Consider the following 72,089-nt stretch of genomic DNA (forward strand, 5'->3'; position numbering starts at 1 on the left):
GATAATTGTGAGATTGTAGCCCAAACATGAAAGCTTGTAACTATCTCACGGTGATTTAATAAAATTAAAAAAAAGGGGGAGAGAGGTCTGCAAAATTTAATTCTAAGAAGGCAACTCCCAGAATGACCACCAACTGGGAGCTCTTTGGCACTATTGCAGCAACGTGGGAGATTCCATCCTTGACAACATCAATGAGGAATATGAACAACTGGTTCAGCACCTCCATGACAGTACGAAGAATGCTGAGAGTGAGAAAACCACAAACAGATGCCTGTCTTTGGAAACTCTTGAGCTTATTCATCAATGTGGTTTGGCATAAGCCTCAGGCAACCACAATCTAATGTCTGAGCTCACAAACCTGTGCAGAGATCAATAAAGGAAGACCTTAAAGAGAGAAGAGCAGCAGTGTTGGCCGATGTGGCAGAAGCCAGGAAAAGTATTTGCAACGCTCGCCTATCCTTTGCCAACTACAAGACCAAAACGACTGCCCTCTGACGTCCTGATGGATCTATCACATCTTCCAGAAAGGCAATGGAGAGGATTATTTATGACTTCTACTCAGATCTCTTTGACAGCCATGTCCACCTGCCCACATACCAAATTTCGCAGGATGGATATGTCGTTCCCAATGTCCTCCCTTCCGAAATGCGACACGCCATTTCATTGGTAAAGACGCATACAGCACCTGGTCCGGACAAGGTCAGACCCGAACACCTGAAGAATCTGCCGCCAGTACTTATCAATACACTAGCTTAGCTCTTTATACGCTACCTGTCTGAATGCAAGGTTCCGTCTCAGTGGAAAATCAGTAGGACCGTTCTGTTGTACAAGAGGGAAGACATCCATGACATTGGATGTCTATCACCCAATCTGCCTGCTGTCTGTTTTCTACAAGTTGTTCACTTGTGTCATCTTGAATAGAATAGGCAGAACACTAGACGAAGGACAACCATGCAAGCAAGCCGGGTTCCGAAGGGGATTCAGCATGATAGACTATATCCACACAGTGACCAAACTCATTGAAGTTTAGTGAGAGTTGAAGATGCCACTCTGTCTAACGTTCATCGACTTAAAGAAGGCCTTCAATACTGTTGAGACTGAAGTGGTCATCGAAGCCCTAGGCAAACAGGGCGTTCAAACTCAGTATATCAAAATCCTCCACGAGCTGTATTGTTGATTCACCACCAGAATCTCACCACTCTACAAGGAAGTGATCATTGATGTAAAGAGAGGGGTGTGGCAGGGTGATACCATTTCACTGAAACTCTTCAGTGCCACCCTTGAGAACATCATGCGATGATTGGAATGGGAAGGAATGGGAGTGAAGATAGATGGTCGGCAGTTACACCACCTCCGCTTCGCTGATGACATCATTCTCATAATGCCAAACATTAGCCAAGCAGCACAAATGCTGATCGACTTCAACCACGAGTGTGGAAAGGTCGGACTACAGCTGAATCTCAAGAAGACAATGCTCATGAAAAACAAACTAGGCCTTTGCGGCCCCACGCGGGATCGACCCCGGAGGCAACTGAACCACTTTGGACACGAGCGGCGCCCCCAAAATGCCTCCAAACTGTGTGCTGGGAGCTTCTGGCCCAGGCGCTGCCGGCAGGGTATGGTCTTTTCTGTCTCAACTCTTTCTTTTTGAACGCAGCGAGGCTATAGCCGGTTTTTAGACTCTACAGGAAGCCCGGGATAGCCGATGGGCGGGACTTCCGGATCCGCCCTGTGCTGGCCGACATTTAAGCACAGAGCCATGTGGGGATGCTCCTTTGCGGCCCCGCGCGAGATGGACCCCGGAGGCAACTGAACCACTTTGGACATGAGCGGCGCCCCCAAAATGCCTCCAAACTGTGTGCTGGGAGCTTCTGGCCCAGGTGCTGCCAGCGAGTGATGCAATTACCAAAAGAATTTTCCTTGGACTTCATATAGAAATCCAAAACCGCGACCTAATATCTCTTGATTGTCAGCAACGTGTAAATGTTCCTTTTTGGCAGGGCTTAACGTGGGGGGAAACTCCAAACAATAGTACTAAGTTTTTTGTTAAAGGGTAAAAGATTGTAGCGATAGAATTTTAGGCAGAATTTTCCCTGGACTTTATATAGAAACCCAAAACCGCGCGGTCGCGGCAGCCTAATGTCATCTAATCATCAGCAATATGAAATGGTTCCTTTGTAATGGGTTGGACTTTGGGGGGACCATAATAGGGTTAAAGTTTGTAGCGACGTGTAATTTCTGGCCGTACTTTCCCTGGACTTTATACAGAAATTCAAAGCCGCGAGGCTGCTGCCATGGCCGCGCAACCTATTGTCATTTAATCATCACCAATATGAAATGGTTCCCTTTTAACGGGTCGGACTTTGGTGGGAAATCATAACAAGAATAGTAAGTCTTTTGCTGAAATATTGAAGGCCACCAAAGTGGTAGCCATCTCTATAGACTGAACTAAGCCATATCCCCACGCCGGCTGAGAAGAAATATCCTTCTTTCTTGGGAAGAAACGCGGCGTGGCGTTAACCATAGTATGATGTCCATTAAGCTGACACGGACCTGGTGGCGTGGGAATCGGATACAAGGGAATAAATTATTATGTACTTGGAACAGCGGGACGCTGGTGGAATCTTGAGCCGGGGCCGATACCAGCGTATTACTTTTGGTTCCAGAAACTGCTTGCAGACATTCTACCAGACTATCAACTAAGCCAGAGCCCCATGCCGGCTGATGACGAGAAATAACCATCTCTTTTGGTTTGTTTTCCCTTTGTCAGGCAGCGTGGTGATTACTAAACAGGCGTGATCTCGGTGGCGCGGGACGAGGGGGGAAAAAAATAGAAAAGTTATGTAACAAACAGCGGGACTTAATATCTCTACATTCTCAGCAATGGAGAGCCATCAAATGCTTCCTTGACAGTGGGACTGTCTTCTCTTTTTTGGGGGGAAACCCTAACAACAATAGTGAATTATGTGTTGAAACATGGACTGTAACCAAGATAAAGCGTAAACGAAGTGAAACTTATCACTTACAAGGGCGGGGACTGGGGGGGCGGGAGGGGGCAGGAGGTATAATGGGGTGGTTGGTGATGGAATATGGGCACGGGTGAAGGGAAGGGTGTTTGAGTACTGTATAACTGACATAATCCTGAGAACTTTGTAACCCTCCACATGGTGATTCAATAAAATTTAAATTAAAAAAAAAAGAAAAAAAAAAGAAAAACAAACTAGTCCCTGAGGTTCCATTTGCTCTCAATGGAACGAACATCTCCAAATGCAGCAGCTATGTGTACCTGGGTCGAGAAATCAACATGAGGAAAGACTTGGCGCCAGAACTGTGCAGGAGGAAGAGAGCAGCATGGAATGCCTTCAAGAGCATCGAAGAAATGGTTAAGAGGTCGAAGAACCTCTGAAACCAGGCACATCTTTTCGATTCCACCGTTCTTCCTGCACTAACATATGCCTCAGAGACCTGGGCCCTACGCAAACAGGATGAGAACGCTATTTGGGTATCCCAAAGAGGAATCAAAAGAACTATGCTAGGAGTATCACATCTCATTCAAGTGAGAGATTGAATCCGGAGTTCTGACTTCCGTTTATGGTCAAGAATCAGGGATGCTGTTTCATTTGCCAAGGCGTCAAAAATCAGATGGGCCGGTCATGTAATGTGATTCAGAGACGACCGCTGGACTAGAGCTGTTACCGAGGGGAGACATCCATGACTCCCTGGATTCCTTGGATTCCACGGGACGTCAGAAGACCACTGGGCTGCCCACCACCTAGAAGGTCAGATTTCTTCATCAAATCCCTGAATGAACGATTTGAGGCTCTTTCTGTTCATGGAGCAAGCAGATATCATTGGGCTGCACTAGCACACGACAGGGACAAATGGCGATGTTACTGGTGCCCGCTCGAGCAAATCAAAGATCAACGGGACGACAAGTGATACAAGTGAAGTGGAAGAAAAAAGAAAATGCCTGATCATCATTTTCTGTCCTTTATTTAGGAACAAACTGGATTGCAGAGATTCTTTCCCTGATTTGTTCCAAAGGATATCCCAAGGGATTCAATCTGTGCCTATCTGGGAACGTTCACCTTGGTTAGAATTAGAGGATGGGTATAATATATTAAAGGATAAGAAAGACCCACGCTTAATGTGTTCCCACCTTCCAATTGAATTTCCGCCCAAGTCATTATTCAATGCCAAAGTGAAGGTGAGTACACGATGGTCCTTGTATGTGTGATCAATGCTTTTCAAATCTCGCTGTGCCCAGAGGTTAACGGAGACTGAGGTGGAGATGCAGAATCTCTTTCATAGGCTGTGGTTCTGTGTTATATGGTAGATGGTTACTGTGCATTTCTGTGTGTGTTCTGTCAATCATTCCACAGGGTTTCTGGCAGGCAACTTAAAAAGGAAATAAATAGTTCTGTTCTGTGCTACGTTACCCTACTGTGTGTAATCAAAAAATAAAATACGAATGGCAATAGCCCTGTCTCTCTCTCTCTCTCTCTCTCTCTCTCTCTCTCTCTCAAAGCCTGCGTTTGGTGGTCTCATGATGCTTCCCTCACCCAGGAGTGGCTGATAGAGATGGGAAGATGAAGGAGGGAATGAGGGCCAGATTGCATGGTTTCAAATGCAGTTTATTCCAATCTCATCTCCATTCTCCTCTGACTCTCCTTTTACTTCTGCCTGATTCTCCTCCTGATCTTTCCCTTCCCTGATCCCCCTCATCTTTCTCTTGGATCCTGTTCCTTCATACTTCTCCTTCCAGCTTCTGCCTTCCCCATCCACTCTTACCACCTCGGTTAAATCCCAAATCATGTTGGGTTGAGGTAATAACTACACGTAGATGTGATCATAAATCAACAGACTAAAGTCCTTCCCTCAGGAGAAGCTACTTCTAGGACACAACCTCATTCAGTAAGATGACTCTCCCAAGAGTGGAATTCCATCTGTGGGTGTGTTTCTCCTTAGCTTAGTCCAAGAAACATACAAGCATAATATTAGTCATTTTTTAGGGACACAGTAAGAGATACATTAAGCTTATAGGATTGCTCTCCTGGGGCCATCTTGCTATAGATCTCAGGCTACTGTGCTCAAGCCAGTTTAATCTTTCCGAAATCTAGCAGGGTCCTAATATTGTCATTACTTTTTGGATCATGGCAGAATTTGTCCATGACCATGTTCTTAACTTATAGTTAAGTATTGTGGCGTTTGGCATGGCCCATTTCTATGCCAGGGTAGCTCTGCTTGCCCCTGGTCCATTGAGTCCCTTTTCAGGAACCTGCTTTTGGGGTTCTTGGAGCTAAGGGCAACAGAGGCTTAAATAGAGAAAGCAGATTTCCAGGAGTGAATATTATTCGGAGTCAATTAACTATCAAGTTACAAAATCATAATATTAACTATCTCCCTGTGTCTATACAAAAAGGACATTGCTTTAAGGTAAACTATGCAAAAGACATAAAGAGAGGAGAAAGGCAATATTTTACTTATAAATACAAGTCAAGTGTCCTTAGAAGGATCTGACCTTACAAGTTAACAGAGTCTGATTAGGGGGGAAATTTTGGGAAAGAGATCACCGAGAAGTTACAGATAAGCAAAAAAATTGGAGTGACTTGGGAGCACTGTGATGGGTGTAACCTGATAAAACTAAGCTCTCTGTGGCAAGAAAGAAAGGACAAACGAATATTATCTTACACTACTCTGTTTCAGAGAGTCTCTTGCCCGCACGCATGGCTGTCTTCCCCGGGGCCCCTCGGAGGGGATGGGATCCAGCTTCCCTCCCTACCCCAAGCAGAGCTCCCGGCAGCGAAGACCACTGGAACCTAGCTACAGCCATGCTGGAGGCCCCTCTCCACATGTTCAGACAGGCCTCATGCATGAAGGTACCGGCAGAGGAACCCAGGTGTGTGTAATCCCATCAACGGCCAACATCCAGAGAGAGACTTGAAAGCAAGCTCTTAGAAGCGCACAGCCACTTTGCGGCCGCGTGATATCTTTAACTTACTTCTCCCTCTGGGAGAAACTGGCAATCTTCTGAGAGTTTCCTGCCCACATGGGACAGCCTTGCAAGCTTCCCATGGTGTATTTATATGCAAAATCCAGTAACAAGCTGGTCTCATTCCCCTGACCCTGAAGAGCCCCCAGTGCAACTTCGTTAGGAGGGCCGAGTCGAGATAGTCTTCTAAGATCTCAGGGAAAGGACAAAATGAGATGTTACTGAGTCCGCCCGAGAAATCGGTGATTAACGGGATTTTGTGATTCATGTGATTCGTGATTATTGTTCCATATAAATTTCAAGAGTATTTTGTCTATTTTTTTGAAAAATGTCATGGGTATCCTGATAGGGACCACATTAAATTTGTATAGTGCTTTGGGCAGTTTTGCCATTTTGATAATGTTAATTCTCCCTATTCATGAGCAGGGGATGTGTCTCCATTTCCTAGTGTCCTCTTTTATTTCTTGAAGTTGTGTTTTGTAATTTTCCTTACATAGGTCCTTCACCTCTTTGGTTAAGCTGATTCCAAGGTACTTGATTTTCTGAGGTACTATTGTGAATGAGATTTTTTTTTTTTGCTTTTTGGGTCACACCTAGCGATGGACAGGGGTTACTCCTGGCTCTACACTCAGGAATCACCTCTGGCGTTGCTCAGGGGACCATATGGGATGCTGGGAATCGAACCCGGGTCGGCTGCATGCAAGGCAAATATCCTACCCTCTCTGCTACTGCTCCAGTCCCCTGGATTTTTTTTTAATATCTCTTCCTTATCTTTCATTATTTGTATATAAGAAAGCCATGGACTTTTGGGTGTTGATTTGTAGCCTGCCACTTTACTATATCGACCTATTGTTTCTAGGAGGTTTTCTGTAGAGTCTTTAGGGTTTTCTGTAGAGTCTTTAGGGTTTTCCAAGTATAGTATCATATCATCTGCAAATAGTAATAACTTGACCTCTTCCTTTCCTATCTGTACGCTGTTGATATCTTTTTCTTGTCTAACTCAGGACTTATAGTACTATATTGAATAGGAGTGGTGAAAGCGGGCAACCTCGCCTTGTGCCCGATCTTAGAGGGAAGGCTTTTAGTTTTTCCCCATTGAGAATGATACTTGCTGTGGGCTTTTTGGTAGATGGCTTTGACTATATTGAGGAAAGTTCCTTCGATGCCCATTCTGCTGAAAGTTTTCATCATAAGTGGGTGCTGAATCTTGTCAATGATTTCTCTGTATCTATTTATATGATCATATGGTTTTTATTATTTTTTTAATTGATATGCCCGCATGCCTGGCTCTCTTCCCCAGGGCCACTCGGAGGGGATGGGCTTCAGATTCCCTCCCCTCCCTGAGCAGAGCTCCTTGTGGCCGAAGACCACTGGAACCTAGTCACAGACATGCTCAAGGCCCCTCTCCACACGTTCGGACAAGCCTCACGCATGAAGGTACTGGCAGAGGAACCCAGATGTGTGTAATCCCATAAACGGCCAACATCTAGGGACTTAAAAGCTAGCTCCCAGAAGCACAGGAACTTTGCGGCCGCTCGATAACCTACTTCTCACTTTGGGAGAAACTAGCAAGCTACTGAGAGTTTCCTGCCAAGGTGGGATAGCCTCGCAAGCTTCCCATGGTGTATCCATATGCCAAAGCCAGTAACAAGCTGAATCTCATTCCCCTGACCCCGAAAGAGCCTCCAATGCGGCATTGGGAAGGCTGAGTAGAGAGAGGCTTCTAAAATCTTAGGGATAGGACGAATGGAGAGGTTACCGAGACCGCTCGAGAAATTCGACGATCAACGGGATTTCGTGATTCGTGATTCACGATTGATATGATGAATTATGTTGATTGACTTGCGAATGTTAAACCATCCTTGAATCCCTGGGATGAATCCTACTTGGCCATGGTGTATGATCTCTTTGATGAGTCGTTGGATTCTATTTGCTAATATTTTGTTGAGGATCTTTGCTTCTGTGTTCATCAGGGATATTGGTCTGTAATTCTCTTTCTTTGTGGTATCTTTGTCTACTTTTGGTATCACGGTGATATTTCCTTCATAGAAACTGTTTGGAAGTGTTTTTGATACTTCAATTTCCTGGAAAAGCTTAAAGAGGATTGGGAGTAAGTCCTTTTTAAAGGTTTGGAAGAATTCACTAGTGAATCCATCTGGGCCAGGGCTTTTGTGCTTGGGGGGCCTTTTTATTACCGTTTCAATTTCTTTGATGGTGATACGTCTGTACAGGTATTCCAGGTCTTCTTGGTTCAGTCTTGGGAGGCTACAGGAATCTAGGAATTTATCCATTTCCTTGAGGTTTTTGTGTTTCGTGGCATAAAGATTCTCAAAGTAATCTCTGAGGATCCTTTGTATTTCTGTAATTTCTGTTGTAATGTCCCCATTTTTATTTCTGATTCCGTTTATCAGGGTTTTCTTTCTCCCTTTTTTTGTAAGTCTTACTAGAGGTTTAACGATCTTGTTTATTTTCTCAAAGAATAAGCTCTTGGTTTCATTGATCTTTCGGATAGTTTTTTGGATTTTCATCTCGTTAATTTCTGCTCTGAGTTTTATTATTTCCTTCCTCCTGTTCGGATTGGGCTCTTTTGTTGGTTATTCTCCAAGCTCTTAAGCTGTGAGGTTCGGTTACTTATGTGGGCTCTCTCCTCCTTCCTGAGGAATGCTTGTCGAGCTATGAACTTTCCTCTTAATACAGCTTTTGCTGTGTCCCATAGGTTTTGGTAACTCGTGTCCTTATTGTCATTCGTTTTGCATCTTTTGATTTCCTCTTTGATTTCCTTTCTATGCCACTCATTGTTCAACAGTGAGCTGTTTAATTTTCAGTTGTTTATTTCATTTTCTGTTTGTGTGTGTGATTTATTTCTAATTTCAGCGCATCGTGGTCTGAGAAGATTGTGATACAATCTCTATCTTCTTAATTTTATGGAGGTATGTTTTGTGGCTCAGGATGTGATCTATCTTAGAGAATGTTCCATGCACATTTGAGAAGAATGTATAGTCAGCTCTTTGAGGATGAAGTGTCCTATATATACTACTAAATCCATTTCTTCCATTTCTTTCCTCAGAGCAGTATGTCCCTGCTAAGCTTGAGTCTGGTTGATTTATCAAGAGGTGATAAAGCAGTGTTGAAGTCTCCCACTAGTATTGTGTTGCTATCAATGTCTTTCTTCGAGTCTATGAGTAGTTGTTTTAAGTACTTTGCTGGTCCCTCATTAGTTGCATATACATTTAGTATTGTTAGTTCTTACTGTGTACAGATCCCTTTATCAATAAGAAATGACCTTCACTGTCTCTTGTGACCTTCTTCAGTCTGAAATCAATGTGAACTGAAACTAGGATGGCTACCCCAGCTATTTTATGGGGGTTGTTTGCCTGTAGGATTGTTTTCCAGCCTTTGACTTTGAATCTGTGTTTGCTCTCACTGTTGAGATGTGTTTCTTGCAGGCAGCAGAATGTTGGGTTCAATTTTCAAATCCAGCCTGCCACTCTGTGTCTTTTAATTGGTGCGTTTAACCCACTGATGTTGAGAGAGATTATTGTTATGGGGTTTTGTCCCATTTTTTCTGCTGAAGTTTGGTGTATTTGAGGGTCTTGTCTTGTCTTAAAGTAGCTCATTCAGTTGTTCTTGTAACCATGGTTTTGGGTCTATGAAGTTCCTGAGTTGTTGTTTATCTGTGAAACTATGTGCTGTTTCTTCTGTTATGAATGAGAGTCTAGCTGGGTAAAGTATTTTTGGTGAGGCATTTATTTCATTGAGTTTTTTCACTATATCCCACCACTGTTTTCGGGCTGTGAGGGTTTCATCAGAGAAGTCACCTGTGATTCTTAAGGATGCTCCTTTATAGGCAATTTCTTTCTTTGATCTTGCTGCTTTCGGATTTTTTCTCTATCTAAGGTTTTGGTCATTTTGATCAGGATTTGTCTTGGGGTATTTCTATTTGGATTTCTTCTAGCTCGTACCCTTTGGGCCTCCTGAATGTGCTTGCATGTTTTGTCAGCTCTGGGAACATCATAGCAATGATGTCTTCGACAGTTTCTTCCTCATCAGGGTTTTCTTCCTGTCCCTCTGGGACTCCAGTAATTCTTATATTACTCTTCCTGGCTTCATCACAATCTTCTCTTGCCACCTGTTCCCAGATTGTTAGTCTCTTTTTCATTGTCTGTTCTTTTCTAGAGAGTCCTTGGACATCATTCGAGCTCACTGTCCTCAGCAGTTGTTACTCTGCTTCTGAGGCTGTCCAGTGAGTTTTCAAATTCGCCTACAAGGTTTTTCAGATCTGACATGTCCGTTTGTATTTTACATATCTCTACCTTCAAATCATCTTGTATTTTATTGGTATTACTCTCCATTGTCTCTTTTAGCTCCCCAAAGATCCTCAGTAGCTCCCTTCTAAATTCCTTGTCAGAGAGGTTGTATAGCACTTCATTGCTGTTGGGGTCTCCTGGGCTAGCCTCTACAAGTAAGTTTGGTGGGGATCTGCGTTGCTTTACCATTGTGACCTATGTAGCTCAGCTCTTCACACTCACTGTTACGATTCTGTTTATGATGCAATATTAATTTAGGTGGGCTTAATGAGATATTGGCTAAAGTGTTTCTGGTGGTTAAGCTAACCTGGTGGAAGTTCCAGCTAAGAGGGAAACTTCTGGTTTTGTGGGATATGAGGGGAGAGAATAACACAGCCATGGCTCCAGGCAGGAGTCCTGATCCGGGTTGGTACCTGGATAGGGTGGCAGAGGGTGTGCGGAACTTTTCAACTTTGGATGCGGTGTGGTGACCCTCAATTCCCGTCCCCCGTAAACCAAGGGTGAAAACCGGCTTTCCTGGGAACTGGTTAAAACCACAGCTCCGGGGTGGAGCCCTGGCCCTGGCTGGTACCTGGATAGGGTGGCAGAGGGTGCGCAGGATTGCTTTTTTCATATCACTTTTCTTCTCTCTCATTATTTGCATATAGGAAAGCCATGGACTCAGGAATAACTTCTTGCGGTGCCCTGGGGACCATATTGAATACCAGAGATTGACCCCAGGTCATCTGTTTTCAAGGCAAATGCCCTACCCATTGAACTAGCACTCCATCTCCCTCTCACCAGTGGACTTTCTAAAACACTTAAATTTGCTCTTCATTAAATGTCTTGTTAAGCTGATATCTGGCACCAGGGCTAAGGGGCATTTTCACTTCTCACACTGATGAGGAAGAAATTGGTTTCCAGCTGGAGCCACTGGCTGTTATGTGGATTTGGCACAGGTCTGTAGGTAAAGGGGTGACCCTTCCTCAGTCCACAGATGAAATAAATCCTGGATGGATCTGATGTAGGTAGGTAGATAGGTAGATAAGTGCCATCCCTCAGTCTAATTGATCTGATCTTTTCTTTCAGATAACTTCAGGAACCCAGCAAAGTCATTGCCTGGGGCCCATAAGGCAGCATGAGGTTTCGCCCCTTACATAGGCAGAATCTGTGCCCATCTATCAGCATGAAGCAGCTTCAGAAGATGGATCACCGACCATTTTCCCCTTAAAGATTTAAGGTGGTGAAATCTCTAGGGGGAATATGATGTAGGCAGGTAGATAGGGAAAGGCCTTTGGCAATGGAAATTGAGATTTAACAGAGTCTCTGGGAAGGAGACTCTTAAGACTTGCAGATTCAAGAAAACAAAAGACCCTGGAGGAAACCATCCAGCAGACCCTGAGGATAATGGACCCCTCCCCAGGAGGTTCCCCAAAGAAGACCATCAGGACTCCCAACCTCCCCAGTAACCTTAGCAACGAACTTTTACCTGGAGAGGAACCCCTTGTGGGGGCAGGTTGAAGAAACCCTATAAAAGACACCTTGAACAAAGGAAGCGCGAGCATATGCTTCTTGTGCCCACGTGGCTGAGCACATGTGTTGCCCGAGCACATGTGTCGCCCACATCTCCCCCCTTGAGATGTGTACGTTTATGCTTTTATACTTTTGTGTCTAAAGTTCGGTTATGCACAGCTGCACGAGCATGAATCCAGACCCAGCTGAACCAACTTCAACATGGACTGCTCCTTGCAGATTGTCTCCAGCCAGAGAACTAAGCCGCGACCCCATGCCCGCCTAGGAGGGGAAAGGTATTTCTCTCTCTCGCCTGTCCCTTCCCGGGGATGAAGGGCGTGGGGACCGCCATATTATGACGACCACAGATGGGGTTTACCAGCTTGCAATGATCCGGAAGAAATCTCCCTGGACTTAGTTGTTAAAATACAGAAATCCAAAACCAACCTCATTTCTCTTCACAACAGGTCTGACTTTAGTGGGGTGCTCCTAATAATAATGGTGAGGTTTGTGTTGAAATATTGAATGTAACCAAAGTAAATAGAAAGTAAAGTGAAATTTATCAGTTCCAAGGCGGGGAGGGGTGCGGGGGGGGCGGGCGGGATGGGAGGTGTACTGTGTTTTTTTTTTTTTTTGTCTTCGGTGGTGGGATATGGGCACTGGTGAAAGGATGGTTGTTTCAGCATTTTATGACTAAGACTTAAGCCTGAAAGCATTGTAATTTTCCACATGGTGATTCAATAAAATAAAATTAAAAAATAAATAAAAAAAAAATAAAGCTCGGTTATGTGTAGGGGCTTCCTCCACCCTTGAAGAAGCCCGTGTTCTCTCTTGAGAGTGTTATTTTCACTATTCTCTCTCCCACTTATCCCTTCCTCCTTCCCTCAGAAACCTCTAAATAAAATCTACTTACTTCACTGCTTGTCTACTCCTGAAATTCTTTTTCGCGAGTGAGACAAGAACCCAGTAACTCTGGGTCCGGGGTGGTAGAGGCGGTTGGGGAGAAAGTGACCATCTTTCTCCTCCCTGCTTCACGTAAGTCACCCGTGGGGCCCACCGACATCAGATCCACATTGGTCCTTAGTGGGGTTGTGTGTGATAGAGGAAAATCTTGTCCAAGGCATAAAGGGCTCCCACCCACCACAACCCTAAACAGTGAAATCCTGGTATGCATGAAGCCAGCAGCCATGAAGAGGTAACTTGCCATCCATGAACTCACCTGCAGAACTTTTAATAACGGGAAGATTGGAGAGATATTCTAGGGGTTAAGGTACTTGCCTGGCAAGCAGCTGCTCTGGCCTGAGTCTTGTCACCACATATCACTCCCCACCCCCCCCAAGCTTTACTCGGGCTCAGACCCAGGGACAAAAGTTGAATACTGTTGCCATAGAGTTCATACAAATTATTATTATTATACTATTATTACTACTGTTATTATAAACAGAACAGCAATCAACTGGTCCCACACCCCTAAGTGAGGGTGGTGGAGGATTTACAGCAGAGAAATCTCTCGCCCGTTACCCCGCTGTTGATAGTCACTGTCCTAAAACAATGTGATCATCACTATATTTTCCCTACATGATCTTTCCCACCAAAAGAACCTGAAACCAATTCTAATAAATAAAACTGCCAGGCAGCCCCAATAGAGAGAATTCCACAAAGCAGGTGACGGGTCCACCTCATAACTGTCAAGGTCATGCATCTCCAGGAACATTTGGAAAGCCATTTACAACTGACATGAGGGAAAAGTGACTTGTGGAATCCTTGCTTTAATTTTTTTTAAAGAGGTTTTTTGGGTCAAAAATAATAGTAGAGTAGAGAGGGCATTTGCCTTGAACACAGCTCATCCAGGTTGGATCCTTGACATCCCATGTGGTTCCCTTAACTCTACGAGGAGTAAGTTATGAGTGCAGAGCCAGGAGTCAGCCTTGCGCACCACCAGGTGTGATCTACAACCAAAAATGTATTTACTTAAAAAACAAGATTGTTTTCCTTTTTGGGTCACACCTGGCAATGCTCAGAGGTTACTCCTGGCTCTGCACTCAGGAATAACTCCTGGTGGTGTTTGGGGGACTATATGGGATGCTGGGAATCAAACCGGGGTCGACCGCGTGCAAGGCAAATGCCCTCCCCGCTGTGTTATCACTCCAGCCCCTTAAAAACAAGATTATCTTCACAGATGATCTGCTCATTCTCTTCCTCTTCCTCCTCCTCCTTCTCCTCCTCCTCCTCCTCCTCCTCCTCCTCCTCCTCCTCCTCCTCCTCCACCTCCTCCTCCTCCTCTTCTTTCCCCTTTTTTCTCTTCTATCTTTGCATTTTTTTCTACATTGCCTCTAAAGCCATTCTTTAAAAACATCCTAAATACCCCATATTTTACCCTCGTGGAATTGTTAATGAATTGCAGGTTCTTTCCCAAGATTTATACTAAGATTTCCACATAATGTCTCTTGAGTGACCTCACAATTGCATAATATTATAAACCTTGAACCTGCCTTACGGATTGTTTGGACTTTTTTTTTTTTTTTGGTTTTTGGGTCACACCCGGCGATGCACAGGGGTTACTCCTGGCTCTTCACTCAGGAATTACCCCTGGCGGTGCTCAGGGGACCATATGGGATGCTGGGATTAGAACCCGGGTTGGCTGTGTGCAAGGCAAACGCCCTACCCCCTGTGCTATTGCCCCAGCCCCTGTTTGGACTTTTTAAATGTGGGCCTTACATAAACGAGGAGCCTCTAACATGGATACTACATTCCTTCAAGAAGAAGCAGCCAAAAGGTCTGATCAAAATAAAAGGATTAATGGTGTACTATTCCCGACCGTGTCTTTCACACCTGCTTTCATGACAGAAGAGTGGCATCATTTTTTGTTTACAGATGAAGATGTCTTGCTGATGACCTACCCTAAATCAGGTAAGGCAACTGGAGCAGGTGCAGAGACAGGTTGTGGCTCTGCCTGTGAACATTAAGGAAAGAAGAGACTTTCTATAGGCCTGACCACCAGTGTCCAGAGAACTGGACGTGGCCTGGAACAGAGACATTCTAACGGTGTCAGATGGGGCTATATGGTTCTACAGGAGCCCATAAGACAGACTAATCCTAAGTCTGTGTCACGTGGTGTGGGGGTTCCGTCCTGTCCAGCAGGGAGGACCGTTCGTGGGGCTAAGGAGGGGATGCAGCCGAATGAACAGACACAGAGCCAGAAGAAGGAGGAGGGAGAGAGAGAGAGTTTATTCTACTGCAGTTACAATACTTATACCTCTCTGCTGGGAGGAGGTGGTATTGTATGCGTGCTTGGACCCCCATACGAACAGTAGTAAAATGCAGATCAGGCATGGGTGTTGGCTAGTGAGAAACAAATGGCGAAATGATAAGATCAGTAAGGTCAGCAGTGGCGACCTTGTTATATTGGAATCCCAAGTAAGCCTCCCCTTGACTAGAAGATAAGAGCCAGGCTTGTAAAATGGCTTCCTACAAGGTGTTTTGACTAAGAACAGGATGAGATAGCCCACCAGGATCTCATCAAAGATTAGAGGGGGAGGTTGATTGTTGATTAGCTGGATTGTAGCCTCATTTCTACATGCTATACATAGTTTTGCCATCTGTTCATATGCCATAAGTATATGAAAGTTTTATTTCTCAGTTATACTCTGATAAAATATAATCAGAATTAAGTATATAATTCACTTCGTGTTGTGAACTATAGACAATTTAAAGAGAAGAAAAGTCCCAACTAAATTGAGATGCTAAGTGCAGTCTACCCAAGTTCAAGCATTGCAGGGTTAAGAACCCTCCAAAATATAAATGTTCCAGAAAATAAGCTAATGGATGTGTTATCAAACGAAAATCAGACGAACAGATGGAATTAGTTGATCTTTGATTTGAGAAGACGTTTAAGGTTGTAGAATGTAGGAAGTTGGTATTGAGGGATTGAACAAGATGTAGAAAGGAAAAGATAGGAGTCAGAAAAACCTAAAGTAGAGTTAGTCTAGATAGAATTAATTTGGTAAAATAGTCAAAAGTCTTAGTGAGAGAAGGTATGGCCTTTTAGTCCTTGGCTTTGTGTCTTGCAACAAGTGTTGTTCAGGGATGGAGAAGGCACACTATCTCTTTTAAAATCAATAGTGCCTAAGTAAATGAATGAAATAACTCATGATAAAAAAATTAAATAAATTGAGATGCTAAGAATGAATGTGATCAACTAGCACAAACCTGCTCAGGAAATCCTCAATGATTCAGTAGTACCATCATGAAATTATAACAGTGATCACCAATTGACTTTTATTTACCTAAGTTTGGATAATTTCATTTGCGTTTGTGTTGTAACAAACCATAGGAATTAAAGTCATTGTACTTCCTAAGCGGGTAGGTTGAAATGGTGACTGGGTTATCAGGGACATTGGTGGAGGGGAAGGTCACATTGGAGGTAGGCAGGGTATGGTGTTGGAACATCTAATGCCTAAAACAGCTGTATTATGAGCAACATGGTAAATCATGGTGTTTTATATATATATATGTATATATATCTTAAAGAATGCATGTAAAACTGTTTACTGAACAGGTTGTTTTCAGGGAAAGATATAAACATGAGCAGTGGTCAGGAAATGAAGGGTCTGGAAGAGTGAGTTAGTTGAAGGATGAGGGTGTTATTTCTTTGGTGGGAATCATAGTATTTCTAGGAATCTGGGAGACTCTCCCAGGCTAGGGTTTTTCACACAGTTTTTCACTCAGGGCCTCAAGCATGTCTGACATTTGATCTAGCCCATTGTGCTGACACCACTGTCCGGATGCTATTCATTGTTTTTTTTTTATTTTAGTTTTTTCTATTTAAGATTTATATAGACACCGTTGTTCACAGAGTTGTTCATAATACTGTTGTTTGAGGCATTTGTGTTTCAAATATATCTCATCACCATTGTGACCTTCCCTCTACCATAGTTCTTAGACTCCCTCCCCCAACCCTATGAAGGCTGCCCTTTAGCAGGCAAAAAATAAACTGATTTGTGTTGTTTGCTGCAACCTAATAATTAATGGAATTAGCAAATAATGCAGCAGTAACAAATTTGTGAAAATTTGTTTTTAGTTTTTTTTCTTTTTGGGTCACACCCGGCTATACCCAGGGATTACTCCTGGCTTTGCACTCAGGAATTACTCCTGGTGGTGCTTGGTGGACCATATGGGATGCTTGGAATCAAACCCGGGTTTCCCGCATGCAAGACAAATGCCCTACCCGCTGTGCTATCACTCCACGCCCCCTGGTTTATAATCTTTTAAATTTTCATAAAGTTTTCACAATAATGGATTACATTCACTATTTCAAAACCAGTCCCACCACCATCATACATTCCCACCACCACCATTTTGAATTTACCACCACCACTCAAAACTGCCAAACAGGCAGAGACGCTAGATAACCCATTTATATTGCCTGCTATGAATAGCACAGGATGTTGCGCAGCCCTGAGAGTGACCTCGCACTCCTAGAAATCTAAAATTTTAGAAAATTAGTGTCTTGAGAAATCTCTGCAGTGAGCTCCTTGGTTCTGAGATTCTTTTGTGTGTCTCTGATCATGGCCATTAATGAGCTTAAATAGTCACTGGAGACAGCTCATGGGGATGACATCCAAGGTCCCATGGGGGCAGGGAGATGGGAAGGGCCAGCCTATTCCCTATCCCTTGAGGTCTGAAGCTTGCCATCATTAATCCCGATTACCTGGGCTTTTTATTGCGTTCTGGAACATGGTGGCTGCTGGGATTCTTAGGAGGCAGGTGGAGGGACAGTGCCTGCTCCCGTCTGAGGCGCCCCAGTGAAATTGGCTTGGCACAAAGTCCGGAAACATCTGTGCAGTGAGCAACTTAATTCTGAGATTCTTTTGTGTGTCTCTCAATTTGTGAAAATTGTTATGTCTTACAATGGGGTCAAAATGTTTGTCTGAGGATTTACCAAGTTGTTTGTTGATAGTTAACAGCTTCTCTGTTATTGATTTTTCAAACTGAGCTTCATTGACTTCTATGTTGCTTTCCAATCTAATTTGGTGTGCTCTAATGGGCTGTTCACATTGTGGAATTTGGAGGGGTCACTCAGCCCCCTGTGTGATAGCACACTCCAGAATTCTAGGATCTGTAGAATTGGGCTGATTGTTTTCAGCACCTTGGCTTGGATTGCATTTCCCCTGAGACTCTAAAGGTGGGCCTTGTTTATAAGGAAGTGACTGTGGGATTTGGATGTTGCTTATAAGGCTTCCAGCAGTTCAGTAGGGTGTGGGGAGGCTGCTTTTCCACACTTCAAGAAGAACCAAGAGTTTTCAGGCCAAAAAACCAGGTACCTGGAATTTTCATACCCTGGCATCTCTGCAGAGATGAGTTGTGAAGCAGTAAAGTTGGGTCCTTTGCATGACTCCAGCTCTGGGGGATGGGTGCAGATGCTGGGGCTTCAGCAGGGAGGGGACTTGGCCTGTCCCCATCTTTTTTTTTTTTTTTTAAAGAAATATTTTATTGAACCACCGTGAAAACAAGAAAAAAATACAAAGCTTTCAGGTTCAAGTCACAGTCAAATACTGATTAAACCACCATCCCTTCACCAGTGCACCCGTTCCACCACCAAGAACCCCAATACACCCCCCTCCCACCCCACCCCCCATCTAAGTAGCTAATGATATTCCCATTTTTCTCTCTATATATTGAGTACATTTCATATTTCCATACAGAACTCACTATTATTATTATTTTTTTTTATTAAAAACCATTGATTTTTTTTTTACAGTTACAGATTTATACACTTTTGTGCTTATACTTCCCTCATACAAAGTTTGGGAACCCATCCCTTCACCAGTGCCCATTCTCCACCACCCGTAAACCCAGTGTCCCTCCCACCCTCCCCAAACCCATCTCCCCCCCACCCCACCCTGCCACTGTGGCAAGGCATTCCCTTCTGTTTTCTCTCTCTAATTAGCTGTTGTGGTTTGCAATAAAGGTGTTGAGTGGCCGCTGTGCTCAGTCTCTAGCCCTCATTCAGCCCGCAACTCCCTTCCCCCACATGGCCTTCGACTACAATGTAGTTGGTGATCGCTTCTCTGAGTTGACCTTTCCCCGGAACGTGAGGCCAGCCTCGAAGCCATGGAGTCAACCTCCTGGTACTTATTTCTACAGAACTCACTATTATTGATTGGAAATTTTCCCCAACAATCAGGCCTGCTGAATAGGCATCATCTAATAATTTCTCTTCATTGGTAAGAGTGAAGACTTTGAGTCCGCGCAGCCGCAATAGCGGCCGCACGGTTTTGGGTTTCTAATATTTTAGCTCAGTTCACAATCAAAATGGGTGGCTGCAAGAATCCGCTCTGGTGCCAAAATGGGTTAGGAGACCTCAGGATCACAGTCAATAGGCGCAGAGGCTCTGCTTCTCGTGCCGCGGCTCTCGGTTCATCTCTGGGTGGAAGGCGCGCCGGGAACACCCCCCCCTCCCAGGACCACCTACAGGCTATGTCACTAAAGAAAGTCCTACCTCCTGGTGGAGGGGTCTTAGAGGGTGGCTCTCACCGCATGGCTGCTGCCGCTGCCGCCATTTTTGCTCAGAAAAATGGGGTGGAGAGGGAAAAAAAATCCCTCCCCGGGCTGCACAAGGTTGTAGCTCAGTTCACAGTCAAAATGCATGGCTCAAGCATCCGCTCTGGTGCCAAAATGGGTTAGGAGACCTCAGGATCACAGTCAGTAGGCGCGGAGGCTCTGCTTCTCGTGCCGCGGCTCTCGGTTCATCCCTGTCCCCATCTTAAAGGAGCCCCATAGTATTCAGTCAAAAGATGCGTGTACTCCCAAGATTTATCCTGGCTTGCATCTCTTCCAAGGTTGTTCCTGAAGCTGTGATGCTGGGATACTAGGTACCTCCAGTGCCTGGTACGAGGGAGAGGAAACACAGTGAGGACTGAGGCTGCGGTCTGAGAAGGGCAAGTGTTCAGAAGAGGCCTTTAGGCACAGAAATCAGGCAAAGTCAAAGTAGAGAGCAAAGGCCTTGGCAATGGGAGCACAAACATCCAAGATCATCTGCTTCAATGTGTTAAGGAGTAAAGTTCAGAAACAGCCATGAGATTCTGGGTGTTCTCAACTGAATATTGTGTCCAGCTGACTTTATTGAGCCCAAAAAAGTAGTCCTACAAGGACAAACTATCATACTCGTATGCTTAAGAGGGGTACCTGCAGTTCTGAAGCTCAGGGAAACAGATGCAGAAGGGTGGTGGTTAAGAACTGGAGGCAGGGGGGTATGGTGCTGCCAGGAGGTAAACCTGTACCTGAGTGCATCAGCAGCCTAATGGTGCCTTTAGACTTCCAGATACCCCAAAATTGCTTCTGTGCCTTTGGCCAGACCCAAACAACTTGGGGCCAAGTTTACCAAGAAATTAAATGGCCAAAAGTTAGGTATGCGGGAGACACACCCACAAACCACCTCCAGCTCTTCTATATAAGCTCATTTATTGGCCTTATTTCAGAGACCCATAAATCTCTAAAGAGATCAAAAGATGCAATTAGGGCCTGTAGTGCAGGGGTAGGAGGGAACCCATGACTGAGAGCTCCAGGCTCGCTTGGATCAGGACTGAGCCTCCCCCCGCCATGTTCCCAGTTTCACAGTAGCTTGGCAATCACACCTACAAAGTGCCCCTAGTGCCATGTAATCTCTTCAATGGCCAAGACCCAGAGACTATAAACTCAATGTCCCAGAAGAGAATGACACGGAATTTCCTGGACATTATATTCTATCCATAACAAGCAATAAAAAACAAATAGTCTAGCATTCCCCTTTATTGGTTTGAGTGGTGGTGAGCTGGTGTCAAAATATTGGATATAGCCAATGTAGAGAGAATAAGGGAAGATTGTCTGCCACACAGGCAGGGGAATGGTTGGAATGGGGGTGGATTGGGGAATACTGGGGATTTTAGTGGTAATGTTAGGGTCGAGCAGACCTCTACCCAGGGGAGGCGCGAAGGAACGAGACCAAGACAACTCTTTCTGCAAATACATGTGGTTTATTCAAGCCAACATGCTGGGACCCTGCAGCGTGCCTGAGAGCAGGCAGGGCTGAGAGCCCCGAAGTCAAAAAGCAAGCAGTTCTTGTACCATTATGGAAAAAAGGGGATCACACATATTGGAACAAATGGGATCACACTTTTTGGATCAAAGGGGATCACACATATCACTTAATTTGCTAATCTCAACATTTGTTAATTGTTAACTGTTTCTTTGCAAATGTTTGCTTACAGTTCCTAAAGCAATTTGTTGGCCCACTTGGTGACTGTTTCCTGCCCAGTGGTAGGTCTCAAAAACATCTTTCATAGCAGCCAAGCAGTTACAAAGGCAAATTCAGCGGTTAGCAGAAGCGAGTTTTTAACCCTTAACCTGCCCTCCTCTTCAGTGGAAAATGTGCACTGGTGAGGAGATGGGCATTCAATGATTGTATGACTGAAGCTCAAACATAAAAGCTTTGTGATGTATCTTATGGTGAATCAAAAATAAGGGGGAAATAAAATAATAAAATTAACATTCAGAATAGAATAAAAAAAGTCATGTGGAGTTCATGCCCCGTTCAATCAGGTCAATCAATGGCTGAATAAATAACAATACTCCCACATTATTAAAAAAAAAAAGAATTGGTAGGAGGGGAAAGGGAGTGTTCATATGAACTGTGTATAAAGGTCCTGCTTGAAAGTATTTTATACCTGGGTATAAATTTCCTTATTGTAAGTTGTAAAAAACTATGCAAGCTGAAGAACGTGTGCACTTGAGGGCTCTCCGGGCGGCTCTGTCTCACCGCCCACGTTATGTGGTCTGGAACCGCTGTGTATGGGCTGGATCGGGACAGCCGTTGGCCAAGGACAGGCGAATGAAGAACGAGGACCAAGCTAGTTGCTGATTAGTTGTCGTTTATTCAATCTTCCATCTTTCTCATCTCCCGCTCTCCTAGCTCCATCCTCGCTCTGCCTCTACTACTTGATCTTCCTTCACTAGTCTCTCCCCGTACTTGTCTCTCCCACCTTGCCCTCTAGGCTACACACAGCTAGGTAGCAAAATCAACATAAGAAAGCCCTTACTGAGGGCCACCAGCTTCAAAGGGAACAAAACCTAGGGGCATTCCAAAGCCCTTCCTGACTCTTAAGGTGTTTTTCTCCTTTCCCTTAGTCCAAACACTCATTAACATCATATTACTAGTTATTTTTGTATGGACATAGCAAGAGATACATTGAGGCTTGCAAGGCAGCTCTCCTGGCAACATCTTGTCACAGACTCAGACTACAGCACTCAGGCCAGATTAATCATTCCTAACCCTAGCAGGGTCCGAATCTAGTTATCACTGTTTGGATCATGACAGCATTTGTTCATGACCAGGCTCTTAACTTTTAGTTAAGGGTTAGGCACATTGGTCAGGCCCATCTCGATGCCAGGGTAGCACACAACTCACTGCTTGCCCTGGATCCGTCCCGTCCCTCATGGGACCCTGCTTTTGGGGATGCTAGGAAGTAAGGGCAACTGAGGCTTAGGTCAAGAGAACAGATGCCCAGGAGGAAAATATCATGTAGAGTCAAATGACTCCCAGGTTACAAAAGCATAGCATTTTCTAAGTCTTCCTGTGTCCATACAAAAGGACATGGCTCTAAATAAACCATGCAAAGGACTCAAGGAGAAGAAAAAACCAATATATACAAGTTAACAGAACTCTAAGAAAGAAGCTACAAATAAACACAGAGGAATGGGAGCATAGTGATGGAAATTACCCAATACACCTAAACTCCCTGAGGCTATGTTATCCTACAGTAAGTCAAGACTTCTTACAAAGAAAACTTTGGGGATGGGCTTCTCACAGGGAAAACGGGCAGAGAACTCCTGGTATGTCCAAGGACTGTGACATTTGCTTGTTTCTTTGCTTACTGAGGTATCAAAGGGTTTCAAGAGCATAAATGTTTCTGTTTAGGGATACACTGCACCACTGCAAACTAGCACCAAACTGCCAACATCCTGCACACCTGCTCACTTTCTGCCCCTTGGTAACTTCAAATTTGTGACCACAGGCCAAGGGGTAGTTTTCCCAGGACACCATCTCTTTTATTTCCTTTTATTTTCTTGATTGACCATTATCAGTTAGATCACCTGGTATTTATTTTTTTCATTACTCCCTCACTAGATGAGAAGAATTGAACTTCCTCTGTTTTCTCAGATAACTAGAATCCTCACTGTCTGTACAGTCCTCATCTTTTTCCTCCACTTATCTGTTTGCGGAAATTTGGTTGCTTTCAGATCTCAATTCTTTTTGATAGAGATGTGGTGCACATGTGAAAATGATGTCTTTATTGTCCCATATTTAGTACATTTTAAAAGTCAAAGAAATATGCCTGATCTTTATTTTCTGTCCTTTATTCAGGAACACACTGGATGGTGGAGATTCTTTCCCTGATTCATTGCAAAGGTGATCCCAAGTGGATTCAGTCTGTACCAATCTGGGACCGTTTACCCTGGATAGAGACAGCGAGTGGGTTTAAGGTATTAAAGGATGAGAAAGGTCCACGATTTATGCGTTCCCACCTTCCAATCCAATTCCTGCCTAAGTCATTCTTCAATGCCAAAGTGAAGGTGAGTGCACAGTGGTCCAATAATTACCCAAATGGAGATCTCATGGGGATGACGGGTGACCCGCAGGGATTGCATCCAAAATCAATTGACTGTGTATCTGTAGACAGGAGTTAGTTTGAGATGAACAGTAGAGGAAGGTGCAGAGTGAGTCCATGAATAGACGGGAGCATCTCTGCCTCTCTTCTCTGGGCCTCTTCTATGTACGTTGAACTCACAATCCCCTCATTTTGTCATGGAATGAAGCAACAAGGAAGTGAATGGTTCAATGGTTTCTGGGGTTTTCCGATCTATGTATCGCTGGAAAGCCCTCTGTCTCCCAAACTCAGTTCAGGGAACTCTGAGTGTCAATGTTGGCAGATGGTAACATGGAGATCCAAACTGGGCATCTTTGATACTTCTGTTGGGATGAGCTAATCCTTTTTTTTATTAATAGGTCTCAGTCGTATATTGTTCCATCACCTGTCCCTTTACCAGTGTACATTTCCCACCACCAATATTCTTAGTTTCCTTCACTTCCCCCACCCCAGCGCCTACTTCTATGGCAGGCAGGCACTTTTCTTCTCTCTCTCTCTCTCTCTCTCTCTCTCACCTGGGCCTTACAGTTTGCAATACGGATACTGAAAAATTATCAGATATATCCTTTTACCTTCATCCAACACTCAGTTTCTGGAGAGGAGTTAATTCTTTTGTGTGTTTTTAAAGTTCTGAATTTAATTAAATTTCAATTAAATTAAATAGAAAATTTTTTCCTCCCACTAGTTATTTTATTATTTTTGTTTCTTTAAATTTTTATATTTGTTCAAACCTTCTTGTTTATTTATATACATTTATATTTATTGAATCAACATGAGATAGAACATTACAAAGCTATTTATGACCGACCCTCTGTCATAAAATGTTCCAGTCCCCATCCATTCTCCAGTGTACATTTCTCACCAATTTCCCCAGTTTCTCACCCACTCCAAGACTGCCTCAACAGCAGTCTGCTGTTCCTTCTTCTTCCTCTTCCTCTTCTTCTTTTTTCTCCTCCTCCTCCTCCTCCTCTTCTTCTTTTTTCTCCTCCTCCTCCTCCTCCTCCTCCTCCTCTCTTCTTCTCTTCTTCTTCTTCTTCTTCTTCTTCTTCTTCTTCTTCTTCTTCTTCTTCTTCTTCTTCTTCTTCTTCTTCTTCTTCTTCTTCTTCTTCTTCTTCTTCTTCTTCTCTTCTTCCTTTTCCTTACTTCTCCTCCTCCTTCTCCTTCCCCTTCCTCCTGTTCCTCTTGTTCTTACTCTTCCTACTCTTCCTTCTCCTCCTCCTCCTCTTCTTATTCTTTATCTTCTTCTTCCTTTTCCTTCCTTCTTCTTCTCCTTCTCCTTCCTTTTCTTCTTCTTCCTTCTCCTCCTGTTCCTCTTGTTCTTCTTCCTCCTACTCTACCTTCTCTTTCTCCTCCCCCTCTTATTCTTCTTTGTCTTCTTCTTAATCATCATCATCATCTTCTTCTTCATCTTCTCTTCTTCCTTTTCCTTACTTCTTCTCCTCCTTCTCCTTCCTTTTCTTCCTCTTCTTCCTTCTTCTCCTGTTCCTCTTGTTCTTCCTTCTCCTACTCCTCCTCCTCCACCTCCTCCTCCTCCTTCTCCTCCTCCCCCCCTCCTCCTCCTCCTCCTCTTCTTCTTCTTCTTCTTCTTCTTCTTCTTCTTCTTCTTCTTCTTCTCTTCTTCCTTTTCCTTACTTCTCCTCCTCCTTCTCCTTCCCCTTCCTCCTGTTCCTCTTGTTCTTACTCCTCCTACTCTTCCTTCTCCTTCTCCTCCTCCTCCTCTTCTTATTCATTTATCTTCTTCTTCCTTTTCCTTCCTTCTTCTTCTCCTTCTCCTTTCCTTTTCTTCTTCTTCCTTCTCCTCCTGTTCCTCTTGTTCTTATTCCTCCTACTCTACCTTCTCTTTCTCCTCCCCCCTCTTATTCTTCTTTGTCTTCTTCTTAATCATCATCATCATCTTCTTCTTCATCTTCTCTTCTTCCTTTTCCTTACTTCTTCTCCTCCTTCTCCTTCCTTTTCTTCCTCTTCTTCCTTCTTCTCCTGTTCCTCTTGTTCTTCCTTCTCCTACTCCTCCTCCTCCACCTCCTCCTCCCTTCTCTCCTCCACCTCCTCCTCCTCCTTCTCCTCCTCCCTCCCCCTCCTCCTCCTCCTCCTCCTCCTCTTCTTCTTCTTCTTCTTCTTCTTCTTCTTCTTCTTCTTCTTCTTCTTCTTCTTCTTCTTCTTCTTCTTCTTCTTCTTCTTCTTCTTCTTCTCTTCTTCCTTTTCCTTACTTCTCCTCCTCCTTCTCCTTCCCCTTCCTCCTGTTCCTCTTGTTCTTACTCCTCCTACTCTTCCTTCTCCTCCTCCTCCTCTTCTTATTCTTTATCTTCTTCTTCCTTTTCCTTCCTTCTTCTTCTCCTTCTCCTTCCTTTTCTTCTTCTTCCTTCTCCTCCTGTTCCTCTTGTTCTTATTCCTCCTACTCTACCTTCTCTTTCTCCTCCCCCTCTTATTCTTCTTTGTCTTCTTCTTAATCATCATCATCATCTTCTTCTTCATCTTCTCTTCTTCCTTTTCCTTACTTCTTCTCTTCCTTCTCCTTCCTTTTCTTCCTCTTCTTCCTTCTTCTCCTGTTCCTCTTGTTCTTCCTTCTCCTACTCCTCCTCCTCCACCTCCTCCTTCTCCTCCTCCACCCTCCTCCTCCTCCTTCTCCTCCTCCCCCCTCCTCCTCCTCCTCCTCTTCTTCTTCTTCTTCTTCTTCTTCTTCTTCTTCTTCTTCTTCTTCTTCTTCTTCTTCTTCTTCTCCTTTCTCTTTATCCTCTTCCTCCACCTCCTTTTCTTCCTCCTCCTCCTCTTCCTCCTCCTCCTCCTCTTCCTCCTCCCCTTATTCCTCTTCCTTCTCTTCCTACTCCTTTCTCTCTTTCTCCATTTTCTCTCTCCTTTTGTACATTATGAACATATACAAGTACTGAGAGGTAAACCTGTTTATAAAGTTCAGTATTTTTATGCTGAAGTTACAGCTTGAGGAGATTTTTTAACGAGGTGGCAGTTTTGGGGTTGGAGGTGACTTCCAGGGCTTTTGGAATTACAGCAAAGTAGTGGGGGAAGTTAGTCCATACTAACTCCAAGAGAGCCTAGAAATTTCAGTCACAAAACTTGCATAGCCAAATTTTCAGCAGATATCTCAGTGAGGTCCATGTCAAGACAGTGGAGTCCTTCTGGGGGCATGGCAGCAATTTTATATGTAGGCACAAGAAGCTGCTGGGGGCTCTTTTGAGACAGAAATTGTGTTAACCCACCTTCCTCCCAGTTACCCCTGATTATTAAGCTAGAATGAGGTCTAAAAGATATGTTCTGCAGATTTTTTGTCTGTTTTGAGATTTATTTATGAATGTCTGGAGCAACGCGGTAGAAGAATGTACATGGTGGCGGGGGAGGTAGTACAGGAGGGTGACTTCCAGGGCTTTCGGGAGTACATAGGATTGGGTAGAGGTAGCCCATTCTGACTCTGAGAAAGCCTGGAGATTTCAGTCACAAAACTCCCATACCCAAAGTTCCAGCAGATAAATATCTTGGTGAGGTCCATCCTTAGATGTTGGGATGGTGGCCCAGGGGATGGTGGCGATTTTGTATTGTGGGAACAACTGGCTGCCGGAGGCTCTGTTTGGGAATGCACTGGGCTAACTCACTCCCCTCCAAGGTGCACTGGATGATTCAGTTATGCGCTGTTTCCAAAAAAATTTACTGAGACTTAAAAAAATGTCTTTTGAGATTTATTTACGAGTCTCTGGATCAAGACCAATAAATGAGCTTGTATGGCAGCACCAGAGGTGGCTGGTGGACATGTCTAACCCCATACCTAAATTTCTTTTATTTTTAAAAAATTTATTAATTTATTCTTTTATTGAATCACCATGTGGAAATTTACAAAGCTTTCAGGTTTAAGTCTCAGTTATACAATGCTTGAACACCCATCCCTTCACCAGTGCACATATTCCACCACCAAGAATCACAGTATACCACCCCCTCCTCCCCACCTCCCCAGTCCACCACCCCACCTGTGTAACTGATAAATTTCACTTTACTTTGATTACATTCAATATTTCAACAAAAACCTCACTATTATTGTTTGGAGTTTCTCCTCCCTAAAGTCGGACTGCTGAAAAGGAAGCATTTGATAATTTGTTTGCCATTACTGAGAAGTAAGAGATATGAGGTCGAGTGGCCACACTAGCAGCCATACGGTTTTGGATTTCTGTATTTTACATACCTAAATTTTTTAAAAAATTTATTTTTTAATTAGTGAGTCACAGTGAGGGTACAGTTACAGATTCACACATTTTCGTGCTTGCTTTTCCCTCATGCAATGTTTAAGAGCCCATGCCTCCACCAGTGTCCATTCTCCACCACCAATGAACCCAGAATCCCTCCCAACTACCCCAGTCCCATCCCCCCCACCCCACCCCTCCTCTGTAGCGGGCAATTCCAATTTGATATCTCTCTTTCCTTTTGGGTGTTGTGGTTCCAAATAGGGGCATTGAGTGGTCATTCTGTCTACTTTCTAGTAGACTTTCTACTTTCAACACGCATCTCCCTTCCCACACAGAATCTCCAATAACATATTACTTGGTTTTCCCCTCTCTATCTAAGAAGAAAACATCCAACCCCATCAGAAAATGGGGCGAAGAAATGAACAGAAACTTTTCCAAGGAAGAGATACGAATGGCCAAAAGGCACATGAAAAAATGCTCTGCATCATTAATCATCAGGGAGATGCAAATCAAAACATCCATGAGATACCACCTCACACCAGAGAGAATGGCACACATCCAAATGAACAAAAGCAACCGCTGTTACATACAAATTTTGCCAGCCTAATTTCTCAGAAAACTTTGTCCTTAGTTGGTGGAGTCTGGCCGGAGGCACGGCACCAAATTTTGGTGGATTAGGAAACCCAGGGGCACTATTGGGCTGCTGATGCTCTCGCCCAGCAGGTCCAGGTTGCACCAACATAAGTGCTGCACCATCTGGACCCCAGGGGTATTGGTAGTAGCAACCCTGGCCAGAAACTGTGTGGGTTGGGCACTCTGGTAGGGCGGCCACAACCAGTTCAGCAGAACCTTCCCAGGGGGCACTTGCCAGGTCTTCAGCTTCAATCTCTAGGCAGTTGGAGCTCAGGAAGATTTTCCTCCAAGATATGATATATTGGCCACCACTGCCAGAGCTGATCTGGGGAACAGGGGGCAGTGTGGCGGGGATGCCCGGGCGGCAGTGAGCAGCTGTGGCCACCGAGCCTGCCCCCCATGACGGGAACCTGGAGTGCCCCTCTACTTAAGGGCCCATGCGCCACGGTGGTATAAGGTTGGACCTGAAGATCACCGTTTATTCACATAGAAATGCTGTGGCTGCAGCGGCCTGCTGACATAGTGCATGTCGCGTGCTGCTTCGACCAGCGAAGAAACAGGCAGCTTGGAGATCCTTCTTGCTGTGATTTATTCAGGGACTTTCCATTGAAGGGGGAAGAAACAGAATGGGGGGAGGAGGAGGAGGAGGAGGAGGAGGAGGAGGAGGAGGAGGAGGAGGAGGAGGAGGAGGAGGAGGAGGAGGAGGAGGAGGAGGAGGAGAGGAGGAGGAGGAGGAGGAGGAGGAGGAGGAGGAGGAGGAGGAGGAGGAGGAGGAGGAGGAGGAGGAGGAGGAGGAGGAGGAGGAGGAGGAGGAGAGAGACGACCAAGGAGGAACCTCTAGCCAGGTGACTTACCCCCTTATATACCTTTCGCTGCCTGCTTACGCCCACATGTCTGCAGCTGATAGGCTAGTTACAGATTATGGGCGTGGCAAGACATCCTGCTTCCTTATTAGGAGTTGTTTTCGAAGCACACAGGTGTTGTTTACAAAGAACGGTGCAATTTACAAGCAGGGTGCAATTTATAAGCACAGTGCAACTGTTGTTACAAAGCATGGTCCCGTGGAGGCTCTCCACAAGTGCACATGACCACCATGCGTCCTCCAGCATTGGCCCCTGCTGCCTCACCGCAGCCTTCTTCAGGGGTCACATTCCTGGCCAGAGCTCCATGGCAGGCTGGTTCCAAAAGACATTCTTTGAGGGAGAATAATTAAAGGAAACTTACATTTCTAGGCAGAAATGTTGTGACTGCAGCCGGCCACTGTTCAGATAGTTTAAGAGCTCAACCAGCTCTGGCCTCTTGTAGACACGCTGCTACTATCTTCTCCCCCCCCCCTACCCTTCCACCCCTAGTTATTTTGTATTGTATGGCGTTTTCTTGGATTACGCAGAAGAGAGGTGAACATGTAGAATGGAAAATGAGAAAACTATAAAAGAGCAAATATTTTGTCTTGAGGAGTATGAAACCTGAAGTATTAAGCTCTACAAATCAAATCAAACAATAAAGATAAGCAACTTATGACTTTATTTATTTGTTTAAAAAAAGAGCAAAGAGGGCAGGAGCTATTGTGTAGAAGATAGAGTGTTAGTTTGTACATGTCCATGTTAACTTCAGTGCCCAGCACCCAATATGGTCCCCTAAGCCTAAACAGGAATGATCCCTGAAACCATAGCCAGGAGTATGCCCTGAGCAACATGATATGTGGTGCTCACAGCCCACTCCTTTCCACCCCAAATGATCAATGAAAATAAGGCTTTTCATTAAATAAAAATTACTATTAAGAATATGGGTGATCACACCTGATAAGGGATTAATATCCAGGATATACAAGATACTTGTAGAATTATATAAGAAAAAAACCTCCAATACCATCAAAAATGGGGAGAAGAATTGAACAGATGTTTCCTCAAAAAAGAAATACAAATGGCCCAAAGGCACATGAAAAAATGTTCCACATCCCTAGTCATCAGGGAGATGCAAATCAAAACAACAATGAAATATCATCTCAGGCCACAGAGACAGGCACATTTAAAAGAAAAAAAGCAACCAGTGCTGGCATGGATGTGGGGAAAAAGGGACGCTCCTTCATTATTGGGAATGCTGACTGGTCCAGCCTTTCTGGAAAACAATATAGACAGTCCTTCAAAAACTAGAAATTGAGCTTCCATATGATCCCGCAATACCACTTCTGGAATATATCCCGAGGATGCAAAAGAGCACAGTCGAAATGACATCTGTACCTATATATTCGTTGCAGTACTGTTCACAATAGCCAAAATCTGGAAACAACCCGAGTGCCCTAAAACAGATGACGGGTTAAAGAAACTTTGGTATCATCTACACAATGGAATACTATGCAGCTGTCAGGAGGGATGAAGTCATGAAATTTGCTTATAAATGGATAAACATAAAGAGTATCATGCTAAGTGAAATGAGTCAGAAAGAGAGGGACAGACAGAGAGGGACTACACTCATTTGTGGAGTATAGAGTAGCATTACATGAGGCTGACACCCAAGGACGGTAGATACAAGGGCCAGGGGGATTGCACCATAGCTGGAAGACTGCTTCATGAGCAGAGGGGAGAAAGCAGATGGAATAGAGAAGGGATCACTAAGAAAATGATGGCTAGGGGAACCAGTTGGGATGGGAGATGCATGCTGAAAGTAGATAATGGACCAAACATGATGACCTCTCAGTGTCTGTGTTGCAAGCTATAATGCCCAAAAGTAGAGATAGAGTATGAGGAATATTTTCTGCCTTAGAGGCAGGGGGAGGGTTGGAAAGGGGGGGTATACCCGGGATATTGGTGGTGGGGAATGTGCACTGGATGAGGGATTTGTGTTTGATCATTGTGAGATTGTAACCCAAATATGGAAGCTTGTAACTATATCACGGTGATTCAATAAAATTTAAAAAATAATAAAAAAAGAGAATACGGGTGATTGCCTCAGTGGGCGTAGGTTCAGGTAAATGGGGCATTGTTCGGTGATCATGGGAGCTCGAGTTTGAGGGGAGACACCAAGGATGTCCATGTCCTCTGTGGCACACTGGAAACACGGTCATGTTCTAAAGTGATGCTCCTCAATATGAATGAAATTTCATAGGAAGGATAGAACTCAATTCCAATGGTTAACTTTTACCCCCTTCTTCTATTGAAGGTGATTTATGTCATTAGAAATCCCAGAGATGTTATTGTGTCTGGACATTTGTTCTGGAAAGGCATAACTTATGTTCAAGAAGCAGAATCAATGGAACAATATTTTGATTGGTTCCTCGAAGGAAATGGTGAGTGACTGTAAAATACAGTATTTGGGTGGAGGATGTCAGAGTCCTTTATGAGATCTCATGTTACACTCAGATGGTAACTCAATGTCTTCCCACAAATGAGCACCCAGCTCGTCAGTATGGAGCCCAATTTTTCTAGGTCCTAATTCTCTACTGGAGTGCAACATCAAAAAACTCGAGCCTCAGAAACCATTGGACACACTGCAGTATTAGTCCTCCCTACCTTTGTTCCCCTGGGGGTATAGCTGAGGGGTCAGCTTTTCATCCAATACCTGGATGAAAGAATCCTGACTTCCCATAACGTCTTGGGGTGTATCTTTGCCAAGCTCCCATAATCTCTTGTCCCATATGGAGTTTTCATGGTTTGGAATCTTACATTCAATATTTAATCCATTTTGGTGCTAGAGAAACCACAGAGTGGCGAGGCACTTGCCTTACACATGACGGACCTTTGTTTGATTCCTGGCACCCCATATAGTTCCCTGAGCTTGCTGGGAATGAATCTTGAGTACAGAAACAGAAATAAGCCCTGAGGAGCCAGATGAAAATCAAAACTCAAATTTTGGACGAATTTTGACTAAAAGATTGTTATTGCCATAAGACAGATTTTGGGTTCAGACTGTTTCACCCTGAAACCCACTTTCACACCAACACTGATCTTACAGTCTTCTGAGCTATTATTGTACTCTTGCTGCTCCTGTCTATGATTCTGTTGTGTGATTACTAAAGCCTGATGACTTCATTATGTCTGCATTCTCTTGAGCCCACCAGATGAGATACCTGTTCGAGGCCGGAACTATACCATATTGATACCATAACTTTGTGATCAGACTAGAAATCAGGGTGTGTGAAGCCTCCAGTTTTGTTTCTCTTGTTTTTGAGAGATCTGATTATTGGGAACCTTTTCTACATTGCATATTGTAGAAACACATTTCTATGTCTACAGAAATGTCATGGAATTTTGAAAAGAGTTGCACTATTCTCTAGTTCCCTTTGTACTTTGCACATATCCATCACAGCAATGCTCCTGGTGATCCAAGAACACATGTGTCTTTTAATCGATTTTTGTTTCCTTCACACCCTTCCATCAATGTCATATTGTATTAATTGCACAGGTCTTTGACCTCCTGTCAATCTTTGGTATAATTGGAATGGGATTGGCTTCTTCATTTTCCTCTAACATAATTCATGATTTTGGTATAGAAATTCACTGTCCTCTGCATTTACTGACAGAACATTAGAAATGATGTTACTGACCAGTGATTTTTATGCCTATCTGCCCTCATGTCATTAGTCTAACTTTACACCTCATGTTAGCCAAATTATCTTTGTCATCACTACCTTTCTACCTGATTGGTTTTTTTTTTTTTTTTTTTTGCTTTTTGGGTCACACCCGGCGATGCACAGGGGTTACTCCTGGTTCTACACTCAGGAATTACTCCTGGCGGTGCTCAGGGGACCATATGGGATGCTGGGATTTGAACCCGGGTCGGCCGCGTGCAAGGCAAACGCCCTACCCGCTGTGCTATCGCTCCAGCCCCTCTACCTGATTGTTTTTGAGGTGCTAGGATGTCAATTCTGTGCTCTGTTACTGAGCCACATCCCTGCTCCTAGTTTTGTTATCCTGCTATCTGTCTGAGATAGCTGAAATAGGATCCAATATTTCTGGTGTTAATATGAGGTACTTATTCATTTTCTTGTCAGTGATGTAGCTGCTGGCTGTATTGGAAACTACAATTGGGTGCAAATATGACAAATAGTCATGTTCTCTTCCTGATCTTTTTTCATAGTTTAACAAAATTGGAATTCTCCTTTCCATTTGATAGTCCATTTTTAATAAAATATAAAAGTTTTATGTTAGTATTTGAAAGCCACATCTTTTGAGATTTCTATTTTCTCATATGAAACACATGCCCAGAAAACCAAACTTATCAACTCACTGTTGTTCAAAAAATGCCCTCTTGCCCATGTGCTAGTTTGCCTCATACTGACCTCCCAACTATGCTACTCATTCCTAATTACAGAGCAATGATACAAATTAATTATAAACAAATGCATTCATTCACACTGATGATACAAATTAAGTATAAATGAATATAGGCATTCACACCAATGATACAAGTTAATTATAAATGAGTCCATCAAGATATAACAACCTAACTAACCATCAAATAGAACACCTATAGTTATTCATCAAAGGAATGTGATGTGGGTCTGTCTTGGTTTCAAAAGTGACACAGTTCTGTGCTGAGGCTCATTCTGGTGATAGTTGGGAAGTGAAGGAAGGAGAATGATGCAGGTAAGCAAGTGAAGTGAAGGAACTGATACAGGCATAATATTTCCTCTGGGATGACAGGATTCGAAAGGCAAAGATGCAGTGGGACAGGCTCAGGACCAGAAGCACTTGTTTGTGCATTTATAATAACATTTTGCAGCAATCATATTTAGTTGTCTCACTTCCCAGGACTAGACCAGAAATTTTTTAGTGCCCAAAGATTATATTATTCATAATCCCATCAAAAACAGGGAGAATGAATGAACAGAAGATACCTCAAAAAATAAATACAAATGGCCAAGAGGGACTTAAAAATACTCTATATTACTAATCATCAAACAAGGGAGATGCAAATCAAAACAACAATGATATATCATCTCACACTCGAGAGACTGGCACACATTCAACAGAACAAAAGACACCAGTGTTGGTGTGGATGTGGAGAAAAAGGGATGCTCTTTCACTGTTGGTAAAAATGCCGACCGGCCCAGCCTTTTGGAAAACAATATGGCCATTCCTTCAAAAACTAGAAATTGAACTACCATGTGACCTTGCAATACCACTTTGGGATTATATCCCGAGGGTGCATAAAAGAACAGTAGAAATGACATCTGCACCTGTATGTTCATTGCAGCATTGTTCACAATAGCCAGAATCTGGAAACAACCCGAGTACCTGATAATAGATGACTGTGTAAAGAAACCTTAGTACATCTGCACAATGGGATAGTACACAGCTGTTAAGAAAGATGCACTGTAGCACTGTACCACTATCATCCTGTTGGTCATTGATTTGCTCGAGTGGGCACCAGTAACATCTCCATTGTGAGACTTGTTGTTACTCTTTTTGGCATATCGAATACACCGTGGGTAGCTTGCCTGGCTTTGCCGTGTAGGCGGGATACTCTTGGTAGCTTGCCGGGCTCTCTGAGAGGGATGGAGGAATCGAATCCAGGTCTGCCACGTGCAAGGCAAACGTCCTACCCTTTGTGCTATCGCTCCAGTTCTAGGAAAGATGAAGTCATAGAAATTAGCTTATAAGCGGATGGTTATAGAGAGTATCATGCTACGTGAAAGTCAGAAAGAGAGGGGCAGACATAGAATGACTGCACTCATTTGTGGAATATAAAATAACATAATATGAGACTGAAACACAAGGACAGTAGACACAAGGGTCAAGAATATTACCCCATAGTTGGTAACCTGCCTCATGAGCCTGGGGAGAAGACAACTGGAATAGAAAATGGATCACTAAGACAATGATGGTTGGAGGAATCGTTCAGGAGGGAGATGTGTGTTGAAAGTAGATAAGGACCAAACGTGATAACCTCTCAGTATCTCTATTGCATACCATAATGCCCCAAAGTAGAGAGAGAGTATGGGGGAAGTTGTCTGCCACGGAGGCAGGGGAAGGGTTGGAAACGGGGGATATACTGGGTATATTGGTGGTGGAGACTATACACTGGTGGAGGGAATGGGTATTTGATCATTGTATGACTGAAACTCAAACATGAAAGCTTTGTAACTGTATCTCATGGTGGTTAAATAAAAAAGATTATATTATTCATTACGAACTTTAGACAATTACACACATTTTGTTCTTGAGATATGAGGAATTTCTTCTATGTCTGCTCCAGTTTTTCTGTAAACTCACTTATCATTCTCCTTTCTCCCCTCATTTCTAGTTTCATTTTATATTCTGGGAGAGGGTTTTTTGTTTTTTTTATTTTTAATTTTTTTTATTAGTGAATCATTGTGTGGTACAGTTACAAACTTATGAACTCTCGTGTTTGCATTGTAGTCATACAGTGATCGTTTACCCATCCCTCCATGAGTGCCCATTCTCCTCCACCAATGATCCTAGTATTCCTCTTACCACTCCCACCCCATCCCCCACAAAGGGCCGACCCACTGTACTTTTGATCCTGCTCTTATCCATTTGGTTTTTCTGAATGAGTAAGAAGCTCTTTGTCTCCTTTTCTCCAGTCATTTGTGAATGTCATATTTTTAAGATTCTTTACTTCCAGGTCCCATAAACCTTGACTAAGCAAATTACCTCGATAAATCCTCATGCTATTTGGCTTGCTTTTTGCCCAGACTTGAGTGCCAGATGTTCATCAGTTTCCATGTTACTGTGGCAAAGTCAGACATCTGCAGACTCCCTGTAATGAAACCAGCCTATTTTTTTCTCAATCGACACTACGTTGTCCAATGCATATCTCTGATGTGCAATTCCTGGCAGGCAATCAATATACAAATATCTCTGTGTTCATAACCACTTAATTTGCAAAAGGAAATCAAAGTTTGGGTCTAATTGCCAAATAGAATTATTGGGTCCAAGGTTTTTGCAGATTCATGATTTAGTGAATTATTAAGTCATTTTTCAATGTTCTCAAAATGAGGTTATAAATATGGATTACACTCAACAAACTCCTCAGAGTGACTTTTCAGTCTCAAATGTGCTGTGAGAGGAAAACAATGAATCTTGTGCCCACGTTTCATAGTAGTTTTCTGAAAATGTCGCGGTCCATAGGAGAGTGAGACATTTTGTCCAATTTTCACCTATAAAGCAAGCTTTTATTTAGGGTCCTTCTCAAAGGACAAGGGTGTGAGCAGAAAGCTCAGGCACAGTGATTCTCATCATCATTCATTAGACAGAAGAGCTCAGACATGCTCTACACCTGCTGAACCCAGTGCAGTCAGGGTCATAGTAGAGACACCACAGCGGGGAAGCAACTGGCTTTGCACGCAGCCAATTCTGATGTGATCTGAAGTTCTACATGGGTCCCCATGCCTTGCACGCAGATCCAGAAGTAATTCCTAATCAGTTTAGGGTGTGCCACCCCCATACACTAACAAAGAAAGTATAACACATTGGATGTAACCCTTAGGGGATGCTGGACCTTCCAAAGTCACATGACACTCGAGAAAAGTCATTTCCCAAGGAAACATGGCTGAGAAATTCCTGAATCAAAGGAGCTGAAAGCCCATCACTATCACATAGACACATTAGACAATTCCCTGGGAAACAGCAGTTGAATATAAGACAGAGCTCTCAGAACAGAATTGGGGAGACAGATAGGCAGAGAGAGACAGAGAGATAGAGACAGAGAGACCGAAAGAGACAGACAAACATAGACAGAGATCATTTCCTATGAAAAAATAATGATCAAAGCAATTATCAAAGTCATGAGACAGTATATTCAAGAAGCACTACTGTGTTTCACCATCTGTGGTTGGGTCGCTGGGCTGGAACTTCGTGGAGACTCAAAAAAACTGTTGCATGGAGAGTGTCATGTTGAGTGAAATGAGTCAGAAAGAAAGAGACAGACATAGAAAGATTGCACTCATATGTGGAAATAAATATCTGAGAGGTTCAAGCTTGCAATGATGCAATTTCTGGAAGATATTTCTCTGGACTTAGTTACTAAAATACTAAAATGCAGAAATCCAAAACCGTGTGGCTGCTAGTGTGGCCGCTTGACCTCATATCTCTACATTCTCAGCAATGGAAAACAAACAAATTATCAAATGCTTCCTTTTCAGCAGGTCCTAATTTAGGGGGAAGAAACTTCAAATAATAATAGTGAGTTTTTTTGTTGAAATATTGAATGTAATCAAAGTAAAGTGAAAGAAAAGTGAAATTTATCAGTTACACAGGCGGGGTGGGGGGCTGGGGAAGTGGGGGGTGGGGGGGAGGTATACTGTGATTCTTGGTGGTGGAATATGTGCACTGGTGAAGGGATGGGTGTTCATGCACTGTATAACTGGGACTTAAACCTGAAAGCTTTGTAACTTTCCACATGGTGATTCAATAAAAGAATAAATTAAAAAAAATGAAAAGAATGACAAAAAATAATAAAAAACAAACTGTTGCAGAGTTGACTTGGGCAGGAGATCCCTAGGATGTTGGAGCACTGTTTGCCCACTTCCTCCCTTTCAATCAGTGACCCTGAGGAAAAGCCCCAGTATGTAGAGGTGCAGGCAACATAACCTGAGTTCTGACATTCAGAGGATCCTAACCACCATGGTGTGGGACCCACTCCTTTCTCTGCCTTCACACTCTGCAGTGCTCTATGGATCGTGGTTCGACCATACCCATGGCTGGATGCCCCTGAGAGATCGGGAGAACTTCTTGCTGTTGAGTTATGAAGAGCTGAAAAGGGTAACTCTGGTTCTTGTGGTCGGAACCCCCACACTATCTGCACCTTATTACCTGTTCCTCCTCCTCTGTCTCAAACCAACATCTCTGTAGACATATGGTAGGCCCCATGGGGGAAGACAGCTCATGCCAGGGATGCTCCATTTTGGGTGAGCACTCTCCAGACAACCTTACTCATGACCATGGTTCTTTGTTCTTTTTGAGACCATTGAAAAGACATGGCCGCCCCACCCAGAGATGGGCGATGCATGAGAGTCACATTGCACTGGGTCCTTCCGTGTTGTCACCCCTGGGTGTGCTGCTCATGGGGGGGGATGAATGATGGGCTCTGTGTGGAACCAACTTGAAAGTTGCTCAGATGTTTCTGCAGGAATTTTCTATTTCCAACAATGCATCCCTAACTCCTATATTTCCTCCTAAAACCCACTCTTGTTTCTCCTCTGACTAGGTTTTCAGCCAGAAAAAACTTCTCTGATAGTTATTTCTCACTTTCGAAGTTTTCTTGTGAAACATAATCAAGACTCATGGAAAAAGGAAATTGAAAAGCTTCTCAGTTCTAGGAGGAACGTCTTAGAGTCATAGCAAAATTTTCCCAGATACATAATTTTCCTTGTCATCTCCTGTCAGTGCATGTATGTTCCCCATCCAGTCACAGACATTGTGCATAGGGTACATTGTTTGAATCTCAGTTGGGGGCATTTCTGGACTGCTTTGAAGGAGCTACAACAGCTGCAGTCCATCCCTTTCACCTTGTCGACTTCTGTCTGGACTTGTCCTGAATGACTCTAACCACAGGTGTCTAAAGTCTTTTCAACGTCTCTCATTCTGGGCCCTGCTTAGCAGCAAGTGATAATGGACATGGAATCACCCCTCAGGGATCAGGTGTACCTGTCTATTTCACATCCCTGAATTTCCTCTGACACTTTTGCTTCATTTTTCTTCAGCCTGTCCTGCTCCTGGGTTTCATTTCCAAATGCTCTTCTGCTCTTACTGCCCCTCCTCTGTAAGTTTTATTCCATATCATCTCCTCTCTGGCATCTTAGTCATTCTAATCATTGGTCTCATGTGGTCTTCTTCAAGGACACAAAACGCATTATACAGAAGATCTGCCAATTTCTGGGCATGGAATTAGGACCAGAAGCCCTGGATTCAGTCCTTGAGAATTCTTCCTTCGAGGCTATGAAACGAAATAAGATGTCCAACTATTCTCTTCTGGATGGTAAAACTTTTGATCTAAAGATATCACCCATGATGAGAAAAGGTAAAATAAAATGCTGTGTATATGGATGGATGTTGCAGTAATGTTTGGTTAGACAGTCTGAGGCATTGAGATATGCATGCAAAAGAAATACTTTATGGAGGATCAGAAACTGTCTCTGGTGTTGTGTTGTGCCCCAGAGCAGCCTGTTCAGTCCCTTTTATTAACTAGCTTGATGTTCTAACCAATGATATTTAGCCACATAGGCAGAATATGGAAATTTACCTATTCAATGAAAACTATCAAAGTCAGTTACATAACTGGAATCATAGTCAAAGTAACAGTAAGAGAAAACAATTTTTACATACAAGCCTAGCTAGGCCTGAGATGTTGTACACCAACAGATGGATAACAAGAATGAGACCAGAAGAGTTTGGGTTCATGCACGGAGAAGTCATCAATCATTGCTCTTCTCCATGATTTGGGTGGAAAATCTCTCATAGTTATGACGTAGGCACTGGCAGAAACTGATTCCTGCTTTGGGGTCATCTGAGTTCTGTGAGGTCAGTAGACCTCTCTCCTCAGAAGTTGCCATGCAGATATCCATCTTAAAAATGGGTTCTCACAAATACCTGACCACCATCAGACCAGCTGAATGACCTGGATAAGACACTCAGATTGGGGATGTCTCATCACTCTGAACTAGGAAATGTCTAAAGAGGAGTTTTGATCTGATGGGATGACAGGCCAGGCTTTTCACTCTGCAGAAAAGCAGGTTTTTCACTCTGCAGAAAGCTTGTCTTGGAACAAGTTGGTGCGACACTCTGTGTGAAAAATTTCAATTAATTCCTCAGCCTCGGGCTCAAGATGAAGAGTTTCACCAGCACATACTTGGATAATTCCAGCTTTGCCAAACCTGTTGTTTAAACACATTGAGGAATGTGTGACTAGAATGAAGGAAGGCAAAGATTTTTCTAAATTCAGCCTGGCTGGGTTGTCACCCAAGGCTGCAGAGTCAGGGAAAGTTAGGTACACACTGGTGTTCAAAAGGTTGGGGTATAGGACGAAGAGGCTTTTGTTGATGCTTAAAATCTAGAAGGATTTGATGTGCGACTCTGTTTTTGAGTGGTAAGTGTGGCATGGCTTGACCAGCAATGCTCAGTAGTTACTTCTGGCTCTGCACTCAGGAATTACTCCCAGTGGTTCTGGGGGGAACTGGTGGGATGCCAGCGATAGAAACTGGCAGGGCCACAAGCAGACCAGATGCCTTACAGCTGTACTATATCTCTAGTCCCTGTCTGTAACCCTTATAGTCAACTATTTTTCTGGGACCTGTGGTTTGATCCTCATTCTTTCCTTTGGAAAAGAGAACTGTGTTCTTAAGTTCATACTGCTGTATATGGAAACAGATAAGTCTATTTACAGGCCACTAGTGGAAAGCTGATGCTGTTGAGGTGGGAACATTTTGGCAGCTGGATGAGAATACTTTGTTCTGGTGTGAGAAGGATGGTGATTTTGTGGAGTGTAGGATTAGGCTTGTTCCAGGCTAATTTCTGTCTTTGAAGGATCAGTGATTCCCCTCTCCCTTTTCAGTACTTCAGAATTGGATTTAGAGGTAAAGTCTGTAAGAGGTCATTACCACAATGAGGTGTAAGACCCAGCCTTAGATTGGTATGATTTGTGTCCTTATAAGCAGATAGAGGACACAGGTGTGTCCAGGTAATCAAGGGAAGGGAGCACCTCCTGCCAAGGGGATAGATTTCTCCCAACCTCCAAGTATTATTTCATAGAAATACTGACCCTTGATCTCCAGACTGAGCTTAGTCTGAAGAATATTAATCCAGTATTTTAAAGGAAAAGGAGGGACTGGAGACAAATCACAAGACAGAATTCACTGGCCTTGCATTCAGGTCACTCAGCTTTTTTTTTTTTTTTTTTTTTTTTTTTTTTTTTTTCTTTTTGGGTCACACCCAGCGATGCTCAGGGCTTACTCCTGGCGTTGCACTCAGGAATTACTCCTGGCAGTGCTTGGGGGACCATATGGGATGCCGGGGATCGAACCTGGGTCGTCCGCGTGCAAGGCAAACGCCCTACCCGCTGTGCTATCGCTCCGGCCCCCAAGGTCACTCAGCTTTGACTCCCACCACCTCCTAAAATCACCTGAGCTACACTAGGAGCGATCCCTAGACAAATACTCAAGAGAAAGCCTTGAGCGCTGCCAGGTGTGGCCCAAACACCAAAAGAGAAAAGAGAAAAGGCTCTCTCACCCTCCTTGCCTTTTACTCTTAGTAAAGTGAAGAAACCTAGCATAGCATGAAATTGTTTCCTCTTAGCCTTCCTTTTCTGCATCATGACTTGGCAGAGGTAAGTGTTCTACCTGTGCAGGAGGAGATGTCTTGGTGTCAGCAGAGCTGACATCATCTAACCAGAGTCTCTCTTTTACGTTTGTCAGGTGTTCCTGGGGACTGGAAAAATCACCTCACAGTGGCACAAGCAGAAACCTTTGATGAAGTATACCAGGAGAAGATGAAAGATCTTCCTCCAGAGCTGTTCCCATGGGACTAATGATCTCCAATGTTCTGGATCTCATACAGATATTGATCCTCGTTCTGTCTTTGCACAAGTGCATGCCACGGGGCTGATATTTATGATCATTAATTTCTCCTTGGTACCCTGATGAACCAGTCTTTGCATCCTTTGTGACTTTGTTCCCATTGATCTGGGTATTGCTCTGCACTTAATGCAACCCACTTTGGAAAAAGAAATATAAATGGATGTTTCATAAATGGATAAAAATATTACAAGTAATGGTTTTAATATTGTTTTAATCCAAATGAGGCTAAACCAAGAGTGTGGGGATCAGGGAGTTGTGTTGTGGGCTCATGAGTAAGAGCCTGCCCAGTGTTGCCTTTATCCAGGCTGAGATTGTGCTTTCTAGGTGTGTGGCTGCCATATTCAATGTGCAGCACCCTCTATCCCCTGAGCACCACCAGGGTTCACTCCTGATTATATGGGAAGGAATAGGCACTGAACAGTGCCAGATGTGGGCCTCAATAGAAAAAATAAAATTAAAAGAGTATTTTCACACATTTGGAAGAGAATATCAGAATAATGTAAAAATTTAATCACCACACACACACACACACCCCTCACTGGTAGGTCTTCTTAACTCAGAGACCCATGGTCCTGCTGCCATATAGCAATAATCACCAAATTTCACACCCAGAGTAACAAATCAATGCAGGGTCACCCATTTGGTCACAACGATATCAAAATATCTATGAGCAAAATATTGTATTTTAATGGGGAACAAGTGTGTTTCTATTCTGAAATTTGGTAAAGGTGAGACTCCCGTCAACATTCTCTCTAATGGAGAACAAAAGGGAATGCCCAGCCACCGAATCGGGGTGGGGTGGAAGTGGAGGTTGTGGGTATGGTGGGTAGTATACTGGGATCATTGGTGTTGGAGAATGGGCACTGGTAGAGGGATGAGTACTCGATTATTGTATGACTGAAACGCAAGGACGAAAGTGTATAAATATGTAACTGTACCCCATGGTGATTAACTAATAAAAAATTAAAAAAAAACTAAAATATCCCCCCCAAACACAAAAAACAAAATTTTCTTTAATGGTTAGATCAAAGTGAAGAGGAACCCACACTGGACTGGAGATAATCACTTACATGGGAAACACAGTTCATGAAATTTTTTATGCACATATGCAGGGTAATCCTAACTGGGCTGTCTTTTACTCTGGGAAAGTCAGTATCAAGGGTAATTGATAAAGTGACCTCTGTGAGGTCATTTACAGTGGGATTTACTGTATCACTGTATCACTGTCATTTCATTGCTCATCTATTTTCTCGAGCAGGCACCAGAAATGTCTCCATTATGAGACTTGTTGTTACTACTTTTGGCATATTGAATACGCCACTGGTAGCTTGCCAGGCTCTATCGTGAGGGCGGAATATTCTCAGTAGCTTTTTGGGCTCTCCGAGAGGGACAGAGGAATCGAACCCGGGTCGGCTGCGTGCAAGGCAAGTGCCCTAACCCCTGTGCTAATGCTCCAGTCCACAGTCCAATTAAGAGCCTGAAAAAGCCTTTCTCTTTGAATTAGATCAAAAGCTCTTGCTTTAAGGAAGCATCGACAAGGTTAGGTAAGATAGAGAAGAGACCGGTATGACTATAATAGCTGGGAATGATCACGCTGGGCAAGATCTCAGGGTTAAAATTAAGTAAGGGATAATCTTTATAACCTTTCAGTATCAATATTGCAAACCATGATGCCCAAAAGGGGAGAGAGAGGGAGAGAGAGAGAAGAGAGAGAGGAAAACCTCCTGCCATAGAGGCAGGCAGGGAGTGGGGGTGGGGGGTGATGGGAGGGAACCTGGGGACACTAATGCTGTGAAATATATACTGGTGGAGGGAGGGGCGTTGGAATAGCATAGGACTGCAATCCAATCTTGAACAGATTTGTAAGCTTTGTAAGGGTCTATCGCACAATGATTCAACAAAAAAGTTAAAAAAACAGAAAGAAACCATCAAGCATCAATTGCTGGAGAAATGAAGGTGATATTTGAGACAGAACATGGAACAGGGTTTATCCTTCCTAGAACCCCACTCAATTTGAGCAGCGAGGAAGCCTGATCAAATCATCCACTTCCTTCTTTCACTTTTTACCTTTCTGTGCCTTCCCGAAAACTCTGACTTTGACAATACTGACAGGAAGAATTTCTCCATTGTCTGCCTTAATCTATGAGCCCCAGCTTGCCTCTCACTGCTCCCCAAATTGACATGCTTTGCCTTGTCATTGCCTCCTGCGTGTTCAGGTTGAGAGAAAATGTGTCATGAGAGTGAAGAGCATAATTTTATTCTCTCAGTTTAGGAATAGTTTTCCTTTCCAAATGAGCACTTACGTGTGACTTGTGAAAGTGAAATCAATCAAATATTTAGAAAGGATAGCCATATACAACATCACAGAAAGTGGGTAGGTGGTAGATGCACAAAGAGTATGGGATCTACCCAAATCCATTACAAAGTGCCCGTTCAGGCTGCACTCCTGGGATTCTCTGTCCTGTCTCATGCTACACGGGTCAGTTGGCCAACATGAATAGTGTATCTCCCACAAAATATATAATCAATTGTATTTTAGTTTGGGACTGTTAATCATTTACAAAGACTTTTTATTTTAAGTATATATATATATATATATATATATATAGGGTTTTAAAAAAATTATTGAATCACCATGAGATAGTTACAAGCTTTCATGTTTGGGTTACAATCTCACAATGATCAAACACCCATCCCTCCACCAGTGCACACTCCCCACCACCAACATCCCGGGTATATCCCCCCTTTCTCACTCTCCCTCTGCCTCTATGGCAGACAATATTCCCCATACTCTTTCTACTTTTGGGCATTATGGCTTGCAATACAGACACTGAGAGGAACAAAGACTTCTTTTGCATGTGTGAAATGCTGGTTTTTATACGAGTGGATCCTAAACTCCAAGCAAAGTAAAGGTGCTTCATTACTAGAGGCAGAGAAATAGCACTTGCTTTGCATGTGGAAGACCCTAGTGGATCCCAGGCATGAGATATGTTCCTGGAGCATGACCCAAGATCTCTCCTGAGCACAGAGTCAGGAGTATTCCTTGCCCCCACCAGCTGTGGCCTCAATGTCTTTCTCAAAGCAATGAAATAACAATTTTAATGGATAGGTGTAAAAACGTTAAAAATATTGGGGCTGATGTAGGAGTACATAGGTTAGGGCACTTGCATTGCATGTGACCGACTAGCGCTTCATCTCTGGTATAGCTTATGGCACTCCGAGACCTGCCAGTGCAGAGCCAAGAGTAATCTCTAAACACCCCCAGTTTTGTGTACCCCCCTCATATTTACTCCAGGATCTGAATAACAAGTCACAGGGAGAGTTACAAATCACATGATCAAAGTCAAGTAAGAATTTTTATATCGTCCTAAAATCTGTGCTCTATTCTTGGGAAGTCAGTGGAATTTTAGTCACTTAAAATTTGTATTAGGGCAGAGATGCTTCCAGACTCCATGGCAGCTTGAATCATCAGGGACACTCCAGAATGGAGTGGGTGAGCCAGCACCTGCCCAAACAGAGTTTTGGCAGCAGAGCATTCCACATTCCAACCATCGCCAACCTCACGGCCAGACTCCACTGGCTCTGGATGAGGCGCCTCCAGAAATGAATTGTTGAAAAACTCAGGTATGTGGGTTTTGTGACTGAAATCTCCAGGCTCATGGAGTTAGGGTTGGGATACCTTCTCCTGTTCTTCTGGAAGCCTGTCAGTCATGCCTTTAAACTTCCTCCTGTGCCCAATAATCTTATTAACCAACCATGATCCAGAGGCTCATTAAATCTCAAAAGAGACCAACAAGTTACAGAGATTTTTCAGACCCCACACCAGACTGAGCTATCCAGGGCACTGAATGTCACAATCCAGTCAAAATTTAACTTCTGCTGTATCACCCCATTCAATATTTTGAATTTCGGGAGAGCAGTCTACATTCATCTCAAATTTTACATACTGATTACCAGAAGTAGCACATCACATTGGATGGGATGTAAAGTAGAAGGCAACCAATCTCAATCAACAAGATTAAAAACACAAGGCGTAACCTGTAACAAAATGTTAGTAATTTCTTATACAAGGGCTTAAGGGCTCTGTGATAAGATACAACAATCTTAACCTACTTTATTCTTAGAACACATTTTTGATCATTTTTTGCAAATTATGTACAAAAGCGATATAGCACTGTAGACTGTCGTCCCATTGTTCATCTATTTGCTCGAGCGGGCACCATTAATGTCTCCATTGTCAGACTTATTGTTACTATTTTTGGCATATCGAATACGCTGTGGGTAGCTTGCCAGGCTCTGCCCTGCCGGCAGTATACTCTCGGTAGCTTGCCGGGCTGTCTGAGAGAGACGGAGGAATTGAACCCGGGTCGGCTGCATGCAAGGCAAAGGCCCTACCCGCTGTGCTATATTGCTCCAGTCCCAACCCCATCAGATTGGTGTGATCCCTGAGTGCTGAGCCAGGATTAAGCCCAAATCCAAGCCAGCCTGGTGTGGCTCAGAAAACAAATGGAGTGCAAGAGAAGAGATCTAGAATTGGTGTTCTTAGTATTTTAAATGATGGTCGTTAATATTGTATCTTTAATATTCCTTCCCAAGGACTATTTGATCCCTGTCAGTACACAGCACAACAGCTGGCTTATCTACACAGTCATCCAGTCCACAGTCATCCAGTCCACCACACTAAGTTGTAGACTTCATTTAAGCTAGCTCCCAGGTGTCACGAATTGCAAGTGTTTCTTTTCTAAACTCAGCTGTGCCAATTTTCTTCCACCTTATTTTCCCCAAAAGAAGTGACATCGACAATTGTTAGATACTCTTATCCTGGTCAGACAACGCAATGCTAAAAAAAGTGATATAAAATAAATTTTTCAGCCCCTGCTACTGGGTTAGAGTTGAGGGGTGGTTTGGCAAATTGAAAATAATAGTAATAGGAAGGTGTATTATGATGGGATTGGTGTTGGACTACTGAATGTACAAACCATCATAAACAAATAAAAAATTTTAAAAAAAATTAAAAAATTTCATATTGGCCAAATCTTGGGAAAATACTCATTTCCCTTCTTCCCTGCCCTAAACAAATTGCCAGTTTAAGGAAGTCAACCAAGAAGGCATGTGCAGGGCCAAAGTTTGGCGATGCAGCTATCTCTGTTACCTGGTTCTCCTGCCTCCCCTTCATTCAGGGAACAAATCCATGAACTGCCCCATGCCTGACTCAGGACATAACGCAGCCATTTGAATATTTCATGGAGTGAAACCTCTTGGCAAGCAAATACTCAGTTGATTTCTGAACATACATTATCAATCCAACACCCTTAGAGGCTCCCGTGACCAGTAATACCTGAGAAGCTGACAGGTAGAGGCACCACTGTCCCTTCTGAACACCAAGTCTCATCTAGGAAATGTTCCAGGGAAACAGAAGAGGGGTGAATATCACAGTGTCTCACCTCCAAGATCCATAATCCTTTGTCTCCCTCTTCAGACAGCTGGTTTACCCTAAGAATTACAGGAGAGGTTAATTGATTGAAGCTAAGAGGAGCACCAAAGACTGAGAAGTTAAGAAAGCATGCAGGTTTGGGGTCGTCATCACAGGGTGCGGGCTCGGCGAGTCAGCTAGAGGGGCGCGTTTCGGCCCCGGCCCCAGCTGGTGGGCGGCCATACTCCAGCTGAAGAAACGTCCCGGCGTGGAGAGAGCGGCTTGCGGCATGGTTGGAAACGTTAACGAAGACCCGGAGGGAAGCCGGATCACTTATGTGAAAGGAGATCTTTTTGCATGCCCCCCAACAGACTCTTTAGCCCACTGTATCAGTGAGGATTGTCGAATGGGAGCTGGAATTGCTGTTCTCTTCAAGAAGAAATTTGGAGGGGTACAGGATCTGATAAGTCAACAAAAGAAAACCGGAGGAGTGGTTGTTCTGAAGAGAGATGGGCGATACATCTATTACTTGATTACAAAGAAAAGGGCTTCACACAAGCCAACGTATGAAAACCTACGGAAGAGTTTAGAAGCCATGAAGTCTCATTGTCTGCAAAATGGAGTCACAGACCTCTGCATGCCCAGGATTGGATGTGGTCTTGATGGTCTTCAGTGGGAAAATGTATCTGTGATGATTGAGGAGGTATTTGAGGCAACAGACATCAGAATTACTGTGTACGCACTTTGAACAGATGAGCTTTTGGATGTGTTCACATTCTCTTGTATTATTGCTTCTGGGCTGTAGAACTGGGACAAACTGATCTTAAAATAGCCAGAGGAAAAATTACATTTCACATGAAGTAGTCCATGTCACACGCCAGACTTGGGATAATAAGTGGACTGGGACTCTGGAGGAGAGATTCTTGAGATATCTTGCGCTGAGTTTTGGGTTATTCTTGCAAAAAGGTAAGTATGGAGTAGGTAGCCTTTATTAGGTAGGAAAACTGTTGGGCCTATGATTTATTTTGCTCCAGGATATATTATGTGATTCCTCTGACTTGCCACTAGGTGGCAGAATTGTTTTTTTTCTATTTGAGAATTTTCTGGAAGAATGAACATTTAAGTAATTTACATATTTTGTCATTTATTTACTTGGTATTATTTTGTGTCATCAAATTCATCCTAAGGTGTAAGTTATAAAATTGAACTTTTTGACAAATTTGTAAGGATGGGGAAAAAATAAATCTTTTTCTTGAGATTCAAAAAAAAAAAAAAAAAAGAAAGCATGCAGGTTTATCTCCAAAATCTCTTTCCCTGTTACTTAGACTTTAGCTAGAGTATGGTTGCTTTGCACCTGCAAGAATAACTGCCAGTGAGCTGAACTCAGCCTGGCACCATCTGCCCTTTACATAGAGACAACCATGTTAGTTCCAAGGACAGTCCTTCCTGTCAGCATCCCAAGACTCAGATAACAGATCAAGAAGGCTCTTGACATACCTTATTTCCCCTGAGACATCAACATGATCTTTCTGGGTCCAGCAATTTTTGAAAAAATACCGTCATTGACAGTGAGTTTGCATTTTAGGATACAGTGCTATACACAGATATGCAAAACATGCTGAAGGCCAGCATCTCTACAAATTGAAGAATGTTAAAGATGATGCCTTGTCTTCTCTCTAACATGCAAGGATGGAGTCAGTTCTGCAGGATTTCTTTTTTTAAAATGTTTTTTTGTTAGTGAATCGCCGTTGGGCTACTGTTACAGATTTACAAACTTTCGTGCTTGTGTTTCAGTCATACAATGATCGAGCACCCATCCCTCCACCAGTGCTCATTTTCCATCACCAATAGTCCTTTCATCCCTCCCACCACCCCTATCCTGTTATCCCCCAGACCCTCTCCACCCCGCCTCTGTGGCAGGGCATTCCCTTTTGTTCTCTCTCTTCTCTTGGGTGTTGTGGTTTGCAGTAGAACTATTAAGTGGCCATCATGTTTGGTCTATAGTCTACTTTCAGCCCGCCTCTCCCAACCCAAGCGGGCCCTCCTAGCACCCTTTACTTGGTGGTCCCTTCTCTATCTGAGCTGCCCTTTCCCCCAGCATGCGAGGCTGGCTTCTAAACTGTGGAGTAATCCTCCTGGTACTTATCTCTGTTGTTCTTGGGTGCTAGTCTCCCATTCTGTTACTTTATATTCCACAAATGAGTACAGTGTTTCTATGTCTATCCCTCTCTTTCTGACTCATTTCACGTAACATGATACTTTCCAAGTTGCTCCACCTATATGCAAATTTTATGACTTCATCTTTTCTAACTGCTGCATGGTATTCTATTGTGTAGATGTGCCGAAGTTTCTTTAACTAGTCATCTGTTCTCGGGTACTGGGGCTTTTTCCAGATTCTGTCTATTGTAAACAGTGCTGCAATGAACATGTAAGTGCAGATGTCATTTCTTCTATACTCTTTTGCATCTCCGGGATCTATCCCCAGAAGTTGCATTGGTGAGTCAAATGGGAGCTCAATTTCTAGTTTTTTGAGAAGCGTCCATTCTATTTTCCAAAAGGGCTGAGCCATTTGGCATTCCCACTACCAACAGTCTGTGCGTGGTTGACAGTGCATCGTGGTCTACAAAGGTAGTTGGTACAATTTCTATCTCTCTGATTCTATTGAGGTATGTTTTGTGAACCAGCACATGATCTATTTTGGAAAATGTTCCCTGTGCACTGGAAAAAAATGTGTATTCTTTCTTTTTGGGATGCAAAGCCCCGTATAGACCTAGTAGCCCTCTCTCTTCTGTCTCTTTCTTCAAAGCCAGTGTTTGTTTGTAGAGTTTTAATCTTGTAGATCTATCTAGAGTGGATAGGGCAGTGTTGAAGTCTCCAACTACTATTGTGTTGTTAGCAATGCCCTTGTTTAAATATGTTAGCAGTTGTTTTAAGTATTTAGCTGGTCCCTCATTAGGTACGTACAAATTTAGGAGTGCGATTTCTTCCTACTGTATGTATTCCTTGACTAGTAAAAATTGGCCTTCGCTGTCCCTTCTAATGAAATCTATGTTGTCGGGTATTAGTATGGCCACCCCAGCTTTTTTGAAGGAGTTGTTTGCTTGTAGAATTGTTTTCCATCCTTTGACTTTGAGTCTGTGTGTGCTCTGACTGTTCAGATGTGTTTCCTGTAGGCAGCAGAATGTTGGGTTTAGTTTCTGAATCCATTTTGCCACTCTGTTCCTCTTGATTAGTGCATTTAGACCATTGACATTAAGGGAGATTATTGTCATGGGTTTTGTGTCATCTTTCTGTAGGGGTTGGTTGTGCTTATAGGGTTTTTTCTTGTCTTACAGTAGCCCCTTTAGTCCTTATTTTAAGTTTGATTTTGAATCTATGAAGTTCCTGAGCTGTTGTTTATCCATGAAATAGTGTATCATGTAGAGTATTTCAAGTGTATAGTGTATTTGAAGTTTGAGTGAGAGTTTAGCCTGGTAAAGTATTCTTGGTGAGGCTTTCATTTCATTGAATTTTTCCATTATATCCCCCCATTGTCTTCGGGCTTGGAGGGTTTCCTCTGAGAGGTCTGCTGTAAATCTAAGGGGTGCTCCTTTGTATGTGATTTCCTTCTTTGACCTTGCTGCTTGCATTATTATGTCTCTCTCTGTAACATCCATCATTCTGACTATGATATATCTTGGAGTCTTTTTACTAGGGTCTCTTTTAGCTAGCACTCTTCGGGCTCCTTAGATCTGGATTCCTGCCTTCCTCAGCTCTGGGAACTTTTCAGCAATGATATTTTTAACTGTGGCTTTTTCATTGGGGTTATCTGCCTGTTCTTCTGGTATTCTGTTGATTCTAATGTTGTTCCTCTTGAAATCATCCCCTAGGTTTCTGATTCACCTAAGAGCTATTTTGAAGTCTTTTCCCATTGCTTGTTGTTGTCTGTAAGCTTCCTGTAGCTCATCTTCAAGGTCACTGATTCTGTCTTCGGCTGTGGTCATTCTACTATTAAGGGCATCCACTGAATTTTTAATTTCATCTACAGAATCCTTAATTTGTGACACTTCATTTTGTAGCTTTTTAATTTCTGCTCTCATTTCTTCCTGTATTTTCTAGACTGTCCGTTCCATTATTTCTTTCATATCCTCATTTAATTTCTTGGATGTTTGTTGAGCCATTTCTTTGAGTTCATTGAACATCTTCAATATTTCATCTCTGAATTCTTTATCGGAGAGATCATATTTGTGGGTAATGCTTGTTGAGGCACCTGTACCCTTTTCATCATCTTCTCCTTGTGGTGGGGATTTTTGCTGTTTCTTCATGTTTTTGAAGTAGTGTGGTGGTGGAACCTCCCAGTTCAGTATCAGTATTGCCCTCTTACTCTCAGGTGCTCCTCAGCGGCTTAGGTGAGATCTTTAATGCAGCTTCGGAGGATGTGTTTTTTTTTATATTGGACTTGTAGAGCTTCTAGTGATGCCAGTATTATGGTGCAATTGGAATACGCTACTGGACTACTGTCTTAATGTGTGTGAGATGGCCAGGATAATCTCCATAGAATTAGGTGATGGAAACAAAGATATGATTTCCAATTGCCAGAAAAGGGGGAAATAACTGCGGCTGCATGAGCAGCCTCCTGATCCCAAATAGGCCATACCCACTCTCGGAGGCCACACCCACTACCGTGATGTGGGTGGGGTGCCAGCTGGTTGGGGGCAGAAACCTGGGAGAGGGAGAAAACCGGGTAAGCGCTGGAGGGTGGCTCAGGGGTGGATGGGATGGTGCTAGGGAGGGTAGGGTGACTCAGAGTCCTCCGAGGAGATACCTGAGGCACAGGCATGGGGGAAATGGTTTGATTACTAACCTGGGAGAAGGAGAAAACTGGGAGTGGCGCTGGAGGGTGGCTCAGGGGCGGATCTCTTCAGGATTTCTTATGGGAACTTTGCTGAGTGGATCTCAGTATATTGGATATTTACCCAGAGTTTGAAAAACACTGTCCAGTGGTTTTCTACACTTAGTCTTAGCCAAAAGGCCGAGAAGCGATGTGCAGTGGTTTTATAAACTTACTGTGGACAGATTTGATGGCGGGGGACCTTAATACTTTCCATATCCCAGGAGATGTTCAAGCTTGTGATGAATTTATATGTTTCAAATGTTATAAAAATTAAATTTAAAAATCTTATATGAGCGTGAAGATAATTTCGTCAAATGGCCTAGCTTTGATGTCCATCTTTATGTTTTGGTGGGGTGCTAGAGGAGGACTGCCTGCAATGCTCAGAGATCATTTCTAGCAGGGCTTCTGGGACCATATGGAATGTTGGGGATCGAACTCGGGTTGACCACATGCAAGACAAGCACCCTCCCCGCTGTGCTGTAGCTTTTTATCTGCCTTGATATTGATTTGCGTTGACCAATCCAGTGAATTTTGGAAAAGCCTGCTCATGGCCTTTCACTTCCAAACTAAAGGGCATCTGGGCATTTCAAAATTCAATATTTAATTGAAAATCCTTGCTCTCGGGGACGTCATGTCAGGATCAAAAGGAGCACATACTTGAAGCTCCACAGGTTTCAGTCTTCCCTACCCAGTCCTGAGTTTTAGGTCTCCCAAAAAATGTTTGATGAAAATGAACCACAGTTTAATGCTAGGATCTGACTATGAGGTACTAGTTGGGCCCTTTGGTATCAGGGATGACCCAGGCCACACTGGTGGTTCTCTGAGGCCTCTAGGGCTGTACCTGGGATGCTGAGGAGGACACGGGGGACCAAGGTTTGAACTGGATAGGGCTCATATTACTGCATTATCTCCCATTCCCTGTTTAGTATATTTTCTTTATATATTATATTTTAGTATATTTTAGTAAGTAGGACTTACCCACCTCAAATTATACAAATCATGCTGTTTAATAAATGCTTAATTGAATGAATTGTGGCAAGTAGATCAACCAAGGTAATAATATGCATCAATCACATGCTAAAGAACATTTTGTCCTCTCAGAAAGCCTTTTATGTGCCTCCAGTCAACCAAACACTAACCAACTGCTATTTTTGATATTTTTCACTGAGGATTTGTTTGGTTTCGCTGACACGCTATATAAATAAAACTATAGAGTATGTGCTAAAAAAGTGTGTCTGATTCCCATCCTCATTGCCCAAAGACGAGCAGTGGTTCTGTGTGGCAATTTAAAGGCGACCAGATTGGCAGCTTTGACCTGCATCCAGAAGAGTTGGTGGCAAAGAATGAGACAATGGCTGCAGTGGCATATCCGGGTGTGAAGGCAACCTCAACAACCCCAAACAAGGTCCACAGCTGTTTGTTTGTTGAACACAGTACCTGCACCCCACCCTGGGTCTCTGGTTACAGACCTGTGAGCCATCATTTCTGGTAACAGACACCTGCAGGACATTAGCAGGTACATGGAGTGCAAGGCCATGTACCTGCTAAGTGCATTTACAGCACTTGACCAGAGCATAATACAACGTCAGCAAGAGCCTTTTAAGTATAGTACTAAGGTCATGATAATTTCTGGTGCTAGAATGATAGCACAGAAGGTAGGAGGGTAGATCAACCCAGGTAATACGGGTAAAAAAAGCATTTTTCACAGCCAAGATGATCTTCACAGATTATCTCCTCCTCCGTCTCCTCCACCATCTCCTCTTCCCCTACTCCTCCTCCTTCTCCTCAGTTTCATCCTCCTTCTCTTCTTTTAATTTTTCTACATTACTTCTTTTTTATATTTTTCTTTTCTTTTTTTAAACACGAATTGCTGTGAGATAGTTAGACTTACAAACTTTCCTGATAATGTTTCAGTCATACAATGATTGAGTACTGATTCCTTCATTCTCCACCATCAATGTTTTAAGTATCCCTCCCCCACTCCCTGCCGTCTCTGTGGCAGGCACATTCCCATTTACTCTCTCTCCTTTTGGGTGTTATGTTTTGCAATACAGGTACTAAGTGGCCATCATGTTTGGTCTATAGTCTTTCTTCATGCATCTCCCATCCTGAGCGTGTCCTCCAAGCATCATTTACTTGGAGGTCCCTTCTATATCCCAGCTGCCTTTCTCCCAGCATGTGAGATTGGCTTCCAAGATGTGGAGTGATCCTTCTGGCCCTTATCACTCCAATACTTGGGTGTTAGTCTCCCATTATGTTCTTTACTTTATATGCCAAAAATGAGTGCGATCATTCTATCTATGTCCCTCTCTCTCTGACTCATTTCACTGAGAATGACATGCTCTATGTTGACCCACTTATCTACATTGCCTCTAATACCATTCTTAAAAAACATTTTAAGCACCCTCTATCCCACCTTCTTGGCATGTTATTGAATTGCAGGTTTCTTCTCAAGTTTCATATTCAGATTTCCACATAATGTCTCCTGAGTGACCTTACAGTTGCAAAATATCATGACCTTTGGACCTGCCTTAGGGATTGTTTGGACGATATTATAATGTGGATCTTACAATCAATGAAGCAACCTCAAACTGCAGATAACACATTCCTCCAAAGTCAAGCAACCAGAATGTCTGGTGAAAATAAAATGATTAATGGTGTACTTTTTCCGACCCTGCTTTCATGCCTACTTTTGTTAGGGCAGGACTGCCCTGGGCAGGGCCAAAGACAATGAAAACCGTATATTTTCCACTCAGGACTCTGCTATATGCTTGCTCCAAGAGGAATGTGAGGTCGTAGCTCAGAAGCTACGACCATATAAGGGTATAATCTAAATAGATAGCCTCCTGGCCTGGGCTCAGCCCTCGGACCCATGTAGGCGCTCTCCATGTTTATCCACTTATATGCAAATTTCATGATATCATCTTTTCTAATAGCTGCATAGTATTCCATTGTATAGCTGTACCAATGTTTCTTTAACCAGTCATCTGTTCTCGGGCACTTGGGTTTTGCCCATATTCTGGCTATAGTAAATAGTGCTACAATAATCATACAAGTACAGATGTCATTTCTACTGTATTTTTTTTGCATCTCTGGGTTATATTCCTAGAAGTAGTTTTGCTGGGTCAAATGGGAGCTCAATTTCTAGTTTTTTGAGAAACATCTATATTGTTTTCCAAAAAGGAATCACAGTCGTCGTTCCCACCAGCAGTGAAGGAGAGTCCTCTTCTCCCCACATTCATGCCAACACCGTTTGCATTGTTCTTTTTGATGTGTGTCAGTTTCGTGGTGTGAGGTGACATCTCATTGTTGTTTTGATCTGCGTCTCTCTGATAATTAGTGATGAAGAGCATTTTTTCACGTGCCTCTTGGCCATTCGGATTTCTTCTTTGAGAAAGTTTCTGTTCATTTCATCACCCCATTTTCTTTTTGTTTTTTTTGTTTTTGTTTTTGGGTCACACCTGGCGATGCACAAGGGTTACTCCTGGCTCTGCACTCAGGAATCACTCCTGGAGGTGCTCAGGGGACCATATGGGATGCTGGGATTTGAACCCGGGTCGGCCGCGTGCAAGGCAAACGCCCTACCCGCTATGCTATCACTCCAGCCCCATCACCCCATTTTCTGATAGGATTTGATGTTTTCTTCTTGTAGAGTTCAACCAGTACTTTGTATATCCTGCATATTAACCCCTTATCAGAAGGGTATCGGGTGAATATTCTTTCCCATTCTGTAGTCTATCTTTGTACTCTGGTCACTGTTTCTTTTGAGGTACAGAAACGTCTTAGTTGAGAATAGTCCCATTTGTTTATTTCTGTTTCCACTTGCTTGGTCAGTGGCATTTCATCTTTGAAGATACCTTTAGCTTCAATGTGGTCGAGGGTTTTGCTGGCTCTTTCTTCAATGTATCTTATGGATTCTGGTCTGATATTGAGGTCTTTAATCCATTTTGACCTGACTTTTGAGCATGGTGTTAAGTAGAGGTATGAGCCCAGTTTTTTGCATGGAGCTGTCCAGTTTTTCCAGAACCATTTCCCCCCTAATAATGCAGGAGTACTGCTATTTGTTCAGCCACTGATTAAGCATAAAATCCACGTTATTATTATTATTATTATTTTTGCTTTTCGGGTCACACCCAGCGATGCACAGGCTCTACACTCAGGAATTATTCCTGGCGGTGCTGGGGGACCATATGGGATGTTGGGAATCGAACCCGGGTTGCCGCGTGCAAGGCAAATCACTCCAGCCCCCATTCCACGTTATTTAAAAAAACTTTTATTGTGTCACTGTGAGAGAGAGAGTTACAAAGCTTTAATGTTTGGGATTCAGCCATATAATGATGGAACATCTATTCCTCCACCAGTGCACATATTCCACCACTAATTTCATCAGTATACCCACCCCACACATCCCAGCCCTCACCCTCCCTCTATGGCAGACAATTTACCCAACACTCTCTCTCTAATTTTGGGCATTATGTTGTGCTCCGATTTTCCCAATACCGTTCAAGTCTACCTGCCAAGGGCAGATGCTAGATAATTTCTTTTCCATTGCTCACTTTGAATATCATGAGAGCTTGAATGACCACGATTGAAAGTGTAAAATTCTACATTGTAAATGGTTGGGTTCCAGAGATATCTCTGTATGGCACTAATCCATTTTGGGATTCAATTGGGAGTCTCTGTGCCAGGAGTGTTAGGCCAGCATCATTTGTTAAAGAGGCTTTCCTTGCTCCACTTTATATTTTTTGTTCCCTTTTCAAAGACTAGATGATCATATATTTGAGGATGTGTAAGGATATTCTAACCCTATTCCATTGGTCTGTGGATCTGCCTTTGTTCCAATATCATGCTGTTTTAAATATTACTGCTTTGCAGTAGAGTTTGAGGTTGGCTGGGTAAGGTGATGCCTCCCATATTTTCCCCCACCAAGAATTGCTTTAACTATTTGTTGGCGCTTGTTGTTTCATATGAATTTCAGGAGTGTTTGATCAATTTCTTTGAAGAATGTTTGGGTACCCTTATAGGGATCGCACTGATTCTGTATAATGCTTTGGGGAGTATTGCCATTCTGACAATGTTAATTCTCCCAATCCCTGAGCAGGGGATGTGTTTCCATTTCCTTGTGTCCTCTTTTATTTTTTGAAGTAACCTTTAGTCGTTTTCTTTGCACAGGTTCTCTACCTCCTAAGTTAAGCTGATTTCAAGGTATTTGATTTTCTGAGGCATGATTATGAACGGGATTGCGTTTTTTCCTTTTAAATTTTATTGAATCACCGTAAGATAGTTACAAGCTTTCATGTTTGGGTTACAGTTTCACAATGATCAAACACCCATCCCACCACCAGTGCACATTCTCCATCACCAATATCCCGGGTATACCCCCCTTTCCCAGCTTCCCCCGCCTCTATGGCAGACAATATTCCCCATACTCTCTCACTACTTTTGGGCATTAGGCTTGCAACACAGGCACTGAGAGGTCTTCATGTTTGGTCCATTAACTACTTTCGGCATGCATCTCCCATCCAACTGGTTCCTCCAGCCATCATTTTCTTAGTGATCCCTTCTCTATTCCATTTGCCTTCTCCCCTCCGCTCATGAAGCAGTCTTCCAGCTATGGGGTAATCCCCCTGGCCCATGTATCTACTGTTCTTGGGTGTCAGCCTCATGTGATGTAATTCTATACTCCACAAATGAGTACAGATATTCTATGTCTGTCCCTCTCTTTCTGACTCATTTCACTTAGCATGATACTCTCCATGTCTATCCATTTATAAGCAAATTTCATGACTTCATCTCCCCTAACAGCTGCATAGTATTCCATTGTGTAGATGTACCAAAGTTTCTTTAACCCGTCATCTGTTTTAGGGCACTCGGGTTGTTTCCAGATTTTGGCTATTGTGAACAGTGCTGCAAATGAATATATAGGTACAGATGTCATTTCTACTGTGCTTTTTTACATCTTCGGAATATATTCCCAGAAGTGGTATTGCAGGGTCATATGGAAGCTCAATTTCTAGTTTTTGAAGGACTGTCCATATTGTGTTCCAGAAAGGCTGGAGCAGTTGGCATTCCCACCAATAGTGAAGGAGCGTCTCTTTTCCCCCACATCCGACCCAGCACTGGCTGCTTTTGTTCTTTTGAATGTGTGCCAGTCTCTGTAGTGTGAGAAGATATCTCCTTGTTGTTTTGATTTGCATCTCCCTGATGACTAGGGATGTGGAGCATTTTTTCATGTGTTTTTTTGACATTTGTATTTCTTTTTTTTTCTTTTCTGAGTCACACCTGGCGATGCACAGGGGTTACTCCTGGCTCATGCACTCAGGAATCAATCCTAGCAGTGCTCAGGGGACCATATGGAATGCTGGGAATCAAACCTGGGTTGGCCGTGTGCAAGAAAACGTTCTACCCGCTGTGCTATTGCTACAACCCCTGTATTTCTTTTTTGAGGAAACTTCTGCTCATTTCTTCTCCCCATTTTTCTATGGGGTTGGAGGTTTTCTTCTTATACAATTCTACTGGTGTCTTGTATATCCTTGATATTAATCCCTTATCAGATGAGTATTGTTTAAGTTTTCTTTCCCATTATGTGGGCTCTTTCTGTATTTTGGTCACTGTTTCTTTTGAAGTGCAGAAGCTTCTTAGCTTAATGTAGTTCCATTTTTTATGTTTTCTTCCACTTGCATGGTCAGTGCTGTTTCATTCTTTTTTTTTTATAATTTATTTATTTTTAATTAGAGAATCACCGTGAGGGTACAGTTACAGATTTATACACTTTTGTGCTTATACTTCCCTCATACAAAGTTCGGGAACCCATCCCTTCACCAGTGCCCATTCTCCACCACCCGTAAACCCGGCGTCCCTCCCACCCTCCCCACTCCCATCTCCCCCACACCCCACCCTGCCACTGTGGCAGGGCATTCCCTTCTGTTCTCTCTCTCTAATTAGCTGTTGTGGTTTGCAATAAAGGTGTTGAGTGGCCACTGTGCTCAGTCTCTAGCCCTCATTCAGCCCGCAACTCCCTTCCCCCACATGGCCTTCAACTACAATGTAGTTGGTGATCGCTTCTCTGAGTTGCCCTTTCCCCGGAACGTGAGGCCAGCCGCGAAGCCATGGGGTCAACCTCCTGGTACTTATTTCTACGGTTCTTGGGTATTAGTCTCCCGCTCTGATATTCTATATACCATAGATGAGTGCAGTCTTTCTATGTCTGTCTCTCTCTTTCTGACTCATTTCACTCAGCATGAAACTTTTCATGCCCATCCACTTAACTACAAAATTCTTGACTTCCTTTTTTCTAACAGCTGCATAGTATTCCATTGTATAGATGTACCAAAGTTTCCTCAACCAGTCATCCGTTTTGGGGCATTCGGGTTTTTTCCAGATTCTGGCTATTGTAAACAGTGCTGCGATGAACATACATGTGCAGATGTTGTTTCGATTGTACTTTTTTGCCTCTCTGGGATATATTCCCAGCAGTGGTATTGCTGGGTCAAATGGGAGCTCAACCTCTAGTTTTCTGAGAGTCGTCCATACTGTTTTCCAAAAGGGCTGAACTAGCCGGCATTCCCACCAGCAGTGTAGAAGGGTCCCTTTCTCCCCACATCCTCTCCAACAGCGGTTGCTTTTGTTCTTTTGGATGTGTGCCAGTCTCTGTGGTGTGAGGTGGTATCTCATGGTTGTTTTGATCTGCATCTCTCTGATGATTAGTGATGCAGAGCACTTTTTCATGTGCCTTTTGGCCATTCGTATTTCTTCCTTGGTAAAGTTTCTGTTCATTTCTTCGCCCCATTTTTTGATGGGGTTGGATGTTTTCTTCTTGTAGAGTTCAACCAGTGCTTTATATACCATTGATATCAACCCCTTATCTGATGGGTATTGTGTAAATATCCTTTCCCATTCTGTGGATAGTCTTTGTATTCTGGTCACTGTATCTCTTGCGGTGCAGAAGCTTTTTAGTTTAATGTAGTCCCATTTGTTGATCTCTGTTTTTACTAGATTGCTTAGTTCCGTGTCACCTTTGAAGATACGTTTATCTTCAATATCGTGGAGGGTTTTGCCGACCTTGTCTTCAATGTACCTTATGGTTTGTGGTCTAATGTTGAGGTCTTTAATCCATTTTGATCTGACTTTTGTGCATGGTGTCAGGTCAAGGTCTAAACCCATTTTTTTGCATGTGGTTGTCCAGTTGTGCCAGCACCATTTGTTAAAGAGGCTTTCCTTGCTCCACTTCACATCTCTTGCTCCCTTATCAAAGATTAGATGATCATACATTTGGGGTTGTGTGTAGGGATATTCCACCCTGTTCCATTGGTCTACGGCTCTGCCTTTGTTCCAGTACCATGCTGTTTTAATTGTTACTGCTTTGTAGTAAAGATTGAGGTTGGGGAGGGTGATGCCTCCCATCATCTTTTTCCCAAGAATTGTTTTAGCTATCCTTGGACGTTTGTTATTCCATATGAATTTTAGGATTGCTTGATCCATTTCTTTGAAGAATGTCATGGGTATACTTATAGGGATCGCATTGAATCTGTATAATGCTTTAGGGAGTATTGCCATTTTGACAACATTGATTCTCCCTATCCACGAGCAGGGTATATGTTTCCATTTCCTCATGTCCTCTTTGATTTCATGGAGTAGCGTTTTGTAGTTTTCTTTGTAAAGGTCTTTTACTTCCTTGGTTAAGCTGATTCCGAGGTACTTGATTTTCTGGGGCACGATTGTGAATGGGATTGCTTTTTTCATGTCCCTTTCCTCTGCCTCATTGTTTGCATATATGAAGGCCATGGATTTTTGGGTATTGATTTTGTAGCCTGCAACTTTACTGTATAAGTCTATTGTTTCTAAGAGTTTCTTGGTAGAGGCTTTAGGCTTCTCTAGATATAGTATCATGTCGTCTGCAAATAGTGAGAGTTTGATTTCTTCCCTTCCTATCTGGATGCCCTTAATCTCTTTTTCTTGTCTAATAGCTATCACAAGTACTTCCAGTACTATATTGAAGAGGAGTGGTGAGAGTGGGCATCCTTGTCTTGTAGTGCTGTTTCATTCTTAAAGATGCTTTTAGCTTCAATGTCATGGAGAGTTCTGCCTACATTTTCTTCTGTGAACCTTATAGATTCATGTCTGATATTGAGGTCTTTAATCTACTTTGATCTGACTTTTGTGCCTGGCATTAGACAGAAGTCAGAGTTCATTTTTTTTGCAGGTAGCTATCCAGTTTTCCCAGCACCACTTGTTCAAGAGGCTTTCCTTGTTCCACTTTGCATTTCTTACTCCTTTATTAAAGACTAAGTGGCCATATATTTGGGGGTCTGTGAGAGGATATGTTATTCTCTTCCATTGGTCTGCAGGTCTGTTTTTATCCCAGTACCATGCTGTTTTAATTACTACTGCTCTGTAGTAGAGTTTGATGTTGGGGAAATGACGCCACCCATCTTCTTTTTTCCAGTGATTGTTTTAGCTATTTGTGGGGGTTTATTGTTCCATATAAATTCCAGGAGTGTTTTGTCTACTTCTTTGAAAAATGTCATGGATATCCTGATAGGGATTGCATAAAATTTGTATAGTGCTTTGGGCAGTATTGCCATTTTGATAATGTTAATTCTCCCTATCCATGAGCAGGGGATGTGTCTCCATTTCCTAATGTCCTCTTTTATTTCTTGAAGTAGTGTTTTGTAATTTTCCTTGTATAGGTCCTTCACCTCTTTGCTTAAGCTTATTCCAAGATACTTGATTTTCTGAGGTACTATTGTGAAGGGATGGTTCTTTTAATGTCTCTTTCTTCTCTTTCATTTTTTGTAAATAAGAAAGCCATGAACTTTGCGTGTTGATTTTGTAGCCTGCCACTTTACTATATCGACTACTGTTTATAGGAGCTTTTCTGTAGAGACTTTAGGGTTTTCCAAGTATAGTATCATATGATCTGCAAATCGTGACAACTTGACCTCTTCCTTTCCTATCTCTATGCCCTTGATATCTTTTACTTGTCTAACTGTTATGGCTAGAACTTCCAGTATTATATTGAATTGGAGTGGCGAAAGCGGCAACCTTGCCTTGTGCCCGATCTTAGAGGGAAGGATTTCAGTTTTTCGTAATTGTGAATAATACTTGCCGTGGGCTTTTGGTAGATGGCTTTGACTATATTGAGGAAAGTTCCTTAGATGTCCATTCTGCTGAGAGTTTTCATCATAAATGGGTGCTGAGTCTTATCTAATACTTTCTCTGCATCTATTGATATGATCATATGGTTTTTATTATTTCTTTTATTGATATGATGAATTATGTTGATTGACTTGCGAATGTTATACCACCCTTGAATCACTGGGATGAATCCTACTTGGTCATGGTGTATGATCATTTTGATGAGTCGTTGGATTCTATTTGCTAATATTTTATTGAGGATCATGGCGTCTGTGTTCATCAGGGACATTGGTCTGTTATTCTCTTTCTTTGTGGTATCTTTGTCTGCTTTTGGTATCACGGTGATATTTGTTTCATAGAAACTTTTTAGAAGTGTTTTTGATATTTCAATTTCCTGGAAAAACTTAAAGAGGATTGGGAGTAAGTCCTCTTTAAAGGTTTGGAAGAATTCACTAGTGAATCCACCTGGGCCAGGGATTTTGTGCGTGGGAAGACTTTTTATTACCATTTCAATTTTATTGATGGTTGTAGGTCTCTTCAGGTATTCCAGGTTTTCTTGGTTCAGCCTTGGGAGGCTATTGGAGTCTAGGAATTTATCCATTTCTTTGAGGTTTTCATGTTTTGTGGCATAAAGTTTCTCAAAGTAATCTCTGAGGATCCTTTGTATATCTGTAATTTCTGTTGTCATGTCCCCCTTTTCATTTCTTATTGGTTTATTAGAGTTTTCTCTCTCCCTTTTTTGTGAGTCTTGCTAGAGGTTTATCAATCTTGTTTATTTTCTCAAAGAATCAGATCTTGGTTTCATTGATCTTTTGGATTTTTTTTTTTTGCATTTTCATCTCGTTAATTTCTGCTCTGAGTTTTATTATTTCCTTCCTCCTGTTCAGATTGGGCTCCTTTTGTTGGTTATTCTCCAAGCTTTTAAGCTGTGAGGTTAGGTTAATAATGTGGGCTCTCTCCTCATTTCTGAGGAATGCTTGTAGAGCTATGAACTTTCCTCTTAACACAGCTTTTGCTGTGTCCCATAGGTTTTGGTAACTTGTGTCCTTATTGTCATTCATTTCCAGGAATCTTTTGATTTGCTCTTCTATTTCCTTTCTAAGACACTCGTTGTACAATAGTGAGCAGTTTAATTTCCAGGTGTTTGATTTCATTTTCTGTTTGTGTGATTTATTTCTAATTTCAGCGTATCGTGGTCTGAGACTTTTGTTGATACAATCTCTATCTTCTTAATTTTTTTAAATTCTTTTTTATTTATTTATTTTATTTCTTTTATTAATTCACCATGTGGAAAGTTACAAAGCTTTCAGGTTTAAGTCTCAGTTATACAATGCTCAAACACCCGTCCCTTCACCAGTGCACATATTCCACCACCAAGAATCATAATATACCTCCCCCTTCCCCCCACCTCCCCAGCCCCCCACTCCGCATATGTAACTGGTAAATTTCTCTTAATTTTATGGAGGCATGTTTTGTGGCTCAGCATGTGGTCTATCTTGGAGAATGTTCCATGCACACTATAGAAGAATATATATTCAGATTTTTGAGGATGAAGTGTCTTGTATATACCTATTGAGTCCCTTTCTTCCATTTCTTCCCTCAGATGCAGTATGTCCTTGCTAAGCTTGAGTCTGGTTGATCTATCAAGAGGTGATAAAGTGGTGTTGAAGTCTCCCACTAGTATTGTGTTGCTATCGATGTCTTTCTTCAAGTCTGTGAGTAGTTGTTTTAAGAACTTTGCTGGTCCCTCATTTGGTGCATATATATTTAGTATTGTTAGCTCTTACTGTTGTACAGATCCCTTTATCAATAAGAAATGAACTTCACTGTCTCTTTTGTCCTTCTTGAGTCTGAAATCAATGTGGTCTGATACTAGGATGGCTACCCCCACTTTTTTATGGGTGTTGTTCGCCTGTAGGATTGTTTTTTTTTTAAATTTTTAATTGAGTCACCATGTGGAAAGTTACAAAGTTTTCAGGTTTAAATCTCAGTTATACAATGCTCGAATACCCATCCCTTCACCAGTGCTCATATTCCACCACCAAGAATCCCAGTATAGCTCCACCCCACCCCTCACACCCCTAACCCCCCCACGCCCCTAGCCCCCCCATCCTAAGCCCCCCCTGCCTGTGTAACTAATAAATTTCACTTTACTTTCACTTTGATTGCATACAATATTTCAACAAAACTCACTATTATTGTTTGGAGAGTCTCTCCCCTAAAGTCAGACCTGCTGAAAAGGAAGCATTAGATAATTTGTTTTCCATTGCTGAGGATGAAGAGGTATGAGGTCGAGTGACCACACTTACTGGCCTCTCAGTTTTGGGTTTCTGTAATTTAGTATTTTAGTAACTAAGTCCAGAGAGATATCTGCCAGAAGTTGCATCGTTGCCAGCTTGTACTTCTCAGTTTGCAGGATTGTTTTTCAGCCTTGATTTTGAGCCTGTGTTTGCTCTGACTGTTGAGATGTGTTTCTTGCAGGCAGCAGAATGTTGGGTTCAATTTTCTAATCCATACTGCTACTCTGTCTTTTTTTCTTTTTGGGTCACACCCAGCGATGCTCAGGGGTTACTCCTTGCTTTGCAGTCAGGAATTACTCCTGGCGGTGCTTGGGGGACCATATGGGATGCCGGGGATTGAACCTGAGTCTGCTGCATGAAAGGCTAATTCTCTACCCATTGTGCTATCGCTCCGGCTCCCAATCTGTGTCTTTTCATTAGTGCATTTAACCCATTGACGTTGAAAGAGATTATTGTTATGGGCTTTTGCCCCATTTTTGCTGAATTTTAGTGTATATGAGGGTCCTGTCTTGTCTTAAAGTAGCCCATTCAGTTGTTCTTGTAACCATGGTTTTAGTCTATAAAGTTTCTGAGCTGTTGCTTATCTGTGAAACAACAGCACAATCTGTGTGCTGTTCTTTCTGTTATGAATGAGAGTCTAGCCAGGTAAAGTATTTTTGGTGAGGCATTTATTTCATTGACTTTTTTCACTATATCCCACCACTGTTTAAGGGCCATGAGGGTTTCATCAGACAAGTCGGCTGTGAACCGAGTCTAATAAATGAAGCTCCAATAGAGAGAATTCCACAAAGCAGGTGACCAGTCCACTTCACAACTGTCAAGGTCATGCATCTCCAGGAACATTTGGAAAGCCATTTACAACTGACATTAGGAAAAAGTGCCTTGTGGAATCCTAGGTTTAATTTTTTTGTTTTTTAAAGAGGTTTTTGGGTCAAAAATGATAGTACAACAGGGAAGGCACTTGCCTTGCATGCATCTCACCCAGGTTGGATCCTTGACATCCCATGTGGTCCCCTTAGCTCTATGAGAAGTAAGTCATGTGTGCAGAGCCCAGGAGTCAGCCTTGAGCACGACAAGGTGTGATCTACAACCAAAAAAGTATTTATTTAAAAACCAAGATTATCTTCAGAGATGATCTCCTTCTCTTCCTCCTTCACTTCCTCCTCCTTCTCCTCCTCTTCCTCTTCTTTCTGCTCCTCCTTTTTCTCTTCTATCTTTGCACTTTTTCTACATTGCCTCTAAAGCCATTCTTTAAAAACATCCTAAATACCTCATATCCTACCCTCGTGGTATTGTTAATGAACTGCAGGTTCACATAATGTCTCCTGAGTGACCTCACAGTTGCATAATATTATAAACCTTGGACCTGCCTTAGGGATTGTTTGGACTTTATAATGTGGGTCTTACATAAACGAAGGAGCCTCCAACCATGGATACCGCATTTCTACAAGAACAAGCAGCCAAAAGGTCTGATCAAAATAAAAAGATTAATGGTGTACTATTTCCGACCGTGTCTTTAACACCTGCTTTCATGACAGAAGAGTGGCATCATTTTTTGTTTACAGATGAAGATGTCTTGCTGCTGACCTACCCTAAATCAGGTAAGGCAGCTGGAGCAGGTGCAGAGATGGGTTGTGGCTCTGTCTGTGAACATTAGGGAAAGAAGAGAGACTTTCTATAGGCCTGAGCACCAGTGTCCAGAGAACTGGACGTGGGCCTGGAACAGAGACATCCTAACGGTGTCAGATGGGGCTATATGGTTCTACAGGATCCCATAAGAAAAACTAATCCTAAGTCTGTGTCAGGTGTTTTGACTAAGAACAGGATGAGATAGCCCACCAAGATCTCATCAAAGATTAGAGGGGGAGCTTGATTGTTGATTAGCTGGATTGTAGCCTCATTTCTACATGCTATACATAGTTCTGCCATGAGTTCATATGCCATAAGTAGATGCAAGTTTTACTTCTCAGTTATATTCTGATAAAGTATAATCAGAATTAAGTATAATTCACTATGTATTGTGAATTATAGACAATTTAAAGAGAAGAAAAGTCCCAACTAAATTGAGATGCTAAGAATGAATGTGATTGGGGGCCAGAGCGATAGTACATCGGGGAGGGTGTTTGCCTTGCACACAGCCGACCTGGATTTGTTCCCTGGCTTCCAATATGGTCCCCCGAGCACTGCCAGGAGTAAATCCTGAGTGCAAGCCAGGAGTAACCCCTGAGTATCGCTGGGTGTGACCCAAAAAGAAAAAAAAAAGAATGTGACAACTAGCACCAACCTGCTCAGGAAATCTTCAATGATTCAGTAGCACCATCATGAAATTATAACAGTGATCACCAATTGACTTATTTACCTAAGTTTGGAAAATTTCATTTGCCTTTTTGTTGTAATAAACCATAGAAAACAATTGCTGTACTTCCTAAGTGGGTAGGCTGAAATGGTGGCTGGGTTATCGGGACATTGGTGGAGGGGAAGGTCACATTGGAGGTAGGCAGGGTATGGTGTTGGAACATCTAATGCCTAAAACAACTGTGTTATGAACAATATGGTAAATCATGGTGTTTTATATAATATATATTTTAAAGAATGCACATAAAACTGTTTATTTAACAGGTTGTTTACAGGGAAATATATAAATGTGAGCAGTGGTCAGGAAATGAAGGGTCTGGAAGAGTGAGTTAGTTGAAGGATGAGGGTGTTATTTCTTTGATGGGAATCATAGCATTTCTAGGGATTTGGGAGACTATCCCAGGCTAGGGTGCTTCACACAATTATTTCACTCAGGGTCTGAAGCATGTCTGACATTTGATCTAGCCCATTGTGCTGACAACCCTGTCCAGATGCTATTCATTGTGTTTTATTTTAATTTTTTATATTTAAGATATATATAGACACTGTAGTTCACAGAGTTGTTCATAATACTGTTGTTTTAGGCATTTGTGTTCCAAACCTATCTCATCACCATTGTGACCTTTCCTCTACCATAGTTCTTAGATTCCCTCCCCCAGCCCCATGAAGGCTGCCTTTTAGCAGGCAAAAAAATATTTGATTTGTATTGTTTGCTGCAACCCAATAGTTAATGGAATTACCAAATAATAATGCAATAACAAAATTTGTGAAAATTGGTTTTTAATTTTTTAAATTTTCATAAAGTTGTTCACAATAATGGATCACATTCACTATTTCAAACCAGTCCCACCACCATCATACCTTCCCACCACCACCATTTCGAATTTCCCACCACCACTCAAAACTGCCAAAGAGGCAGATGCTAGTTAATCCATTTGTATTGCCTGCTATGAATAGCACAGGATGTTGCTCAGCCCGGAGAGTGACCTTGCGCTCCTAGAAATCTAAACTGTAAGATAATTTGGGTCTGAAGAAATCTCTGCAGCGAGCTCCTTGGATTCGAGATTCTTTTATGTGTCTCTGGATTATGGCCATTAATGAGCTTAAATAGTCACTGGAGACAACTAGTGGGGATGACATCCAGGGTCCCTTGGGGCAGGGAGGAAGGCCCAGCCCATTCCTTATACCAGGAGGTGGGAAGTTTGCCATCACTAACGTGAGAACCTGGCCTTTTTATTGGGTTCTGGAAGACGGTGGCTGCTGGGATTCTTAGGAGCCAGGTGAAGGGACAGTGCCTGCTCCCATTTGAGGCACCCTGGTGAAATCGGCTTGGCACAAAGTCCGGAAATATCTGTGCAGTGAAAAGCTTGATTCTGAGATTCTTTTGTGTGTCTCTCAATTTGTGAAAATTGTTATGTGTTACAATGGGGTCAATTGTTTGTCTGAGGATTTACCAAGTTGTTTGTTGATAGTTGAGCTTCTTTGTTATTGATTTTTTAAACTGAGCTTCATTAACTTCTATGTTGCTTTCTGATCTAATTTGGTGTGCTCTAATGGGCTGTCAGTATTGTGGAATTTGTAGGGGTCACTCAGTCCCCTGTGTGACAGCACACTCCAGAAGTCCAGGATCTGTAGAACTGGGCCGATTGGATTCAGCAGCTTGGCTTGGCTTGCATCTCCCCTGAGACTGTAAAGGTGGGCCTTGTTTATAAGGACGTGACTGTGGGATGTGGGTGTTGCTTGTGAGGTTTCAAGCAGTATAGAAGGGTGAAGGAGGCTGCTTTCCTCCACTCCAAGAAGAACCAAGGGTTTTCAGGCCCGAAAATCATGTACCTGGAATTTTCATTGCCATGGCATCTCTGAAGAGATGAGTTGTGAAGCAGTGAAGTTGGGTCCTTTGCATGGCTCCAGTTCTGGGGAGTAGGTGCAGATGCTGGGGCTTCAGCAGGGAGGGGACTTGGCCTGTTTCCTATCCTATGGGAGCCCATAATATTTAGTGTAGAGATGCGTGTACCCCTGAGATTTACCCTGGCTTGCTTCTCTTGCGAGGTTGGTCCTGAAGCTGTGATGCTGGGATACTAGGTACCTCCAGATGCTATTTCTATGAGGGAAAGGAAAAACAGTGAGGATTGAGGCTTAGGTCTGTGAAGGGGCAAGAGCGCAGAAGAGGACTTTAGGCAGAGAAATCAGGCAGAGTCAAAGTAAAGAGCAAATGCCTTAGCAATGGGAGCACAAACATCCAAGGGCATCTGTTTAAACATGTTAAGGAGTAAAGTTCAGAAACAGCCATGAGATTTTGCATTCTCAACTGAGTGTTGATTCCAAATGACTTTTTTGAGCCCCCAAATGCAGTTCTACAAGAACAAACTATCGTTCTGATATGCTTAAGAGGAGTACCGCAGTTCTGAAGCTCAGGAAAACAGATGCAGAAGGGTGGTGGTTAAGAACTGGAGGCAGGGGGGTATGGTGCTGCCAGGAGGTAAACCTGTACCTGTGGGGCGAGTGCATCAGCAGCCTAATGGTGCCTTCAGACTTCCAGATACCCCAAAATTGCTGCTGTGCCGTTGGCCAGACCCAAACAACTTGGGGCCAAATTTACCAAGAAATTAAATGGCCAAAAGTTAGGTATGTGGGAGACACACCCACAAACCACCTCCAGTTCAACTATATAAACTCGTTTATTGGCCTTATTTCAGAGACCTATAGATCTCGAAAGAGATCAAAAGATGCAATTAGGACCTGTAGCACAGAGGTAGGTGGGAATCCATGACTGATAGCTCCAGGCTCACTTGGATCAGGACTGCGCCTCCTCCCTCCATGTTCCCAGTTTTCCAGTAGCTTGGCAGTCACACCTACAAACTGCCCCTGGTGCCATGTAATCTCATCAATGGTCAAGACCCAGAGACTATAAACTGAGGCTACCAAAAGAGAGTGCTACAGAATGCCCTGACCCCATTTCAGGCTTCACTGGGGCACCTTGGAGGAGTCAGGTTGAATTTCCCTCCCTGCCCCAAGCAGGACCCTGGCAGCCCAAAAACCTCCAGACTCAACCGCTGTCACGCCCAAGGCTGCTCTCTACATGCTCGGATGAGCCTCACCCAGATGGAATGAACTTAACCAGGGAGCGACTGGCAGGAAAACCCAGGTATGCAGGAACTCGAGACTGAGATATGCAAGTCTGCTTGGATTGGCACTGGGCCTCCTTCCCCCAGGTCCCCAGTTTTCCAGTAGCTTGGCAGTCACACCCCCAAATTGCCCCCAGCAGCGCCATGTAATCTCATCAATGGCCAAGACCCAGAGACTATAAACTAAATGTTCCAGAAGAGAACAACACGGAATTTCCTGGACTTTATATTCTATCCATAACAAGCAATAGAAAACAAATAGTCTAGCATTCTCCTTTTGGCAGGTTTGAGTGGTAGTGAGCTGGTGTCGAAATATCAAATGTAGCCAAAGTAGACAGAGAATATGGGGAAGAAAATATGCCACACAGGCAGGGGAATGGTTGGAATGGGGGTGGATTGGAGGAATACTGGGGATTTTGGTGGTGAAAATGTGCACTGGTGAGGGGATGGGTGTTCGATGATTGTATGACTGAAGCACAATCATGAAAGCTTTGTGATGTATCTTATGGTGAATCAAAAATAAGGGGGAAATAAAATAATAAAATTAACATTCAGAATAGAATAAAGAAAAAGAAATGTGGAGTTCATGCCCAATTCAATCAGGTCAATCAATGGCTGAATAAATAACAATCTCCCACATTAATATAAAAAATAAATGGAAGGAGGGGAAAGAGAGTGTTCATATAAACTGGGTAGAAAGGTCCGGCTTGAAAGTATTTTATAACTGGGTATAAAGTTCCTTATTGTAAGTCAAGACTTTCTTACAAACAAAACTTTGGGGATGGGCTTCTCACAGGGGAATGGGCAGAGAACTCTTGGTATGTCCAAGGACTGTGACATTTGCTTGTTTCTTGCTTACTGAGGTATCAAAGGGTTTCAAGAGCATAAATGTTTCTGTTTAGGGATACACTGCACCACTCCAAACCCAGCAGCAAATTGCCAACATTCCTTCACCCCTGCTCACTCCCTGCCCCTTGGTAACTTCAAATCTGTGACTATAGGCCAAGGAGTAGTTTTCCCAGGACACCATCTCTTTTATTTCCTTATTTATTTTCTTGATTGACCATTATCAGTTAGAACACCTGGTATTTATTATTTTCATTACTCCCTCACTAGATGAGAAGAATTGAACTTCCTCTGTTTTCTCAGATAACTAGAATCCTCACTGTCTGTACAGTCCTCATCTTTTCCCTCCACTTATCTGTTTGCGGAAATTTGGTTGCTTTCAGATCTCAATTCTTTTTGATAGAGATGTGGTGCACATGTGAAAATGATGTCTTTATTGTCCCATATTTAGTACATTTTAAAAGTCAAAGAAATATGCCTGATCTTTATTTTCTGTCCTTTATTCAGGAACACACTGGATGGTGGAGATTCTTTCCCTGATTCATTGCAAAGGTGATCCCAAGTGGATTCAATCTGTACCAATCTGGGACCGTTTGCCCTGGATAGAGACGGAGAGGGGATTTAAGTTACTAAAGGATGAGAAAGGCCCACGATTTATGCGTTCCCACCTTCCAATCCAATTCCTGCCTAAGTCATTCTTCAATGCCAAAGTGAAGGTGAGTGCACAGTGGTCCAATAATTACCCAAATGGAGATCTCATGGGGATGACGGGTGACCCGCAGGGATTGCATCCAAAATCAATTGACTGTGTATCTGTAGACAGGAGTTAGTTTGAGATGAACAGTAGAGGAAGGTGCAGAGTGAGTCCATGAATAGACGGGAGCATCTCTGCCTTCTCTTCTCTGGTCCTCTTCTATGTACGTTGAACTCACAATCCCCTCATTTTGTCATGGAATGAAGCAACAAGGAAGTGAATGGTTCAATGGGTTCTGGGGTTTTCTGATCTATGTATCGCTGGAAAGCCCTCTGTCTCCCAAACTCAGTTCAGGGAACTCTGAGTGTCAATGTTGGCAGATGGTAACATGGAGATCTAAACTGGGCATCTTTGATACTTCTGTTGGGATGAGCTAATTCTTTTTTTTTTTTGCTTTTGGGGTCACACCCAGCGATGCTCAGGGGTTACTCCTGGCTCTGCACTCAGGAATTACTCCTGGC

The 72,089-nt window shown here is 42.9% G+C and overlaps 3 protein-coding genes across 3 annotated transcripts in view; all 3 read left to right on the forward strand.

Moving 5' to 3' along the window:
* Positions 1-14,591: 14,591 nt before the first annotated feature.
* Positions 14,592-41,776, forward strand: LOC101555797 (sulfotransferase 2A1-like). The gene is made up of 6 exons (XM_004607791.2): positions 14,592-14,700; positions 23,192-23,400; positions 31,451-31,577; positions 37,922-38,016; positions 39,094-39,274; positions 41,664-41,776. Exons 1-6 carry the CDS (start codon positions 14,631-14,633, stop codon positions 41,774-41,776), a joined length of 795 nt encoding a protein of 264 aa, XP_004607848.2. The 5' UTR covers positions 14,592-14,630.
* Positions 41,777-47,527: 5,751 nt separating this feature from the next.
* On the forward strand, positions 47,528-48,300 carry LOC101555534 (ADP-ribose glycohydrolase OARD1-like). Its single transcript, XM_055146332.1, has one exon. The coding sequence runs from the start codon at positions 47,528-47,530 to the stop codon at positions 47,984-47,986; it is 459 nt and encodes a 152-aa protein (XP_055002307.1). The 3' UTR covers positions 47,987-48,300.
* A 17,677-nt stretch (positions 48,301-65,977) lies between these two features.
* Positions 65,978-72,089, forward strand: part of LOC101555270 (sulfotransferase 2A1-like) — a 17,441-nt gene continuing 11,329 nt past the window's right edge. Inside the window, exons 1-2 of the mRNA XM_012932536.2 lie at positions 65,978-66,149; positions 71,382-71,590. Coding sequence (XP_012787990.2) covers positions 65,978-66,149; positions 71,382-71,590 — 381 coding nt within the window. The remainder of the gene's footprint in view (positions 66,150-71,381; positions 71,591-72,089) is intronic.

This window comes from Sorex araneus, chromosome 8, assembly GCF_027595985.1.
Source record: "Sorex araneus isolate mSorAra2 chromosome 8, mSorAra2.pri, whole genome shotgun sequence".
NCBI classification, from domain to species: domain Eukaryota; kingdom Metazoa; phylum Chordata; class Mammalia; order Eulipotyphla; family Soricidae; genus Sorex; species Sorex araneus.

Bases quoted from the DNA above. Each gene is read 5' to 3' on its own strand.
- LOC101555797 (XM_004607791.2), top strand. From the start codon at position 14,631: ATGACAGAAGAGTGGCATCATTTTTTGTTTACAGATGAAGATGTCTTG. The intron at 14,701-23,191 runs GTAAGGCAACTG...TCCTTTATTCAG, and splicing joins GATGACCTACCCTAAATCAG to GAACACACTGGATGGTGGAG. The intron at 38,017-39,093 runs GTAACTCTGGTT...GTCTTCTTCAAG, and splicing joins GTTATGAAGAGCTGAAAAGG to GACACAAAACGCATTATACA.
- LOC101555534 (XM_055146332.1), top strand. From the start codon at position 47,528: ATGGTTGGAAACGTTAACGAAGACCCGGAGGGAAGCCGGATCACTTAT.